The sequence below is a fragment of the Triticum aestivum genome, chromosome 4D (genome assembly GCF_018294505.1).
Source record: "Triticum aestivum cultivar Chinese Spring chromosome 4D, IWGSC CS RefSeq v2.1, whole genome shotgun sequence".
Taxonomy (NCBI): Eukaryota; Viridiplantae; Streptophyta; class Magnoliopsida; order Poales; family Poaceae; genus Triticum; species Triticum aestivum.
The window spans coordinates 347,544,458-347,615,850 of NC_057805.1; the positions used below are offsets into that span (position 1 = coordinate 347,544,458).

The 71,393-nt window shown below is 45.1% G+C and overlaps 4 protein-coding genes across 5 annotated transcripts; 3 read left to right on the plus strand and 1 right to left on the minus strand.

Moving 5' to 3' along the window:
* The first annotated feature begins 7,667 nt into the window (after positions 1-7,667).
* Positions 7,668-12,354, plus strand: LOC123097830 (cardiolipin synthase (CMP-forming), mitochondrial). Its single transcript, XM_044519667.1, has 7 exons — positions 7,668-8,165; positions 9,651-9,748; positions 9,848-9,898; positions 10,033-10,146; positions 11,488-11,544; positions 11,624-11,709; positions 11,807-12,354. The coding sequence occupies exons 1-7, from the start codon at positions 7,793-7,795 to the stop codon at positions 11,925-11,927; spliced, it is 900 nt and encodes a 299-aa protein (XP_044375602.1). The 5' UTR covers positions 7,668-7,792; the 3' UTR covers positions 11,928-12,354.
* A 20,451-nt stretch (positions 12,355-32,805) lies between these two features.
* Positions 32,806-35,064, plus strand: LOC123097832 (pentatricopeptide repeat-containing protein At2g37310). The gene has a single exon (XM_044519668.1). It carries the CDS (start codon positions 32,868-32,870, stop codon positions 34,656-34,658), a length of 1,791 nt encoding a protein of 596 aa, XP_044375603.1. The 5' UTR covers positions 32,806-32,867; the 3' UTR covers positions 34,659-35,064.
* Positions 35,065-39,993: 4,929 nt separating this feature from the next.
* On the plus strand, positions 39,994-42,637 carry LOC123097833 (uncharacterized). Of its 2 annotated transcripts, none has more exons than XM_044519669.1 (4): positions 39,994-40,528; positions 40,733-40,865; positions 40,970-41,421; positions 42,034-42,637. In XM_044519669.1, the coding sequence occupies exons 1-4, from the start codon at positions 40,503-40,505 to the stop codon at positions 42,353-42,355; spliced, it is 933 nt and encodes a 310-aa protein (XP_044375604.1). In that variant the 5' UTR covers positions 39,994-40,502; the 3' UTR covers positions 42,356-42,637. The 2 variants fall into 2 exon arrangements, with proteins under 2 accessions (XP_044375604.1, XP_044375605.1); XM_044519670.1 differs by having other exon boundaries at positions 40,006-40,528; positions 42,037-42,637.
* Positions 42,638-45,438: 2,801 nt separating this feature from the next.
* On the minus strand, positions 45,439-48,628 carry LOC123097834 (protein MODIFIER OF SNC1 11). Its single transcript, XM_044519671.1, has 6 exons — positions 48,279-48,628; positions 46,397-46,459; positions 46,179-46,304; positions 46,026-46,083; positions 45,863-45,918; positions 45,439-45,749 (listed from the first exon to the last, which is right to left on the minus strand). Exons 1-5 carry the CDS (start codon positions 48,524-48,526, stop codon positions 45,889-45,891), a joined length of 525 nt encoding a protein of 174 aa, XP_044375606.1. The 5' UTR covers positions 48,527-48,628; the 3' UTR covers positions 45,439-45,749; positions 45,863-45,888.
* Positions 48,629-71,393: the final 22,765 nt, after the last annotated feature.

The window sequence follows — 71,393 nt, forward strand, 5'->3', positions numbered from 1 at the left end:
TATGCCACCCGGTTAGCTAATTATCTTGGGGTACCCATAAAGGGGAATGACATTGAGTTACCACCTGCTTTTCTTGATTATAATGCTATGGTGCGCTACCAGTTTCTTGAGAGAAACAAATAGTCCCTCCTGTACCGACTAATCTTTGACAGACAGCATGATGTCCATATTACCCTTCCTGCTCCTGCCTTCTTTAATTTTCAGGTAAAACAAAGATATTTATAACTAGAGAGGAGGCGAACGAGTATGAGAGAGAGGTAGAGGCCGCTCGCCTCCATGCTGCAGCCCTTCAAGCAGTAGCTGCAGCGTCCCAGTACAACCGCGACTATCACTTTGGGTATCCGCCAGGCCAGCCGTGGCCCTAGACCAACTTAGGCCAAAAGCCTAAGCTTGGGGGAGTACGTATCTCTCACCGACATTACATTCATGTTCACACTCATTCCAATTGTCGGTGTTCACACTTTTTCATTCTATTATCCATGCTAGTTTATTTCTTTTTCTCACTTTCTTCTTGTGTGTTTGAAAAGCTTTGAGAAAATCTAAAAAAATTGTAGCTTCTTTTTAGTTTTCCTTCCCTTGTTTATTTAGTAATAATATTAAAATAAAACCAAAAAAGATTCTCGTTCTTCTTTTTGCTTGTTGGGAGCTTTCCCGTGTAAATAGTTTTTCTCGTTCTTGTTTTGCTTTCTTCAGAAAAACTAAAACTCCAAAAATATTTCAGTGTGTTTCTTTGAAGTTCTTTTCTTTTCTTTGGGTCGGGAGGAGAAGACCACGATGAAAATGTTGAGTGGTTCTCATATGCATTATTGTTGATCTAACAGAGATCCCATATTACCTTGTCTTCTCCTTTGAATGAATGTTTGTAGATTCCAGCTTAGTCCAATGCACATGCACTCTTATTATTATTCACATCGTCGTGCAAGTGAAAGGCAATAATGACGATATATGATGAAATGATTGAGATGAGTAAAAGTTGGTATGAACTCGACCTATTTTGTTTTTGTAAATATGATTAGTTCATCGTTCTTGATTCAGCTCATTATGAATGAAACATGTTTGCAATGACAATTAGAGATTATAGTTACTCATGCCATGCTTAATTAGCTAGGAGTTTATAATGGTTTGTCTTGAGTGCCAACATGCAAATTAAAATGGTTATGATGTAGTATGATAGGATGGTATCCTCCTTTGAATGATTCGAGTGGCTTGACTTGGCACATGTTCACGCATGTAGTTGAAACAAAATCAACATAGCCTCCACGATATTTATGTTCATGGTGATTTATATCCTACTCATGCTTGCACTCAATGTTGGTTAATCTCAATGCATGTTTATGACTGTTGTCGCTCTCTAGTTGGTCGCTCCTCAATCTTTTGCTAGCCTTCACTTGTACTAAGCAGGAATACTGCTTGTGCATCCACTTCCATAAACCCAAAGTTGTTCCATATGAGTCCACCATATCTACCTATATGCGGTATTTACCTGCCGTTCCAGGTAAATTTGCATGTGCCAAACTCTAAACCTTCAAATAATAATCTGTTTTGTATGCCCGAATCGCTCATGTAGTGACTGGGGCTGTCAATATCTTCCATGCTAGGTGGGTTATTCTCACGATGAGTGTTGATTCACTTGTCATTCACGAGAAAGTGGCTGGTAATCGGGATGCCCAGTTCCATGCTCAAAATCAAATCAAAATATAATCATAAAACAAAACTCCCCCAGGACTATGATTGGTATGGATGGTACCCATTGTTTCGGATCAGCCGTGGAGTGTGATTGTTGGTGGAGGGGGAGTAAAAACTTTACCATTCTGTTTGGGAACCGCCTATAATGTATCTAGCATGGAAGATACCGAGATCTCTTGGTTGTTATGTTGACAATGAAAGCATGCCGCTCAAAATTATATTCATCTCTGTTTTAAAGCTCGAGCTCTGGCACCTCTGCAAATCCCTGCTTCCCTCTGCGAAGGGCCTATCTATTTACTTTTATTGCACCAGTTAGAGAGCACCACTGTCATTTGTATGCATTATTATTAATTGATATTGAGTATGACTGCGACTGGATCTCTTTTACCATGAATTACAATGTCTAGTCAGTCCTTGATCTTCAGGGGTGCTCTACATTTATGTTTTGCGGTTTCAGAAAGGGCTAGCGAGATACCATTTTGTTATATCATATCATGATTGTTTTGAAAAAGTGTTGTCATCCGAGATTTATTATTATTGCTCGCTAGTTGATTATGCCATTGATATGAGTAAATGTGAGACCTAAATGTTATTGTGAATATGGTTAGTTTATAATCTTTGTTGAAAACCTGAATGCTGGCTATACATATTTGCAACAACAAGATCAAACAGAGTTTGTAAAAGTTTTTCTTTATCACTTTCAGTTTGTCAACTGAATTGCTTGAGGACAAGCAATGGGTTAAGCTTGGGGGAGTTGATACATCTCCATCGTATCTACTTTTCCAAACTCTTTTGCCCTTGTTTTGGACTCTAATTTGCATGATTTGAATGGAACTAACCCAGATTGTCGTTGTTTTCAGCAGAATTGCCTTGGTGTTATTTTTGTGTAGAAATAAAAGTTCTTGGAATGACCTAAAAATTTACGAAGAATATTTTTGGAATAAATAAAAAATATTGGCGAAAGAATCAACCAAAGGGGACCCACCAGCTGACCACAAGGGTGGAGGGCGCGCCCTACCCCCTGGGCGCGCCCCCTGCCTTGTGGGTCCCCTGGAGACTCCCCGACCTCAACTCCAACTCCATATAACCCTATTCGGGGAGAAAAAATCATAGAGAAGGATTCATCGCGTTTTACGATACGGAGCTGCCTCCGCCTCCTGTTCTTCATCAGGAAGGCTGATCTGGAGTCCGTTCAGGGCTCCGGAGAGGGGATTCGTCGCCATCATCATCACTAACCTTCCTCCATCACCAATTTCATGATGCTCACCGCCGTGCGTGAGTAATTTCATCGTAGGCTTGCTGGACGGTGATGGGTTGGATGAGATTTATCATGTAATCGAGTTAGTTTTGTTAGGGTTTGATCCCTAGTATCCACTATGTTCTGAGATTGATGTTGCTATGACTTTCCTATGCTTAATGCTTGTCACTAGGGCCCGAGTGCCATGATTTCAGATCTGAACCTATTATGTTTTCATGAATATATTTGTGTTCTTGATCCTATCTTGCAAGTTGTAGACACTTATTACGAGTTATGATCCGCATACCCCAAGGTGACAATAATTGGGATTCTTTCCGGTGATTACCGTAGTTTGAGGAGTTCATGTATTCACTAAGTGCTAATGCTTTGGTCCGGTTCTCTATTAAAAGGAGGCCTTAATATCCCTTAGTTTCCATTAGGGCCTCGCTGCCATGGGAGGGTAGGACAAAAGATGCCATGCAAGTTCTTTTCCATAAGCATGTATGACTATATTCGGAATACATGCCTACATTATATTGATGAATTGGAGCTAGTTCTGTGTCACCCTAGGTTATAACTGTTGCATGATGAATGCCATCCGACATAATTATCCATCACTAATCCATTGCCTACGAGCTTTTCACATATTGATCTTTGCTACGTTACTTTGCCATTGCCACTGTTACAATTGCTACAAAACTGTTACTGTTACTTTTGCCACCGATACTGTTACTTCCATACTACTTTGCTACTAAATACTTTGTTGCAGATATTAAGTCTTTCAGGTGTGGTTGAATTGACAACTCAACTACTTTGGCTCCCCTTGTGTCGAATCAATAGATTTGGGTTGAATACTCTACCCTCGAAAACTGTTGCGATCCCCTATACTTGTGGGTTATCAATACTCCTTCCAAATCTTCTCCCAATACTTGTTCCCCTTTTTCTTGGTGCCGCATATTGGTTCCACTGTTGTGTCCAACCAATATTTGACCGACAAGATGTCCTCAAAGGTTGAGAATGTCGGACCTCTTGCCTTCGCCGTCTTCCCCTTCTTCTTGCTCAGATTGGGATCAGATGTCCCAACTTCAAATGCGGTGCCCCCCAATTCGTACTCCATTTGGGTCGGACCTTCGTTGTCATTGATCATGTTCAACATGAACGCCTCCTAGTTGATCATGGTTTGCAAGCATTCATCATGTTCGGAATGAACTAGCGGTCTATGCAAAACATTGAACATGCCATATGCAAATTTGATTGGACAGGAGCAACGAAACATACTTTTTTAGAAGGAAAGGGACCAAGTCCCCCGCTCCATTTCATATAATGAAACCACATGTTCATGGGGTGGGGGTAATAGAAAAAGGTATGATGCCTTCCGCCTGCGAAAGCGCAACAAAACAAATACAGTTTTTTAGCTCATGGCCTGGGAGCAACCATGAGGGAGCTAAGCGAATAGATAAACAGACCCATTACAACTTTTGCTAAGAGAGAAACTCGTTAGGTCAGGCGGTGAACATAGCAAAGACGCAGAGAACCCTCCCGGTCTTCAATGGACGGGCAACACTAGGCTGTGGAGACCACATTTGGTGAAGCACCGACGATGGGTTGGCCGCCTTGGCACCTGAAGCAAACTTGCTGGGAGTGGTGGGCGAGCCCAAGTCAAGTTCCGCGCTTGCAATCTTCAGCTTGTCCCAGCTCAGCCACTCTTGATGGCCAATGGCGCCCTCATTTTCTCCTTTAAGAAGCTTGAGAATCCTGTTCTTGAGACAGGATCACCCAAATCTTGGTCAAACGTAGGATCCCCACCAGCACCTGTTTGACAAAAATCCATGTGGTATTGTTAAATATAATGAAATTCTGTTTTTCCATAGGCACCACATGGTAGTTGCACAGGCTACGTTCAGAGCGGATCTCTGTTTGTTTGAAAGCCAAAGTTTAGCAATGGACAAATAATCAACTCCTACTTCTATGTTAAAATTTTCTCTAACAACTGTCCACACAAATTTAGCTACTACACATTCAAAGAATAAATGGTGAACAGTTTCAGCCTCAGAACAAAAAACACAGTCTAAAGGCTTGATTAACTGCCTTTTCCTAAGGTTATCTCTAGTCATAATTTTGTTATGAGAGACCAACCAAAGGAAGACATGGATTTTAGAGGGAACATGTAATTTCCAGACAACCGGAATGTAAGCAGGTTTCACCCCTCTAAAGTTAATTTCATGATAGAGAGAGCTGCTAGAAATTTTTCCATTTCTTCCATACTGCCAAACCAAAGCATCAGGCTCATCAGTAAACATTTCCACTAGCTGGAGCCATCTCTCCATCATACTATCAGAAAGTTCCTTCCGAAGGTGAGCTTGATCTGGTCACCATCCCAAATGTCACTAATACTTTTCGAAGTCTGGTTACAGATTGTGTAAAGGGACCAAAAATGGACAACAAGGGGTGATGTACCAAACCAAGTGTCTTCCCAGAATCTCACTTTAGTCCCATTATCCACATTCCATTGAAAATCAAACTTCACTGCTTTAACTACCCCCACGACTCCTTTCCAGAACCTGGATGAGGAGGGAGAAATAGAGCAGTTGAAATATTTGGGCGATCAGTGTTGTATTTATGGTCAAACACTTTTTTCCAGAGCTTATCATCTCCTTCGGGATATCTCTTGATCCAGGAACCTAACAGACAAATGTTTAAGTCTTGGAGGTTAGGGACACCTAAGCCTCCATATTCTCTTTTCATACAAACAAGTCTCCAATTAGCTTAATGGATCTTTCTGTGTCCCTCAAAATCATTCTACAAACAATTGGCCATTTGAGTATTGATAAGCTCAATGGCCCATTTTGGAAAATTGAAGAAAGATAAGAGGTAAACATGGATACTAGCTAAGCAAGTATGGACAAGGATAAGCTTGCCTTTGTATGAGATGAGTTTGCCTCAACATCCTGCTATCCTTTTAAGAATCTTATCAATTAAAGGCTGGATGACCTCCCTTCTCAACTTATCATAGTGCAGAGGGATCCCAAGGTATTTGATTGGGAAACATCCTTGTTTACATTCTAAAGATTCTACAAAAGGTAAGGTTTCCTCTACTGTCATACTGATGGGGATCAACTCACTTTTAGTGTAATTGATTTTCATCCCATACACCTACTCAAAGCAAGTAAGCACCATTTTAAGGTTCCTAGTTTTATCTATGTTATTCTCAAGAAAGAGAATAGTGTCATCAGCATACTGGAGACACATGATTCCTCTTGGACAAATGTCAGGGCAGAGGCCACCAATCAAACCCCCCGCAACTACTTTCATTGGCATCCTAGAAAAGACATCTACCACTAGGTTAAAGAGAAGGGGGGAGATGGCGTCCCCCCTGCCTCAGCCCTTTGCACTGTTAAGGAAGTCACTTTCACATCCATTAACTTTGAGTCCGACAACCCCCCCTTTAGTAACTGCCAGGATCCAAGAGATCCATTTTTCCTCAAAACCTCTTAGGGAGAGGGGTTCAATAAGGAAATCCACGTCCACAAAGTCAAAGGCTTTCTCATAATCTAACTTAAGCACTAATCCTTTTTCTTTGCCAGCATGGATTGCATGCAATACGTCATGGACAGTAACTACACTTTCTAGGATATATCTACCTCAGCCCTTTGCTAGCAATGAAAACATACTGATTCTTGTTCTGTCATTCCGTCCAACGGGTCGTGGGCAGCCCGGACGCCACCGGTGCTCGTACTCATTCGCGCCCGAACGAGCTGCGGCGAGTCACATACGTCCACCGCCAGTGCGTGGGCGGAAAGCTCTTCGGAATGGCCCCACTGGCCGTCAGATCCTCCTCTATCCCAACGTGCTTTGACGGCGTAATCCGTGTCGGCGAACGGATGGATGGGGTGTGGGGATCCGGGCGCGTGGCGGGGGGGGGGGGGGGGGGTCCATGTCCGCACCTCCCTGTGACGCCCTCGCCGCTTCCCTCTCTTGCCGTCGGCGTCGCCGCATCATTCAGGTGACGTTCTCCGCCTTGCACGACGGAGCCGAGGAAGGGACGTCGACGGACGAGGCGGACGCAATCTCCATCGCGGCGGTTGGGGACGGGCTGGACGACATTTAAAGCGGTGGACCGGGACCGGTGGTGAGGATGGGAGTGAGGGTGGCGGATGACGAAAGAGATTCATGTGAATAGATATGGAGCGAATGATTGCTCATGTCATGACAGACAAGGCCTTGTGCGGAAAACGCTCCACGGAAAGTCAGAGGTATAACATTTTTATTTTTTATCAGGGGAGTGTAGCAGCGTGAAGATATGAAATCTCATACTAGTCTCAGTACTGTACGATGATGGAGAATTGGGTAAATTTGATGAGGACTCCGTGTGACTTTGCAATTATTGGATCCAAATCACCTTGGCGTGATGGTGACCCTCTTCAACATAAAAGATCAGCGCCCTGTCCGACTGCCATCATGGCCCACAAGACAAGACCAGAGATCACAAAAGGAGAAAAAAAAAGAGACAAGAGCCAGAGTCCAGACTCCGCACTCCAGTCCAGCGTCCAGATCTAGATCCCCGGCGGCCCCCATCCCGGGCCCCACGCTAGCGTCCAGCCACCTCACCAACAACCAAAAATCCTACTCGTCCCCAACTCTGCGGGTTCCCAGATTTAGCCCTCTCTCACGACGTCGGCAGGCGGGGCAGGGCGGGAGTGCGTACTCCCTACGTGCGTGCACTCGTGCACCTCCCCCGACCTCTCCCTCCCAGCCTCTTTCTCTACCTACGTCCGTCTCCGTCCGTCTCGCGCACGCCTCGCATCCCCACCTTTCCCCTCCCTGCCTCCTCCGACCCCAATCAGACCAATCCGCTTCCGACCCCAACCCATGCCCTCTTCCATCGCCACCCACCTCCTCAAAGCCGCCGCCGCAAAGCCCCTCTTCTCCCCCCGCGCGGCCCAGATCCCCGCGCTCCCCCGCCCGCCCGTCGCCCGCCGCCCGCCCGCGCCCGCCAGCGCCGCCTGCCGCTGGTTCCGGTGGCCGTCGCCCGCGAGGGGGCTCTGCTCCTCGCCGCATTCCGGCCCTGCCGAGGGGATGGGATCTGACGGGACGGGGGCCAGGAGGCGCCTGCCGCCGGCCAACGGTGTGTCCAAGGAAGGGGCGCCGCTGCCGCTGCCGCAGCCCGTCCCGCCCAGGCTGCTCACGCTGCCCACCGTGCTCACCATTGGCCGCGTCGCCGCCGTCCCGTTCCTCATAAGCAGTAAGCGCCAACTGAGCTTTGCTTTGCTTTTTTCTAACTTGGTTCATACTTTACAGTTGGGCACATGTTGCACAAGATCGATGCAAGTGTGAGATTTCCTTTACTGATCACTCGATCACGCACAGTACTAGGCTAAAGGTAGCTGTTGAAAGCACTGACTAGTTAGTTGGATTTCATTATTTCCCGCGAGCAATCGTAGAAGAAGTTTGTGCAAAGTGGTTTGCTTTTCCTGTGTCGCCACGTTCCGGTATCTTGCACAAACAGCTTTCTTAGGCTGCCTAACTCTCAAGGAAAATAAGTCAGCACCAGAGGAAACTTGAAGTCATATAATCACTGCAGCATGGGCAACTAGTCAACTACCACTGACGCAGATGGCAAGAGCAAATGATCAATACACAACTCTTCCTAAGCCTCGCTGTGAAGTTTCTGATACTGCAACGTTTCCACTATCCATATTTCCATAGTTTTAAACTGGGGTCATGCCTGGTGTCAGTAGTTGACATACATACAGGGCTACCTATGTAAAGCCTAAACTGTCTCTTTTATCCTCTATGCTTTTGTTTGATCCAAGCTAGTTGGACTTACAGACTATCACAGTTACTCCCTCTGTAAAGAAATATAAGAGTGTTTAGATCACTAAGTAGTGATCTAAATGCTCTTATATTAGTTTACGGAGGGAGTACTAGACTTGAGAGATGCAATTTCTATGTCACGCACCACACACTGTTGTGCATAGTCTGCTTAATCTCTTTTGTCCAAATCTTCACAAAGTCATATTGTATTCCCGGGTTTCTTTTAGCAACCGTCGATGTGTTTGCTTCCTCTCCACTGGTGAAGAGTACTTCTTGTGAACTTCATCTTTTATGAAGATTATGGCTGTTTCAAAAGTTCCATCATATTTTCTAGAATCACAGGGAAGAACATAACTATCCTATTTAAAATGAAACTGAAAGATATACTAAATATTGTCTTCATCATGCAGAAACTGGAACAGGCTGCAATTTGACGTGTCCTATCACCATAACTGGGTTATGATCTGCCAGTGTTGCATTCTTTAGCCATTATTAGGGTAAATTGTATGCCAACAGTTTAGCTGAGTGTTCTGTAGCTAAAAGGTGTAAAGCTTTTGAGTTTCTTTACTTCAGCTGAAAGCCTAAAATTTATTACTTTATTGCCCATGGCTTCATTGAACTGACCAATAACATACTTTTGCTGTCAATTATTCATGTCAACGGTTAAATGGACTGCTCATGTGTCATCTATTGAAATTTTGAAATAGTGCCTGTTTATACTGGTGGCCAAATAGCATTTTTGTCACAGGAACCAACAGCTTACTTTCCATGCAGTTCGCTGTTGGTTGATATCTGATATGCATTTGGCACTTTTTTTGTGTTTGTTATGTTTGACATAATAATCTTAGTTTGACTATGGAAATATCCCTTTTTCTGTAATTAATTAATAGCTTGTTATCTCTACTGTTACCAGCTTTCTACATGGAAGGTCCTTGGGCAGCAACTGCCACAACTGGCATCTTCCTTGCTGCAGCAATCACTGATTGGCTAGATGGTTATATTGCGAGAAAGGTGTGTCACAAATATTTGCTGAATATAATATGCTATACTGGGTTACTCTATAATCATTTTTCCTCGTGTTATTGTTTCCTGACATAATATATTATGCAGATGCATTTGGGAACACCTTTTGGTGCATTTCTTGATCCTGTGGCCGACAAGGTTTCTTTCTCTTTTTGCTGCTCTGATCCTTCTTCACAATGTTGTATACGCGCTTATCTGTCTGTAGACTGTCAGTTTCCAAAGTGTGACCTACTCTCGAGAACTAACTTCGTCGCTGCTATTCTCTACTGCAGCTTATGGTAGCTGCGACACTAGTGTTGCTGTGCACCAAACCTTTGGAAACTTCACTGCTCACGAATGGACCATGGCTTCTGACAGTTCCTTCCATTGCCATCATTGGGAGAGAGGTAGTTACCCAGCCAAATCTACATCATCATTTTCCAAAAATGCAAGGAAAACCACTTTCTAGTTAATCTATCTATAATTATGGAAACATTAAGATGGTAGTTTGATTTCTTTAATTTTGACCTTATGCTGATATAAATATGTATATGTTTGTTCTGTTGTAAGTGTGAGATCTTGCCTTCCTGTGCTAATAGGATGTTCATGTATTTGTCATGGCTATCTGATCTTATCTCTAAATAAGCCTGTCAAACCAACATGATAAGTTAGCAACTTCCAATTATACCCTTGCTATTCGTCTCTTTCTGGTTGAATATACGCAGTATGTGCTTCAGTAGATGAAATGAAGGGGCTCTTTTGCCAACCTCTGTACTGTTTTTTATGGAGGCATGGATCGAGTGCACATTGCTTCAGCTTGATTGAGTGGCTCCACCATGAGGCTTATTTGAAACAGAACTGGAGCATGCACCCTTTTGATGCATCAAGCAAGGTAGTCAGAATCATGATTCTGAATCGGATCGGAGCTCTGACATTAGGGTCGCAAATCGTAGAATAGTTAGAACTGTAGAAATGTAGATTCTGTGAACCAAAATCGTAGAATCGGAGGGGTTAGTTTGGATTGTAAAGTAGTAGAATCATACAACAGAATCGTGATTCCGACAACCTTGGCAAAGTGTTGAGAAGCTCAGAATAATCAATTTACCCCAAAAGCAGGGCCTGCCCAGATGTTTTCGGATGCCGCTGGGCAAAATATGGCCCGTAAATCTAGGTTGTGACCATGTACCTACTTATACACTATGTGCATGGTTCATAGACCGTTGCGGTTTGCACTTTTCGCCCTACCACAGGTCTGGTCCGCCTAAAAGTCGAGAGGAAATTACCAGATTTGTACAACCTTCGATTCTATGTGAATATGTGGGGTGCCATGGGCAACTTTTAGTTTGTTTCCTGGTTCAGTAGAAACACACACATATATGTGGGATGGAAGCACTTTGCCTTTTCAGTTAGATTGAGTCGCTCTACCTCTACCATATGGCTTGTTTGAATCAAAACCAGAGCATGTATGAAATGAAAAAAAAGCTTTATGCTTCAAGATATTTAGAAGCTATGAACAATTTCTTCAAGTGTGCTACCCAAAAAAGTTTGATAAAAGTAACAGATTTGACATTCAAGTTTCCATTTTCCAATTCCATGTGAGTGGTGTCTTGGAGCAACTTTACTTCACTTTTCTCTTGGGCCCAGACATATATATCCATTTGCCATTTCGAAAGTTATCTTCTGCTATGAGTTATGATAGTGTGCTATGCTTGTCACGAGCTAATGTTCTGGCGTATCTGTTTCTGCAGATCACAATGTCAGCTGTTAGAGAGTGGGCTGCGTCTCAGAATACCCAAGTTCTTGAGGTTCCTTCTGTCTTCTATTGTCTTACATTGCCTTAATTAGACATTCAAATACTGAATTTGTACTTCCTACAAGCAACAGGCTGTGGCAGTAAACAATTTAGGGAAGTGGAAGACAGCGACACAGATGACAGCATTGACTCTGCTCCTTGCCAGCAGAGACCCGAGGTACTTGCATTTTCTTTGAACGAGCTTAAAGCCTCGTCATTGTTTTAATCATTTTGCATGCTGACTGGGGTTTGTTTTTGGCGCTTTTGTTGTGCAGTCTACATGTACAAGGTGCTCTAGTCCCCCCTGGTGTTGCGTTGCTCTATGCATCTGCTGGACTTGCCATATGGTCCCTAGTGGTGTACATCAGAAATATATGGCGGATACTTCTAAAATAGTGTTAGCACATAGTGTAATAGAAGAAACAGGAGCAAAGGCGACAATATTCCATTCAAGATGCTGCAATTTTTTGGAAGATTGTTGAGTTGATTGATGGGGCCTAGATCTTGTTGAGATCCTCGTGTGACCCGTGCCATTGGTGCTTGGCGGATTAGCCGCCAAAGCTTGTTGAGCATGCGAGGATCTCTTTAGAAGCAAAATATATAGCTCGTAGCCTGTGATGCCAGGGTGATCTACTTTCACGGAAGGTAGCCACAGCTTCGAGTGTTGGACACCGTGTGTAATGAGCTGCAAGACTGGAGACGATGCAGACGATTGTAACCGTATACAAGCGCAGACCAGGCGGTTGGCCTGTGCGTGTGGAGTTCCTGCCACTGTAATTTTACCCATATCATATTGCCAGGGAGCACAAAATTATTCTTTCAATGTGTTTCTCTCAGCTTCTTGCATGCGAGACGCTGTAATGCATCTGCTGGTTTCTTTGCTGATCTCGTTTTGCATATACCGCACTTGTGTTTTAACTGAAAATTTTAGTGAATAGAGTACTTTTTTTCGAGGGTACGCCAAAAGCGTACCTTAGCTTTATAGAAGAGAGAAAATATGTACAAGAGGTTACAATAGCGCTGGTTAAGAGTCACATCTGACCCTAACCAAGCCTCCACTCCATTCCTCATGCTACTCTACTACTCGGATACATGTTGTCCTCCAAACGCTCCTGCCGTGGCCCAAGTCCTCAATTCGTCGAAGATCATGTCCACCGTATCCCACTCGTTCTTGATCTGGCCCGATCCGAACACCCTCGCGTTCCTCTGTTTCCATAGTGTCCAGCAGATAAGCATTACGAACGTGTCGAATCTTTTCCGAGTTTGCTTGTGTATTCGCTTTCTGGCTCCTGACCACCATTGCACCTACCTAGAATCATTTGCTGGGCAAAGCTCCATCCTCAGTCCCATCCTAGCAATGCAACTAGACCACACTTGCCGCGAGAACACACACTGCTGCAAAAATATGGTCGACTGTGTCTTCCTCCTGGTCACATAGGCAGCATTTTGACGTTTGGTCTTGCAACCAATGTCTAGTCCTTCTATCCGCCGTCCATAATCGATATTGCACTGCCAGCCACATGAAGATCTTACACGCAAGAGGTGCCCAACATTTCCAGATGGCTCCGAAAGAGTAGAAACGAACTCCTCCCTCACAAAGCATCTTATAAGCTGAAGATGCAGAGTAGACTCCGGACACATTCCACGCCCAGATGGGGCTGTCCTCAGTCTGAGCGTCAAGTTGCACCTCCGAAATGATCTCCCAAAGTCCGATGAACTGGGCTAGGCTAGAACCCTTCCCTAGAGTACTATAAGGGCATCTCCAAGGGAGCCTCTCGAACCCTTCCCATATGTCATGGACGGACAGCTCGAACATTGTCTCGACAAAAAGCACACCTCCAACAAGCACACCTCCAACGGTAGCCCCCCAATCCAAAGCCAAATATGGGGCGAATTTGAGGCCGGCCTGGTTTGGGAAGGTTTTAGAACAAGAATGGATGGATGGAGGATGATGACGCATTTGAGTGTGTTCTTTGTGGCTTGTTCGGTTCGATTTTTGAGGGGCTTGAAGGGGATTGAGAGGGATTAACCACAAGCACTTGTGGGTTTCTATTAATGGTAATGTGTGATGTCATTCGTATGCGTAGTATATGAAGAAGAGCATCATCTGGCCCACCACGGACCACACCACCTCCTCAAACCCTAGCCGGAAACCCTAGCCCTCACTCTCTTCACTCCCCTCCTCCCAATCCGCTCGCACCTCTCCTCTTTGGTCTTGTCCCTGTGGTCCCACACCGTCATGTCCGGCTCCAGGGCGGAGGAGGACCCAATCGACTGGGACACGCTTGCCGCAGAGGACGACGACAACTTCGTCCTCCGCAGGTCGTGTGGCTCGTTTAGTCCGGCCTTGTCTCCATCGTCCTTGTTAGGGTTCCTCCAACTTTGCGCCCTCCCGACGATTCAGCGGGGCTTTTGCAGCTCCGGGCCGTCCCCACTACCCCGATGGTGGGGTGTTTCCCCCGTGTTTATCATCCCTGTCATGGAGCTCGTGCTCCTCTGAATCTTGGCTCCCCAAGTTCGAGGTGCGGGGTAGCACGGCGTGCAGAGATAGTGGCCCGGGCTCGATCCAGCGGGCCCTCTACGACAGTTGGCGTGCCTCCCTCTTCCGAGGAGGAGCAGCTAGTCTGTGGCGTCCCTGTACTAGTCCTTGACCAGCAAGGAAACTGATGCCCGTTGTTGGCGTTGGAAGACGTTGAAGGAGGGGCACGAGGTGTTGAAGCACCTCGCCAAGGAGCAAGCAGCGCCAGAGCCCGATGCCTCGACGGACTTCTAGAGTCCGCCGACTCCGACGTCCTCCCCCACCCCCTCCCCCGACACCTACGTCGTCTTCGAGCTTTACTACCCCCGCCATAGAGATGATAAGGGCAAGTGCAAACGCTGGGTGAAGATCTCTCCCCTTTTAGAATGTACTTAGCACAAATGCCCGTGCGTTGTAACGGGAGAAACAAACTCAAGAACAGACCTAGCGAATCATCTTCATTGCCATTTCTCCTGTGTCATCATGATGGTGGTCACTTGCCCACCTATTACAACAAATGTGATCAATCCCAAGGTGGTGAGCTTGGTCATCACACTCTACCATGCCGATTTCACAAGCGTCTCCCTACACCGGCTTGTAGTTCCTTGTGCCTTGCAACCGTCACATACATCTTCACGAGCTTCAACACCAATCATGTCATAACAAATCAGCCGACGTATTTCCTTCTCAGCGCACACAATAATTATTATTAATGCAAATCAAGTTAAGCCGGAAGGACGTCAATTACTTGAGTCAACACAAACTACATACACTTCACTATCGCCACCGTCCTCCTTCATCTCTAACATGAACTTGGGTCTGTTTCCAGCAGCGAATTATGGCATGCTCTTCCTCCGTGGCCATCTAACCACAGTCTAAAAAACTGAACGAACGACTCACCGGTTGGACGACCGGCTCATCGGTTCATTTGCGACAAAAAAAAGTATATTAAAGTTATTAAAAGATAACCTTAGATCAAATAAGTACGCTGGATGTAATCCATAAAAAAATTACAAAGTGTTTATGACCTAGTTGGTTATTGGTCGTTTAGAGTCCATCGGCTCAAGGACAACGGCTTATCACAATTTGACACACCATTTTACAAATATTTTCTTGGATTTTTTAGAAGTCTTAAAAACATGCAAAACATCGGATCCCATTGGCTACAAATCAAAAGTTGTTAACTTGACATTCACACTGCCCTGCCCTAAATAATTCGTACTCCCTCCATCCGAAAAAAAAAACTTGTCGCAAGTTTATTCATCCAATGAATGTATCTAGCACTAACTTGGTGCTAAATACATCCATTTGAGGGACAAGTTTTTTCGGATGGAAGGAGTACCTCATTAACAAATTATAACATGGCCAAAAGCATAATACATATATAGACCTCACAGGACATTGAAAACAACATTACCATGAGATTTGGAAACATGGTTGCTTGCCAAGAGCTCCTCCACAGGCTAGCTTTTTAATTTCTAGCGGAATTTATTTCTACTTTTAAATTCCTTCCTTTTTTGCCTAATAATAGAGGAAATTATTCTACTTCCTTTCTAGCAATTTCCTTTTTCTTATATATCCTGGGCTGCTATAGGCCGGATTCTTATTCCGTTCCGTGCGCTAGCTCGCTATGGCATCGCAACTTCGCGAGTGGCTTCTTCCGGGCGCGCGATCTCCTCGTCGCCGGTCGGCGAACCCACGGCGGAGGCAACCCCGCGACGACAGGGTCGGGTTGCTACAATCCTTCCTTAATTGTGCAACTATTAAGGTTTAATTATGGATGCATTAGCAGCCCATAAATCCCGAATCCTTTTAAGCACACACAAATCCAGCTCGATGATCCCTCCCTTTAATCAAGGGGAGGGCTGGCAATTAATGTACCTAAAAATATTTCTCTTTTTTAGCATGGCAGCCACACAATCTCAGGGTCAATTTCCTTGCTAGTTTATGTTCTTTGTGTTCTTTGAGTCCAAGGAAGCAATTAGCGAACGTATATAAATTGGTGCGATTCAATATAAACTCTCGAGGTGGGATTACTCATAAAAAGGAGTTAGCTGAGTTGGTCACGACAGGTTTTCTCAATGTGGGAGGTGTTGTGTTCGATTCTCCATCATATGTGAATGACGTTTTACTTGATTTTATGAAGTCCACTCATTTTTACTTGATTTTACGAAGCCCACTCACATCTCATAAACTGTGTATGCCCGCATTTGTTTTTTTTGCCTGTTTGCTGCTCGGACTAATGGGATCAGTGGCAAACAGGTCTTGAAGAGGGCCAAAACACACGAAGCAGCAGAAGAGCAAAAGGAGGGCGATCTTGGCAAGGTTGTCTTAGCGTTGGCGGGCTCCTTCGAGGAGCGCCGCCGGGCCCAATGAACATCTTCTGTTGGAACTGTCGTGGTGCGGGTAAAGCTGCAACAGTCCGTGAACTTCGCGATTTCGAGAGGCAATTTACCCCTACCCTTTTGTGCATTGTTGAAACTCAGATTGAAGGTGCCAGGGTAGAAGCTTTAGCTGGAACTTTGGGCTTTGACAACTCTTATGCTGTTAGTAGTCAAGGTAGGAGTGGTGGAATAGGTTTGTTTTGGAATAACTCAATAAAGGTCGAAGTTCTTGGTTACTCTTTGTATCATTTAGATGTGTCTGTTGAGGAACAAGATGCAGAAAAGTGGAGAATGGCGTGCGTTTATGGAGAGGCACAAACACATATGAGGCATCACACATGGACAACTTTGAAAAATATCAGTACTTTGAGCGATCTTCCCTGGCTCTGTATGGGGGATTTCAATGAGGTGTTACGTCCAGATGAACATCAAGGAGTTGGCCAGCATAGCAACGCCCAGATCCATGTTGGAAATATGCCCTAGAGGCAATAATAAATAGGTTATTATTATATTTCCTTGTTCATGATAATCGTTTATTATCCATGCTAGAATTGTATTGATAGGAAACTCAGATACATGTGTGGATACATAGACAACACCATGTCCCTAGTAAGCCTCTAGTTGACTAGCTCGTTGATCAATAGATGGTTACGGTTTCCTGACCATGGACATTGGATGTCGTTGATAACGGGATCACATCATTAGGAGAATGATGTGATGGACAAGACCCAATCCTAAGCCTAGCACAAGATCGTGTAGTTCGTTTGCTCAGAGCTTTTCTAATGTCAAGTATCATTTCCTTAGACCATGAGATTGTGCAACTCCCGGATACCGTAGGAATGCTTTGGGTGTGCCAAACGTCACAACGTAACTGGGTGGCTATAAAGGTGCACTACGGGTATCTCCGAAAGTGTCTGTTGGGTTGGCACGAATCGAGACTGGGATTTGTCACTCCGTGTAAACGGAGAGGTATCTCTGGGCCCACTCGGTAGGACATCATCATTATGTGCACAATGTGACCAAGGAGTTGATCACGGGATGATGTGAGTTACGGAACGAGTAAAGAGACTTGCCGGTAACGAGATTGAACAAGGTATAGGGATACCGACGATCGAATCTCGGGCAAGTAACATACCGTTAGACAAAGGGAATTGCATACGGGATTGATTGAATCCCCGACATCGTGGTTCATCCGATGAAATCATCGTGGAACATGTGGGAGCCAACATGGGTATCCAGATCCCGCTGTTGGTTATTGACCGGAGAACGTCTCGGTCATGTCTGCACGGTTCCCGAACCCGTAGGGTCTACACACTTAAGGTTCGATGACGCTAGGGTTATAGGGAAAGCATGTACGTGGTTACCGAATGTTGTTCGGAGTCCCGGATGAGATCCCGGACGTCACGAGGAGTTCCGGAATGGTCCGGAGGTAAAGATTTATATATGGAAAGTTGTTGTTCGGGTTCCGGGAAAAGTTCGGGTTTTTTCGGTATTGTACCGGGAAGCTTCCAGAAGGTTCCGGAGGATTCCGGAGGGGTCCGGAGGTCCGGAAAATGTTCCACCACGTCCAATACAGCAGCATGGGCTGTAAGGGGGGCGCCCTAGCCTTAATGGGCCAGGGGCACCAGCCCCCCCAAGGCCCATGCGCATGGGAGAGGGGAAACCCTAAGGGGGAGGGCCTCCACTTGACTTGGGAGGCACTCCTCCCCCCTTTGGCCGCCCCCCAAGCCCCATCTAGGGCTGGCCGCACCCCTTGAGGGGGAAACCCTAGATGGGGGCGCAGCCCTCCCCCTCCCCTATATATATTGAGGTTTTGGGGCTGCCATAGACATGAGAACGTCTCCTTTTTGGCGCAGCCCTACCCCTCTTCCTCCTCCTCCTCTCCCGCGGTGCTTGGCGAAGCCCTGCGGGATTGCCACGCTCCTCCACCACCACCATGCCGTCGTGTTGCTGCTGGATGGAGTCTTCCCCAACCTCTCCCTCTCTCCTTGCTGGATCAAGGCGTGGGAGACGTCACCGGGCTGCACGTGTGTTGAACGCGGAGGCACCGTTCTTTCGGTGCTTAGATCGGAATCAACCGCGATCTGAATCGCTACGAGTACGACTCCCTCATCCGCGTTCTTGCAACGCTTCCGCATCGCGATCTACAAGGGTATGTAGATTCACTCCCCTTCCCCTCGTTGCTAGATTACTCCATAGATTGATCTTGGTGATGCGTAGAAAATTTTGAATTTCTGCTACGTTCCCCAACAGTGGCATCATGAGCTAGGTCTATGCGTAGTTTCTATGCACGAGTAGAACACAAAGTAGTTGTGGGCGTTGATGTTGCCAATTCTTCTTGCCGCTACTAGTCTTATCTTGTTTCGGCGGCATTGTGGGATGAAGCGGCCCGGACCGACCTTACACGTACGCTTACGTGAGACAGGTTCCACCGACTGACATGCACTAGATGCATAAGGTGGCTAGCGGGTGTCTGTCTCTCCTACTTTAGTCGGAACGGATTCGATGAAAAGGGTCCTTATGAAGGGTAAATAGAAATTGGCAAATCACGTTGTGGTCATACGTAGGTAAGAAACGTTCTTGCTAGAAACCTACAAACCACGTAAAAACTTGCAACAACAATTAGAGGACGTCTAACTTGTGTTTGCAGCAAGTGCTATGTGATGTGATATGGCCAGAAGATGTGATGAATGATATATGTGATGTATGAGATTGATCATATTCTTGTAATAGGAATCACGACTTGCAAGTCGATGATTATGACAACCGGCAGGAGCCATAGGAGTTGTCTTTATTATTTTGTATGACCTGCGTGTCATTGAATAACGCCATGTAAATTACTTTACTTTGTTGCTAAACGCGTTAGCCATAGAAGTAGAAGTAACCGTTGGCGTGACAACTTCATGAATACACAATGATGGAGATCATGATGATGGAGATCATGGTGTCATGCCGGTGACAAGGATGATCATGGTGCCCCGAAGATGGAGATCAAAGGAACATGATGATATTGGCCATATCATGTCACTATTTGATTGCATGTGATGTTTATCATGTTTTTGCATCTTATTTGCTTAGAACGACGGTAGCAAGTAGGATGATCCCTTATAATAATTTCAAGAAAGTGTTCACCCTAACTGTGCACCGTTGCGAAGGTTCGTCGTTTCGAAGCACCACGTGATGATCGGGTGTGATAGATTCTTACGTTCGAATACAACGGGTGTTGACGAGCCTAGCATGTACAGACATGGCCTCGGCACACACGCAATACACTTAGGTTGACTTGACGAGCCTAGCATGTACAGACATGGCCTCGGAACACGGAGGACCGAAAGGTCGAGCATGAATCGTATAGAAGATACGATCAACATGGAGATGTTCACCGATCTTGACTAGTCCGTCTCACGTGATGATCGGACACGGCCTAGTTGAACTCGGATCATGTTTCACTTAGATGACTAGAGGGATGTCTATCTGAGTGGGAGTTCATAATCAGATGAACTTCATTATCATGAACATAGTCAAAAACCCTTTGCAAATTATGTCATACGCTTTAAATCTACTGGTTAAGATATGTTCCTAGAGAAAATTTAGTTGAAAGTTGGTAGTAACAATTATGCGGACTGGGTCCGTAAACTGAGGATTCTCCTCATTGCTGCACAGAAGGCTTATGTCCTTAATGCACCGCTCGGTGTGCTGAACCTCAGCGTCGTCTATAGATGTTGCGGAACATCTGACATACACGTTTTGATAACTACGTGATAGTTCAGTGCGTAATGCTAACGGTTTATAATTGTGGCACCAAAGACGTTTTGAAACGTCGCAGAACATGTGAGATGTTCCGAAGACTGAAATTGGGATTTCAGACTAGTGCCCACGTCAAGAGGTATGAGACCTCTGACAAGTTTCTTAAGCCTGCAAACTAAGGGAGAAAAGCTCAATCGTTGAGCATGTGCTCAGATTGTCTGAGTGCCACAATCGCTTGAATCGAGTGGGAGTTAATCTCCCAGATGAGATAGTGATAGTTCCCCATAGTCATTGCCACCAAGCTAGTAGAGCTTCGTGATGAACTATAACATATCAAGGATAGTTATGATGATCCTTGAGCTATTCGCGATGTTTGACACCGCGAGAGTAGAAATCAAGAAGGAGCATCAATTGTTGATGGTTAGTAGAACCACTAGTTTAAGAAGGGCAAGGGCAAAAGGGATACTTCATGAAACAGCAAGTCGTTTGCTGCTCTAGTGAAGAATCCCAAGGTTGAACCCAAACCCGAGACTAAGTGCTTCTGTAATAAGAGGAACGGTCACTGAAGCAGTACTACCCTAGATACTTGGTAGATGAGAAGGCAGGCAAGGTCGACAGAAGTATATTGGATATACGTTATATGAATGTGTACTTTACTAGTACTCCTAGCAGCACCAGGGTATTAGATACTGGTTCGGTTGCTAAGTGTTAGTAACTCGAAATAAAAGCTGTGGAATAAATGGAGACTAGCTAAAGGTGAGATGACGATATGTGTTGGAAGTGTTTCCAAGGTTGATGTGATCAAGCATCGCATGCTCCCTCTACCATCGAGATTTGGTGGTTGCGTTGAACATGATTGGATTATGTTTACCGCAAAACGGTTATTCATTTAAGGAGAATAATGGTTACTCTGTTTATTTGAATAATACCTTCAATGGTCTTGCACCTAAAATGAATCTCGATCGTAGTGATACACATGTTCATGCCAAAAGATATAAGATAGTAATGATAGTACCACATACTTGTGGCACTGCCACTTGAGTCATATTGGTATAGAACGCATGAGGAAGCTCCATGTGGATGGATCTTTGGACTCACTCATTTTTGAAAAGATTGAGACATGCGAACCATGTCTATTGGTATATATGCATGAAGAAACTCCATGCAGATGGATCGTTTAGACTCACTTGATTATGAATCACTTGAGACATGCAAATCATACCACATGGGCAAGATGACTGAAAGTCCTCGTTTTCAGTAAGATGGAACAAGAGAGCAACTTATTGGAAGTAATACATTTTGATGTACGCAGTCCAATGAGTGCTGAGGCATGCAGTGGATATCGTTATGTTCTTACTTCACAGATAATTTGAGTAGATGCTGAGTGTATTTACTTGATGAAACACTAGTCTGAATTATTGAAAGGTTCAAGTAATTTCAGAGTGAAGTTGAAGATTGTCGTGACAAGAGGATAAAATGTCTATGATATGATCATAGAGATATCTGAGTTACGAGTTTGGCACACAATTAAGACATTGTGGAAAGTGTTTCACAATTAATACCGCCTGGAACACCATAGTGTGTCCGAACATCATAACTACACCCTATTGGATATGGTGCATACCATGATGTTTCTTATCAAATTACCACTATCGTTTATGGGTTAGGCATTAGAGACAACCACATTCACTTTAAAAGGGGCACCACGCAATTCCGTTGAGACGACACCGTTTATAGAAACCTAAGTTGTCGTTTCTTAAAAGTTTGGGGCTGCGATGCTTATGTGAAAAGGTTTCAGGCTGATAAGCTCAAACCCAAAGCGGATAAATGCATCTTCATAGAATACCCAAAAACAGTTGGGTATACCTCCTATTTCAGATCTGGAAGCAAAAGTAATTGTTTCTAGAAACGAGTCCTTTCTCGAGGAAAAGTTTCTCTCGAAAGAATTGAGTGGGAGGATGGTGGAGACTTGATAAGGTTATAGAACCGTCACTTCAACTAGTGTGTAGCAGGGCACAGGAAGTTGTTCCTGTGGCACCTACACCAATTGAAGTGGAAGCTTATGATAGTGATCATGAAACTTCAGATCAAGTCACTACCAAACCTCGTAGGACGACGAGGATGCGTGCTACTTCAGAGTGGTACGTGATCCTGTCTGAGATATCATGTTGTTGGACAACACTGAACCTACGAGCTATGGAGAAGCGATGGTGGGCCCATATTCCGACAAATGGTTAGAAGCCATAAAATCCGAGAGGATCCATGTATGAAAACAAAGTATAGACTTTGAGAGTACTGCTTGATGGTCGTAAGGCCATTGAGATAAATGGATCTTTAAGAAGAAGACGGACAAGGACGGTAATGTTGCCGTCTATGAAGCTCGACTTGTGGCAAAGAGTATTTCCACAAGTTCAAGGAGTTGACTACGATGAGATTTTCTCATCCGTAGCGGTGCTTAAGTCCGTCGGAATCATGTTAGCATTATCTGCATTTGTGAAATCTAGCAGATGGATGTCAAAACAAGTTTCCTTACCAGTTTTCGTAAGGAAAGGTTGTATGTGATACAATCAGAAAGTTTTTGTCGATCCTAAGGATGCTAAAAGGTATGCTAGCTCCAGCGATCCTTCCATGGATTAGAGCAAGCATCTCGGAGTCAGAATATACACTTTGATGGAGTGATCAAAGTTTTTGGGTTTATACAAAGTTTGTTAAAAACTTGTATTTACAATAAAGTGAGTGGGAGCGCTACAACATTTCTGATAAGTATATGTGAATGACATATTGTTGATTCGAAATGATGTAAAATTTCTGGAAAGCATAAAGGGTTGTTTGAAAGGAGTTTTCAAAGGAAGACCTGGATAAAAGCTACTTACATATTGGGCATCAAGATCTATAGAGATAGATCAAGATGCCCGATGATACTTTCAAAGAACGCACACCTTGACATGATTTTGAAAGAGTTCAAAATAGATCAGCAAAGAAGAAGTTCTTGGCTGTGTTACAAGGTGTGAGTATTGAGTGAGACTCAAGACCTGACCACAGCAGAAGATAGAGAAAGGACGAAGGTCGTCCCCTATGCTTTAGACGTAGGCTCTATAGTATGCTATGCTATGTACCGCACATGTAGTGTGCCTTGCCATGAGTTGGTCAAGAGGGTACAATGGTGATCCGGGAAAGGATCTCATGACAGCGGTCGAACTTATCCTTAGTACCTAGTGGATTAAGGAATTTTCTCGATTATGGAGGTGGAAAGGAGTTCGTCGTAAAGGGTTACGTCGATGCGAACTTTGACACTAATCCGGATGACTCTGAGTAGTAAACCGGATTCGTATAGTAGAGCAATTATTTGAAATGGCTCCAAATAGCGCGTGGTAGCATCCACAAAGATGACATAGATATTCGTAAAGCACACACGAATCTGAAAGGTTCAGACCCGTTGACTAATAACCTCTCTCACAAGCATAACATGATCAAACCAGAACTCATTGAGTGTTAATCACATAGAGATGTGAACTAGATTGTTGACTCTAGTAAACTCTTGGGTGTTGGTCACATGGTGATGTGACCTGTCAGTGTTAATCACATGGTGATGTGAACTAGATTATTGACTCTAGTGCAAGTGGGAGACTGTTGGAAATATGCCCTAGAGGCAATAATAAATAGGTTATTATTATATTTCCTTGTTCATGATAATCGTTTATTATCCATGCTAGAATTGTATTGATAGGAAACTCAGATACATGTGTGGATACATAGACAACACCATGTCCCTAGTAAGCCTCTAGTTGACTAGCTCGTTGATCAATAGATGGTTACGGTTTCCTGACCATGGACATTGGATGTCGTTGATAACGGGATCACATCATTAGGAGAATGATGTGATGGACAAGACCCAATCCTAAGCCTAGCACAAGATCGTGTAGTTCGTTTGCTCAGAGCTTTTCTAATGTCAAGTATCATTTCCTTAGACCATGAGATTGTGCAACTCCCGGATACCGTAGGAATGCTTTGGGTGTGCCAAACGTCACAACGTAACTGGGTGGCTATAAAGGTGCACTACGGGTATCTCCGAAAGTGTCTGTTGGGTTGGCACGAATCGAGACTGGGATTTGTCACTCCGTGTAAACGGAGAGGTATCTCTGGGCCCACTCGGTAGGACATCATCATTATGTGCACAATGTGACCAAGGAGTTGATCACGGGATGATGTGAGTTACGGAACGAGTAAAGAGACTTGCCGGTAACGAGATTGAACAAGGTATAGGGATACCGACGATCGAATCTCGGGCAAGTAACATACCGTTAGACAAAGGGAATTGCATACGGGATTGATTGAATCCCCGACATCGTGGTTCATCCGATGAGATCATCGTGGAACATGTGGGAGCCAACATGGGTATCCAGATCCCGCTGTTGGTTATTGACCGGAGAACGTCTCGGTCATGTCTGCATGGTTCCCGAACCCGTAGGGTCTACACACTTAAGGTTCGATGACGCTAGGGTTATAGGGAAAGCATGTACGTGGTTACCGAATGTTGTTCGGAGTCCCGGATGAGATCCCGGACGTCACGAGGAGTTCCGGAATGGTCCGGAGGTAAAGATTTATATATGGAAAGTTGTTGTTCGGGTTCCGGGAAAAGTTCGGGTTTTTTCGGTATTGTACCGGGAAGCTTCCAGAAGGTTCCGGAGGATTCCGGAGGGGTCCGGAGGTCCGGAAAATGTTCCACCACGTCCAATACAGCAGCATGGGCTGTAAGGGGGGCGCCCTAGCCTTAATGGGCCAGGGGCACCAGCCCCCCCAAGGCCCATGCGCATGGGAGAGGGGAAACCCTAAGGGGGAGGGCCTCCACTTGACTTGGGAGGCACTCCTCCCCCTTTGGCCGCCCCCCAAGCCCCATCTAGGGCTGGCCGCACCCCTTGAGGGGGAAACCCTAGATGGGGGCGCAGCCCTCCCCCTCCCCTATATATATTGAGGTTTTGGGGCTGCCATAGACATGAGAACGTCTCCTTTTTGGCGCAGCCCTACCCCTCTTCCTCCTCCTCCTCTCCCGCGGTGCTTGGCGAAGCCCTGCGGGATTGCCACGCTCCTCCACCACCACCATGCCGTCGTGTTGCTGCTGGATGGAGTCTTCCCCAACCTCTCCCTCTCTCCTTGCTGGATCAAGGCGTGGGAGACGTCACCGGGCTGCACGTGTGTTGAACGCGGAGGCACCGTTCTTTCGGTGCTTAGATCGGAATCAACCACGATCTGAATCGCTACGAGTACGACTCCCTCATCCGCGTTCTTGCAACGCTTCCGCATCGCGATCTACAAGGGTATGTAGATTCACTCCCCTTCCCCTCGTTGCTAGATTACTCCATAGATTGATCTTGGTGATGCGTAGAAAATTTTGAATTTCTGCTACGTTCCCCAACAATCCAAGCCTTCAGAGAAGTCCTTGATGTTTGCATGTTGCTTGACCTTGGCTATAAAGGAAATTTTTGGACCTTCGAGAAGAAAGTAACAGGAGGGAGCTATACTAGATGCAGACTTGACAGAGCCCTCGTAAACGCGTCATGGCTGGCCAGGTTTCCACTGGCTGCGGTCACGCACTTGACCGGGGTAACATCAGATCATGCCCCTCTACTCTTAGAGCGGGATGCAGAAACTAACGAGCGGCGTCAGAAACCGTTCAGGTACGAGCTCATGTGGGAGGCGCACGAGACCTTCCTTGACACAGTAACTTCGGGATGGGGGGCTGGACCTCCGTGCACTTCTGTGGCTGCGCTACGCCACAAGCTGCAGGATCTGGCGACCAACTTGCAGCGGTGGAGCCAGGATACGTTCGGGAGTGTCAGGAAAGAGATTAAAAACTCAAACAGATGTTAGAGGAACTCAAAAACGACCCAGCAAGATCGGGTCCTTCCCATGTCGAACTAAAAATCAATGAGAAGCTGATTGAGATGTATCACAGGGAGGAGATTATGTGGCGTCAGAGAGCCAGGGTAGAGTGGCTTTCGGCAGGAGACAAAAACACAAATTTGTTTCACCTTCGAGCTAGTCTTCGGTGCAAGAAAAATATGATTAAGGTGTTGGAAATATGCCCTAGAGGCAATAATAAATGGTTATTATTATATTTCTTTGTTCATGGTAATTGTCTATTATTCATGCTATAATTGTATTGTCCGGAAATCGTGATACATGTGTGAATACATAGACCACAACCTGTCCCTAGTAAGCCTCTAGTTTACTAGCTCGTTGATCAACAGATAGTCACGGTTTCCTGACTATGGACATTGGATGTCATTGATAACGGGATCACATCATTAAGAGAATGATGTGATGGACAAGACCCAATCCTAAGCATAGCATAAAAGATCGTGTAGTTTCGTTTGCTAGAGCTTTTCCAATGTCAAGTATCTTTTCCTTAGACCATGAGATCGTGCAACTCCCGGATACCGTAGGAGTGCTTTGGGTGTGCCAAACGTCACAACGTAACTGGGTGACTATAAAGGTGCACTACGGGTATCTCCGAAAGTGTCTGTTGGGTTGGCACGGATCGAGACTGGGATTTGTCACTCCGTATGACGGAGAGGTATCTCTGGGCCCACTCGGTAATGCATCATCATAATGAGCTCAATGTGACTAAGGCGTTAGTCACGGGATCATGCATTGCGGTACGAGTAAAGAGACTTGCCGGTAACGAGATTGAACAAGGTATTGGGATACCGACGATCGAATCTCGGGCAAGTAACATACCGACTGACAAAGGGAATTGTATACGGGATTGATTGAATCCTCGACACCGTGGTTCATCCGATGAGATCATCGTGGAACATGTGGGAGCCAACATGGGTATCCAGATCCCGCTGTTGGTTATTGACCGGAGAGGCGTCTTGGTCATGTCTGCATGTCTCCCGAACCCGTAGGGTCTACACACTTAAGGTCCGGTGACGCTAGGGTTGTAGAGATATATGTATGCGGAAACCCGAAAGTTGTTTGGAGTCCCGGATGAGATCCCGGACGTCACGAGAGGTTCCGGAATGGTCCGGAGGTGAAGAATTATATATAGGAAGTCCAGTTTCGGCCACCGGGAAAGTTTCGGGGGTTATCGGTATTGTACCGGGACCACCGGAAGGGTCCCGGGGGTCCACCGGGTGGGGCCACCTGTCCCGGAGGGCCCCGTGGGCTGAAAGTGGAAGGGAACCAGCCCCTAGTGGGCTGGGGCGCCCCCCTTGGGCCTCCCCCCATGCGCCTAGGGTTGGGAACCCTAGGGGGAGTTCCCCCTTGCCTTGGGGGGCAAGGCACCCCTTCCCCCCCACTTGGCCGCCGCCCCCCCCCCCTTGGATCTGATCTCCAGGGCCGGCGCCCCCCCCAGCAGGCCTATATAAAGGGGGGGAGGGAGGGCAGCAGACAACAGCCTTGGGCGCGTCCCTCCTCCCCTGCAACACCTCTCTCTCTCTCGTAGAAGCTCGGCGAAGCCCTGCACGAGACCCGCTACATCCACCACCACGCCGTCGTGCTGCTGGATCTCCATCAACCTCTCCTTCCCCCTTGCTGGATCAAGAAGGAGGAGATGTTGCTGCACCGTACGTGTGTTGAACGCGGAGGTGCCGTCCGTTCGGCACTCGGTCATCGGTGATTTGGATCACGGCGAGTACGACTCCGTCATCCACGTTCATTGGAACGCTTCCGCTCGCGATCTACAAGGGTATGTAGATGCACTCCTTTCCCCTCGTTGCTAGTAGACTCCATAGATGCATCTTGGTGAGCGTAGGAAAATTTTAATATTATGCTACGATTCCCAACATAAGGCACTACAGAATTCTCTGGGAGTGGAGATATCCGATCCAGCAGAGCTAAAGTTATTAGCTAATGATTTTTACAAGTCTTTATATCTCCCCGAAGGGGTCCAGAACATGGATGCGGTGCTCGACCATGTGTCGAGGAAGGTGACAGCTGAGATGAACTCTAACTTGTGTGCCCCGTACACCAAGGAAGAGGTCAAGACTGCTTTATTTCAGATGTTTTCGACAAAGGCTCCAGGCCCAGATGGTTTTCCTGCTCACTTTTACCAAAGGCATTGGGAGGTTTGTGGTGATGAAGTAACAAATATAATGCTCAGAATAGTAAGGGGCGAGGAGAGCCCAGAATCTGTGAATGATACAGTCTTGGTATTGATTCCTAAGGTAACGACCCCTACGGTACTTGCTCAATTCCGACCTATAAGTCTATGCAATGTTCTGTATAAAATAGCCTCGAAAGTGATAGCCAACAGGTTGAAGAAGATTTTGCCTGACATAATCTCTGAGGAACAGTCTGCCTTTGTCCCCAGGAGGCTTATTACGGATAACATTATATGTGCTTATGAGTGCTTACATTTTATGAAAAGGTCGAGAGCAAAGTCAAACAGTTTTTGTGCTCTAAAGCTGGACATGATGAAGGCATATGACAGACTGGAGTGGGCATATCTGACAGGTATCATGACTAAACTGGGTTTTGATCTACACTGGATAGATGTGGTCATGGGCATGGTCTCTTCAGTCTCTTTTTCAGTATGTTTTAATGGCGAGAAGCTTGACTCTTTTATAACCACACGTGGTATCCCGCAGGGAGATCCAATCTCCCCTACTTGTTCTTGATTGCAGCAGAGGGCCTTTCGTGCCTCCTTAAATCAAGTTCTCAGTCGTCTCTTACAGGTATCCAGGTGGCTTCCTCGGCTCCCACCGTCAACCACCTCTTGTTTGCAGATGATAGCCTGTTGTTATTTAAGGCAAGTGGGGAGAGCTCAACTATGGTATCAAACCTGCTTGATACATACTGTTTTGCTTCTGGACAATGGATCAACAATGAAAAATCATCTATTTTCTTCAGCAAGGGTTGCCCGGTGCAGACAAGAGAAATTGTCAAGAACAATTTGCAAGTTCAAAACGAGTCTTTGAGTGAACGTTACCTGGGAATGCCTACAGATGTTGGCCACTCTAAGAACGGTACGTTCAAATATCTTCGGGATCGAGTGTGGGAGAAGATTAAGGGGTGGATGGAGAAGTTACTTTCAGCTGTTGGTAAAGAAGTTTTGATCAAATCTGTCACACAAGCTATACCAGTATACTCCATGGCTTGCTTCAGATTACCACGAGGCCTTTGTGACAGCATCATGTCTATCATTCGACAATTCTGGTAGGGTTCCAAGCATGGAAAGAGAAAGCCCAGTTGGGTGGCTTGGGACATAATGACTCTGCCGAAGCACTTGGGGGGCCTAGGTTTCCGTGACATGGAGATTTTCAACCTCGCCCTACTGGCAAGGCAGGCATGGCGCACCCTGACAGATAGCAACTCGCTCAGCGCCAGAATCCTCAAGGCAGTTTACTTCCCACACTGCTCTCTCCTTCAAGTCGAACTGGGATCGCACCCATCCCAGATATGGCGGGCGATTTTGCATGGTCGGGACATCCTGGTGCAGGGGGTCATCAGGCGCATTGGAGACGGGGAGACGACTGATATTTGGCGGCATAACTGGATCCCACGTGATGGTCTTAAGCGACCTATATGCTCACTCGTTCAGAACCCTCCGGCGAGAGTGGCGCAGCTTATAGATCCAACATCGGCAACGTGGAATGAAAACCTGGTACGTTCGGTGTTCACCCACATTGATGCGGAAGAGATACTACGGATTCCGCTATGTACTCGCCGGGTGGGAGATTTCTGGGCCTGGCATGAGGAGCCTCGAGGAAATTTCAGTGTTCGTCTGCTTACCGAATGATACTAAAAACGAAACATAGCAGGGAGGCATGGTTAGCTGAGGAGGACGGTACATCTTATGAGCATCAAGACACCAAGAAGTGGTCCATGATCTGGCACATGCAAGTACCATCCAAACTTAAGGTGTTCGTGTGGCGGCTAGCTCGTCATTCCATGCCTACGGGCTCGGTCCTCAAACATCGTCACATGGCAACAGAGGACACTTGTTTGTTATGTGGGGCGGCTGATACATGGAAACATGCTCTTATTTCATGTCCGATGGCAGCAAGTGTTTGGGCTTTGGCTCCGGATGAAATATTGACGAAAGACCTTTTCGATCGCCTGATGGTGACGCTCTGGGCACTTTGGTACGCGAGCGTAAAGCAATTCATGAGAATATATTTCAGGCACCATACTCTGTCAACAGCTTCATATCAAAATATTTGGATGAGCTACGAATGACCCATCAGAGGCAACCATCCTCGACCCCTCCTACCAGCGCCCGACCAGCGCGGTGGCTTGCACAGCCATCAGGGTACGCGAAGTTTAACGCCGACGCAGCGGTAACCAGAAATGGTGGGACAGTGGGGGTAATTTGCAGAGACGACAGAGGTATGTTTATGGGAGCCTCGACTCTTTCTTTTAGATACACTGTGGATCCCCCGACTTTGGAAGCACTTGCCATTAGAGAGGCACTTGCACTAGCGGATGATCTCTATTTGAGGCGCATCCAAGTTGCATCGGACTGCAAAATGGTGATGCAGGACATACATAAGGAGAATTTGGCAAGCTACGGAGCAGTCATTCATGAGATAGTCGAACATTCTTTAGCTTTTGATTTTTGTAATTTCAGTCATGAGTTTAGGAGCTCAAATTTTGAAGCTCACAACTTAGCGAAGCATGCTTTATCTCTCGGTGGTGGCCGCCATGTTTGGTTAGGTCATCCCGGGAATTTACCATCCGTCCCTGTAAACATTGTGACGAATTAATAAAAGCTTCGTGATGTTGCCTAAAAAGAATTGTTTTTTTGCCTAGATGGGCTTCGATCGCCCACACTGGCCCAGTCAAGCGATCATGCAGGCCAGAAACAAAAATGTGAGTGAACTTACGCGAGAGCAACTAGTTAACGAGCGCTCCTTCGGGAGCCTCGCAACGATCAGCGCCACTTGGCGCGCTCTCAGCCATTCGCCACGTGCCGCGCTCTCGACGCTCCCTTTGGATTTTATTTTTTTATTTTTCCACACGCGTTTTTTCGGCTTTTGAAACGGTTTTTTTTCGTTTTTTAGACGTTTTGGTTCTCCCCCGGTCTTCCTTAGCTTTTCGATAAAAAAAAGTTGAATTTTTTTCGTGAAAAAACGCGTTTTCTTTTTTCTTTCTTTCGCGAGAGTCACGTTTTTTCTTCCGCGAGAGGCATGGTTGTGCTTTAGCGAGAGTCACGGTCGTGCCTTTCGGAAACGAAAAAAACGTGTTTTCTGTTTTTTCTTTCGCGAGAGTCACGGTTTTGCTTCCGCGAGAGGCACGGTTGTGCTTTCGCGAGAGTCACGGCCGTGCCTCTTTGAAAGGGAAAAACAAAACGTGTTTTCTGTTTTTTCTTTTCTTTCGCGAGAGTCACGGTTTTGCTTCCGTGAGAGGCACGGTTGTGCTTTCACGAGAGTCACGGCCGTGCCTCTCGGAAAGGGAAAAAAATACGCGTTTTCTGATTTTTTTTCTTTCATGAGAGTCATGGTTTCGCTTCCGCGAGAGGCACGGTTGTGCTATCGCGAGAGTCACGGTCGTGCCTCTCGGAAACGAAAAAAACGTGTTTTCTGTTTTTTTTCCTTCCACGAGAGTCACGGTTTTGCTTCCACGAGAGGCACGGTTGTGATCTCACAAGAGGCACGGGCGTGCCTCTTTCGGAAAAGGAAAAAACTCGTGCTCCCGGTTCGGTTTTTTCGTCTGGTTTTTTCATGAAAAAAGTTTGTCGAAACCTATCAACATGGGATCTAGTTTTGAAGATCTTGACACGAGGAATCCAACGGTGAAAACGGTTCGAGAATTAGACGCACGGTTTAAGAGATAAAATATTTTGAATAAACAGATCTACGAAAAAGGGAAAAACTCCCAGGTTGCGACAAGTGGCGCGCTGCATGTGCGCCACTTGTCGCGACCTGAGAAGGTGGAGTGTTCTTTGCAACGAGTACCCCTTAATTAGTGATTTTGAACTTACGCAGCATAAAAAATAGTACCACCTCGATTAAAAAATATATCATCAAAGCGAGATGAAATCAAGAATATCACCTCATTTTATTAGTAGGTATAGATATAGATATAGATATAAATATAGTGTGCCTCGTTCAATGTCTTTTTTTATCGAACTATGGTCTGTCTTGTATTTGTAGTATGCTATGTATGAACTATGTATAAACTAATATATCCTATGTAGTTTGTGTATGTGTGTGTGTTTTAGTATAGTTTGTGTGTTTGTGTTGATCGACGTTGCATGCATGGATTTGGAGTTTACAAAATACTTCCTCCGTCTGGGACGGAGGGAGTAGGGTGCATGGTTGTTCGGATGGACAGATGAGGACTGATCCCCTGCTGTCCGTGGATAAGGGCAATTTTGAGGTCACTCCAACACATGTTTTTGGATGAGGTACCTACGGTGACTTCGTAAATTTCAAGATATGCCGGCTCAGTCATTCGGAGGTGCTCATAAGGGTAGAGTGTGCGTGTGTGCGTTCATAGGGGTGAGTGTATGCGCGTGTATATGAGCGCTTGCGTCTGTACTGTGTTCAAAAAAAAACTTGGTGGTCATCCCATCTCAAAAAAAGAAAAAAAGAAAAAAGAAACTCTTTCAGTTGGTCCACCTTGCCCGCTCTCAACGGCTTAGATCACACGTGGATTTAAATCTAGCGGCCGCAAGTCGAATTGAGAAACCCGCCCCCCAAAACAGAGCAGAGCAGAGTCCTCGCGAGTCATGAACAGGGGATGAGGCTACCGGCGTGGCTCACCGCCGTGCCGCCGGACCCCCGCGTGTACGGTGACCTCATCCAGCGCTGCGCGGAAGCCGGCCACCTCGCCGCCGGCAGGCAGCTCCACGCCCGCCTCGCCACCCTCTCCGTGATCCCCTCCAACTTCCTCGCCTCCAAGCTCATCTCACTCTACTCCAGAACCGGACGCCTGCACGACGCCCGCAGGGTGTTCGACGCCATCCCGCAGCCCAACCTCTTCGCCTGGAACGCCATCCTCATCGCGCTCTCCCTCCACTCGCCCCAACCCTCCGCGGCTCTTCGCCTCTTCGCGGCCTCCGACGTGTCCCCCGACGAGATCACCGTCTCCGCGCTCCTCAAGTCCCTCGCCGCGTCCGGGCCGGGCCTGTCCCCTCTCGTCGCCGGGGAGCTCCACGCCCTCGCGTTCCTGCGCGGGTTTGGCGCGGACCTCTTCGTGTCCAACGGGCTCATCACCGCCTACGCGAATGCTGGGGACATGCGCTCCGCTCGCGCGGTGTTCGACCAAATGCCACGCAAGGACGTCGTGTCCTGGAACTCTCTTATATCAGCGTACGCCAGTGGAGGATGGTACGCAGAGTGCTTGGAGTTATTCCATGAGTTGGTGCAGGCTTGCGCTGGCAGTGGCGTTCGGCCAAACAGCGTCACGGTGACAAGTGTGCTGCATGCTTGTGCCCAGCTCAAGGCTGTTGATTTCGGGGCCTATGTCCTCCGAATTGCTAATGAGAGTGGGCTTGATATGGACATTGCAGCATGGAACTCAGTCGTGGGGTTTTACGCCAAATGTGGGCGGTTGCACTATGCACGACAGTTGCTTGAAAGGATGCCTAAGAAAGATGCGGTCAGTTACAGCGCCATGATTACTGGTTATATGAACAATGGGCATGTCGATGAGGCAATGGATCTTTTCCGTCAAGCAGATGCTAAAGGCATCAACACATGGAATGCGTTGATTTCTGGATTGATACAAAATGGACGCCAGTCTGATGTTCTTGGATTGCTTCATGAGATGATGGGTGCTGGGATACTGCCCAATACAGCTACTCTTTCAATCATCATGCCCTCAGCACCGTTGTTCTCAACCCTACTGGGAGCAAAGCAAGCTCATGGTTATGTGATAAGAAATGATTATGATCAGAGCAACAATGTTGTCAGTGCATTGATCGATGCTTACTCAAAGGCTGGATTTCTTGATATGGCCAGGAAGGTGTTTGAATTGCATGAGAATAGAAGCACAATTGCCTGGACATCGATCATTTCGGCTGTCGCAGCTCATGGAGATGTTACGGAGGCACTGGACCTGTTCAATCAGATGGTCAGTGCTGGCACTAGGCCTGATACTGTAACTTTCACTGTTGTGCTTACTGCATGTGCTCATGCGGGCAAGGTAACCGAAGCTCGTGAATTTTTTCACTCCATGCAAGCTATGTTTGGTATCAGTCCTGTGATGGAGCAGTATGCTTGCATGGTTTCTGTACTCAGCCGTGCTGGTATGCTTAAAGATGCACTTGACCTTGTAAACAAGATGCCTTTTGAGCCAAATGCAAAGGTCTGGGGTGCACTGCTTAATGGAGCAGCAGCAGTTGGTGATGTTGAGCTTGGTCGGTTTGTGTTTGATCGACTGTTCATAATAGAGCCTAAGAACACAGGTAACTATGTTGTGATGGCTAATCTGTACTCAAATGCTGGCAAATGGGAAGAAGCTGAAATCATAAGGAGCATGTTGTGGGGAGTTGGATTGGAGAAAGTTCCTGGGTGTAGCTGGAATTGAGGGGTTCTATAGTCTGCTAGAAATGGTTGCTGCAGATATATTGTTAGCAAAGCGGGCAACAGAAACTTAATTTGGTTGTTGGTTGATTAATCGGATTCAATTATAGACAAGAGCATGGCATCGACCTAACTGTTGAATGGAGACAATTTATAGTGATGACATTCAATAGATCCAACAATTGAGATGTAATTTTCAAGCCTGATAGGTACCAGCCTTTTGGATTTACATGGACCATCTTATTCAGAACCTGATGGTCAATCATATTGATTTGATTGAGCAACAAATTCTTGGACGACAGCCAATGAGAGCATTGCTTCCATGATATTCTTTTCTAAACCTTTTGTACTATGAGCTGATGATACTTTTCTTATCTTTATTTGCTATTTCAATGACACCAATTACCAAAGGAACAGATAATTTCATGACCATAGTTTCTTAGAACCAAGAGCAGTCTAGTTTTAAGCTTCAGGATGCCAAGCCTGATCTGTTTCTTTATGAAATACTAATATCAAGGTGCAGAAGAATCGATTCCATAAAGAAAAAGTTCCTTTCATACCCTAGATCCAATGAATAATGAGAGCATTGCTTCCATGATATTCTCATCTGAACCTTTTGTACTGTGAGCTGACAATACTTCTCTTATTTTTATTTGTTATTTCAATACATCGGTTACTGAAGCAACATATAATTTCATGATCATAGTTTCTTAGAAGCAAGAGCAACCGTATTCTAAGCTTCAGGATGTCAAGCATGGCATGTTCCTTCTGGATGTAATACTAAGATGTGGCTAGATGAGAAGAATCGATTTCATGAAGAAAAGTTGCTTCCACACCCTAGATCGAATGAATAATGGCTTTTCCTTGTCGCATTAATATGGAAAAGTAAAGCTACTCTTAGGAGTTAGGATCATGTGCACCCATGATTCAGATGTGCATCTTTGTGTGTACTTGGTATTTGCACTGTTAAAATATCATTTAGAACTTTTTTCTTCCTGCAGAAAATAAACTGATTCCTGTAAATTTTACGTGAAGTTCCTGTTTTCGAAACATTGTCCGCATATGTAGAAATACCTAAGTTAGGTCTGCAAAGAGATTGCACAACAAGATCTGCCTTTTGGGGTTGATTATGGTTCACATGCTTGGATCATTCTACTTCTCCATTTCCCAGCTCATGAAGTCCAGAAGAAGAACAGCACGCAAGCTGCTCCCAGGTTGGTTACCTAACTTATTCTGGACTCACTACCAGGAAAGCATATATGCCTGTTATTTCGTTGTGTGGCCACACTGCTCACATGCTAAAACTTCACAGGCCGAAAGGCCGCCCAAACGAGGAAAGGACACAATGTTACCGGTGGGAACTTTGATGAGGCGAAAACAACAGCCTGCAATCGATGCGTGGCGGTGCAAGACACCCCGGAGCCTAGCTTGGAGTTCAAGTGAAGCCAAGTGAGTATAATCATCCCCATCACTACAATCATGTTTCTTTTTTAGATTTGTGAAGAAATGCATCTCTTTAATCATACATAGTGTACAGCTAGCCACGCACCTCCATCTCAGCATATATGCGATGAGAGCATAAGACGATGCATCATGCATGGAGGTGGTCCGGGTGGAAGTGGAACACTCGATAATTTGGATCATAGCACGCACACACACGCGTAGTAGTGCGGTGAAAAAATTACCACACAACAACAAGCACTCAAGCAACAAGGCATATCACTATATCAGAGGGGCTGTTGTCACTTCATTTCCATTTTGGCATTATGTATACTAGTAGAAGGAACGCGCGTGTTTTTCACCTTTTTTTTGCGAAAAAGTGACTTCATCATTTAATTTGTTGGATTTTGATAAAGGATTGTCAAGGTGCTGCATTTGGAATTCGGTGGATACAAACGACGTCGAGTGCTTTGATTTGTAAAAGCTTAATGTCTTATATTTTAAGACGAAGGGAGTATATGTTCACCCATTGATTTGACAAATGTTAGTTGTTTGCTAAATATTCCAGACCTCCCGTCATTGAGCAATGAAGTTCAAAATAGCCACAAAAGATCCAAAATAGCAGACTTTAATTTGCACCAGCACGTGTGGTGTGTCGTAGCATTCGGTGCCGTGAGTGTTCCAGAAAGATTATGGAGTCATGTTGGCAGGTGGTTAATTACTGATAAACGGTGGCTCACAGTTGCTCATGAATCTTGATGGACAGCTAATCTGAATTCAAATGTACTATAGTAGTAGAGATAGAGATATCCCCACCGTCAGCATGCATTTCTTGACAACTTTTGAATTTGAAACTTGGCAGGTGGTTAATTACTCTGCGTCTTGTCCGTTCCCGTGTCTCGATCCAAATCTGGAGTTTCAAAATGGTCAGAATTTTTGTCTTGGTGCTACTACTGTACTCCCTCCGCTCCTAAATACTTGTTTTTCTAGGCATTTCAACAAGTGACTACATACGGAGTAAAATGAGTGAATCTACACTCTAAAATATGTCTACATACATCCGTATGTGATAGTCATTTGAAATGCCTAGAAAGACAAGTATTTAGGAACGGAGGGAGTATTATGCATGCATGCGTGCGTGCGGACGGAGTACGTATACTCTTGTGCACGTGATGCACCTCCCGGATCACGGTAATGGCCAACGGTAAGAGAAAGCGTATATCAGTATATGTGTCCTCTGTGCGTTGGCTGTGTAGGCGAGCAAAGCATGGCATGTGGCATGGGCTATGCGTGTCTGCAATCACTTGCCGGAGAAGCCCAGCATCATCATCGTCCATCTGCCTCTGGCAAAAGCTTCCACTCCAAGATCGGAAATGATGGGAGGAGGTTGGACCGGTTGTAGAAGAATACATACAGTACATTGCCGGACGGTTAAATTCTTGGAACAAGACAGGTACAGACTGTAGAGCCTCCATCCTGTGATCTTTATTCTTCTACTTTGGTCTCTTTACACTTTAACCGCTACTGTACTGGCTTTCCAACCCTTTTCTCCTTTTTCTTGACCGGCCAAAATCCAGTCTGACCGTCGTGTCAAAGCATAATTTTTTTACTGAATAGTATAGAGCTCTAGTCCAAGTGTCTGTCTTCCCATGCAAGGTGTCAAAACATGGTTGAGGGGGCGGCGGCAGCACTCCGAATCCAAAGACTCTGTGCAGGATGCAGCGCACGGTACGGACCCTGACATCCATGAATAATGCCCCCAGCTCACTGTCCATCTCCTGCCCATTGTTCAGGTACATTCATGAGTGCTTTCTGTATACGTACTACTCCCTCCATTTCAAAATATAGTACGCCCACGCTTCCCAAGGTCGAACTTTGACCATAAATTTGACGAACGAGACCGACTGCGGCGGGAGAAAAAGTTACATAATTAAAAACTTCTTTCGAATACGAATTCACTGATATAACTTTTGCTCCCGCCGCAATCGGTCTTGATAGTTAAATTTACGGTCAAAGTTGAAGCACGGGGATAGAGGAAGCACTACATTGTGGAATGGAGGGAGTACTACTAACCAGGTAGTCCCTCTGTAAACTAATATAAAAGCGTTTAGATCACTATTTTAGTATTCTAAACGCTCTTATATTAGTTTACGGAGGGAGTACATTCGTTCATGGCTCTATGTGAAGCTTCTGTGGGGCAAATTTAACAATTTTGACATATGGATGAAATCATTTCACGAAATAAACTGTTCCTAAAAAAATTTCACTCAGCTGACCTTTTTGAGTGACGCCCGACACGAAGGCGTCACACTACACTGTGCAGCGCCTGACTGACAGGTCAGGCGCTGCACGCCTAGCCAGCGTCGCACCCGGGTGATCCGAAAATTACTAAGTCAGTGTGCAACGCTTGAGAGCTAGGCACCACACTATACAGTGTAGTGCCTAACGTCTAGGCGTTGCACTAGTGGTTGCTTCATTTTGTATGCAACCACTAGTGCAACGCCTAGAGGCTAGGTGCTGCACATTGACTTATAATTTTTAGGCAGTCCTGGATGCGACGCTGGACAGGCGTGTAGTGCCTGTCAGTCAGGCGTTGCACAGTGTAGTGTGGTGCCTTCATGTCGGGCGCCACTCAAAAAGGTCAGCTGAGTGATTTTTCTTAAAAACAGTTCATTTTGTGAAATGATTTTATCCACAGATCAAAATGGTCAAATTTGCCCTCCTGGGATGGCCTGGGTGAGGAATTGTTGTACCAAGAAGAGCAGAAGCGTGAGCAGTAGCAGGGGAATCAAACAAACCAAAGGTAGGTGCATTTTTCACTAAGACCACTCACACCTCCCTAGTCACCAGTACCCTCCGTCATTATTATAAGATGTTTTGGATGGATTGAAATAAGTTAATAAATGCACTAAAATGTACTATCTACATACACCTAATTTAGAAAAAAAAGTTAAAACATTTTATAATAGTGAACAGAGGGAGTAGTTAGGAGCAACCATGCTCCTCTGATGCTCGTAGTTAGAGCTAATAATATGCGAGAGGACAGCTCAGGTGTCATTGTTAACACTAGCGCATCTTGTCGGTTACCTCTCCGATTCAGTTCGGCTGGAGCACAGGCCGCTCGTGAGGCACCGCGACAAGGACGCCCCAAGCGTTTTGGCCTTTGTCCTCGTCCTGAATTTTCTTGCATTATCACGTATGTTCACATGCATAACAACAACAACACGGAGAGGTCGGTGCACAGAATTGAGGGGAGCACTGCTATACACACGACGGATGGACGCACGACCCACAGACGACAAGTCAGGTAGACCGTAGGATTAGCTGGGGTTTTTAATCTGTGTGGCTCCTGCTTCCGTCGGGCACACATCGTCCAGCAGTCAATCGTGTGCAGAGCACTTTCGAATTGAGGGCGCTGCTACGAACTGCTAAAACCCACGGGCAAAAGAGCGGCAAAGGTGAGTGAGGTGATGGGGCCGAGCAACAGCAAGCGCAAGCGGGTTGAATGAGCGAGCAGCGCTGCCCTTCACGTGGCTTTCTTTCTGCCCTCCCTCTGTTATGTTATCAGTCTTGCCACATTGCAGATTACGAGGCCCCAGGCCAAGACCCCACATGTCCCCTCCTGTGGCCATCTCTTTGTTAATCCAGTTTTCTTTTCTTTTATCAGTGGAATCAGTGAGTGTTACCATCTCAGTCCCACATGCATGCGCTTTGCAAGCTCCGTTAGCTAGTCAAGGGCTGAGCTTGTGTGTGCTGCCACTATACAATTGACTTGTTGAGTCGAGTTGCCATGGCACTTGGCTGACGCCAACTGTATAGTATTATGGTTTCGACACCGCCTCCCATGTGACTCCTGCATTCGGAGTTCTATTTATGAACGTGAACCATGGGATCATTATGCTTCTCGATTTGCAAATTCTCCTACGTTGGAGAAAACTGTGAAAAGAATGTATACTACTACTACTACAGTAGAGTGAAAGAGGGCCTCTGGTGACGCCAGTAACGCGCCTCACGGGTGGCAGTCACGGACAGAGCCGGCCGGCCGTCACTGTGGTCATCTCAAATCCTCCGTCAAATCCCCTGCCTCCTACTAGCCTCTCGACGCTTCTCACGCCAGCAACAGACGTATAGAGAGGGAGGGAGACACCTTCCGCTTCAAGCCTCCTCCTCCGAATTCAGCAACCGCCGCTCCACCCCGCCATACCCTGCCGAGCCATTCACCTCAAAAGCACCGGCGTGCATGCAGATTCAGTGCAGCTAGCAGAAGCGCCTAAAGCCGCCGCCGCCACATGCTGCTTGTTGCCGCTATCTAGCGGGCGGACGCACACCTCTTCTCTCCCCTTCCCCTGCCATTGCCGAGCTCGGGTACGCTGCGAGATCGTGGCGTCCACAAGGGTGGCCGGGAGGAATGTCTGAACCAGCCACGCAATGCAGGTCGGTCGCTACTCGCCAGCCACCTTCTTGGATTGCTCGATGCTTGCTCGGTTTCCAGGACAGATTCTTTGATTGTTTATCCGCGGATGCCGCCTTGGTCTCGGCGCTGTCTCTGCTCTCGAGCTGCGTGTTGATGGCGTGTTAATGGGGATCCTAGGAGGATCAGTTCCTGAGCCCTTTTTCTCTCATTTGTGTGGATCGCAGGGGAAATGGCGGCGGCGGCGGCGAGGGCGGTGCCGGCGGCATGAGGACGGTGGAGTGCCTCAGAGGGAGGCTGCTCGCCGAGAGGGTGGCGTCCAAGGCGGCCAAGGAGGAGGCCGACCAGCTCGCCGCCAGGGTACCACTTCTCCTCTATCCACATTCCATACCTATACGTCAACCCCTTTTATTGCTACTGTTGGTTCGGTATAGCTTTAATTTTGTTCTGTGATTCGGTGACAGTTGGACGAGCTTGAGAAGCGGCTCTCCAACGAGGTCAAGATCAGGGACAGGGCGGAGCGGAGGCTGAGGAGGGCCATCAGGAGGCTCGAGTCCCTCAAGATTCTGGATGTGGGGAGCTCCATCGGCTCGCTCTCCTCCAACTCCAACGCCTGCTCCGGCCAACAGGCGGCGCCGGAGATGGACGGTCCGGCGAGCTCGCTGAGCACCGTCGATTCCGTGCGGTCCGGCCCTCGCGAGGACAAGGGATGGGACGGCGAGAGCGTGAAGGGCTCCTCGGCCGGTTCCTGCACTCAGGCCAACTCCTCCCAGGACGGGAGCTGGTTCTCCGTCGTGTCCGAGCAGTCCGGCTCTGGAGTCTGCAAGGAGGAGGAGAGTCGCGCGGAGGACTCTGACGACGCCGAGAAGTGCGGTTCCGGTGACAGTGCCGGTGACGTTGATCGTGATTCAGAGAGGTACGCGGCGTGCAGGTTAACAATGAGTGCCTTTTTACTGGTTAGTACTTCCTCCGTCCCAAAATAAGTGTATCGACTCTAGTACAAAGTTATACTAGTACTAAGTTTGAAACACTTATTTTGGGATGGAGGAAGTATTAATTAAGAGTTGATAACAGTTGATTGGTTCATTGCTCTATGGATTATTAGGCTGTTTTGCATGCATAGGCGTTTCCAGATTACTCCTGGTTTATGCAGAGTTTTTACTTTTCTCCGACAGGAATTAGGGGGCTACGTTTCCTCTTTTTTTACATGTGTGTTTCATCATGTTGTTAATGTTAGGTTTGAAGGGAACAATATGTACTGCATGCCTCACTTAGCGGAATAATTGTGTTTAGGACAGAAAAGGAGACGGACGTATTGTCGGCGTCGTGCACATCTGTACTTCAGCATCCCTCTTTGTGTGTTCCGCACCTTTTTACCAGGATAGGAAGCCGTTGCGTAATTTGTTATGCCGCTCCATTGATTCTTACAGTAGATGCGTCTGTGCATCTCTTTTTATAGCACCCACTATGTTTTCGCGCCATCATACCGATTGTGCTGTGCCAAACTAACGGAATTTCTCTGCGGCAGCAGGAGAGAAGAGCAGCCTGGAGCGTCCAGCGGCTCGTCAAAATCCGAAGCGAGCTACCGCGACGAGGACGACGACAGGCTCGCGCTGGTGCTGGTAGACAACCCGCACTACAGCGCAGAGCCGGCCGAGACCAAGGAGAAGGAGGATGAGAAAGAAGGGAACGACGAGCTCGCCGTGGTCCTGGCGGGCCCCCAGCCGAGAGCGACGAGCGACGTGCAGTCGGTCCTGCTGGCGCTGCGGCAGGTCAAGGAGCAGCTGCGCTACACCATCCAGAGGAGGTCGGAGGGGCTTGTCGCGCACCGAGAGCTATACGGCCACTGACCGAGCCTGTTCTGTTCTCAAAAGCATCTTTTGTTGTTGTTGCGATGGTCTCAAAAGCATCCCGGGAAGCGGAAGCTCAAGTGTGTTGCACTTGCACTTTCACTTGCACTGGTGTATTTATCTACAACGTTGGGAGTATATATGCTGGAATAAGGTTTTACTCTTGTGAGACGTTGTAGTGGTTGCATATATTTATATGAAAAGTGAATTCCCTGTGTTGTTTCTTTTTTTTTCATGGTAATAGTTGTCTCATTTATATCATAAATTTTAAATTACAAGTCACGTAAGGACCGACATGATAAAACTGAAAAGATAGCAGAACATCTCTGAGCTTGACACCAACGTCCGTCACATGCCTCCGGCACCACCACACTGAGCTTGACATCAACGCCCGTCACATGCCTCCGGCACCACCATAGCAGCTACCGAAGAAAAGATTGACGGATCACCTCCTCACCCGAGCTCGACGCGGCTTCATTGCTGGTATGCAGCTTTGCGGACCTTCAAGGTGGCTCACCAGAAGTGAAGCCATTGGCATTGAACGAATCAGACCGGGGCAACACCTCGGACACGCCATCAAACTCCAGATCTGGCGCCCCACCACGACTAAGACGCCGATGGCGGAAACCACACCTGTCATCCATCAACCAGGAACCCAACACACGTTTCGTCTTCCAGATGTCGTCGATACTGACCACAATCTGCATCCGCTCCTGTACTATCTCCCAAGCTCCGCGTCGACGTGGAGCAGACGCCGTTGCAACGGCGCAGCCCGAGGACACGTGTCCACCACGAGGATGACGTCGTCGCCACACCATCCTTGCTTGAACAAACTGGTTTTTAAAACCATCCCCAACCATAGGACCGGTCGCCTTGTCGAAAAAGGATCTGAAGAATCTTTATTTAGCGCCGTCATCGCCGCCGTCTAAACCAAGACGATGAACAGCCTAAAAACGAAGCTACTTTAGCCTAAAACTATCCACACATGTGAATCCGGTGACCCTCCTTACCGCCGACGATCAAGGTCATCTGCGGAGGGGAGCCGCCGAAGAAACGCGGTGGAAGAAACTCGTTGGCGGCGGCTAGGGTTTTCTAGTTGCCTCGCGGCATGAAAAACGACTCACGTGGCTTATCTCGTTCGGGGATGCATTTCTCCACTGGAAAGCAAAGGGATGGCTAATACACCCTGCTCACAAATATAATATGTCCTAGAGTAGTAATTATTATTTTTAATTCTGGATACATTTTAGTGTACTTGTTCCCGCATGTAGCCCATATTAAAATATATGTAAAACATCTTATATTTGTGAACAACGGGAGTAGCAATTAACCTGGCCGTCTCCCCAGAGCTTTTCTATAGCGGGCCATTTATGCACTGGATGCGCACTTAGGGCATCTTCAAGCCAAATCCGCAAACCTTCGATAATCGTTCGTACCGAGCTGTCGAGACCATGAAAGCCATTCAACGCGGTCCTATCGATCCGCGGAGCAGTCCGGACGCGATTTTTTCGCAAACCGGAGACAAACGTGAGGAGGTTTGCAGGAGTCCGGACTGATCTCAAGCCCGCTTCTGACCGCCCTGACCCATCAAAAACCCTCATCCCTCGCCCGCACGCATTCCTGCCCGGTGCCAGCTGCCCGCATTCATGCCACTGTAGAGCGTGTCACTTAAATTGAAGACGGCTCAGGGCGGCATGACCTCTCACTGCCTCCGCCTTTGAAACGGCGCGTCGGCCGAGGGCGTCGCCCCCAATGCGTTTCCGTTGTCGCGCCTGTTCAATGTCGGAGACGCGTGACTGGAGGAAACGGGAAGGAAATCTACCACGCCCATTCAATGCCGCGTCCGTCCGTATGCCACCATTAGCAGGCTCGCCGGTCGAGAAACCCACTTCGGCGTCCCGCCGTGTGGCCTCACCGGAATCCGCTATTTAAGGGCAACCACTCCCGGCTATCTCCATGACACAGCACATCCGCTCCACATCCTCCTACTTTCCTCCACATCCGCCATGACCGCCAGCGGGAAAGCACTGTGGGACAGTCTGTCGCCGGAGATGAAGCACGCAGTGGTCGGCCTTGCCGCCGTGCCAGGCGGATCGAGGCCAGCTTGCTGGCCAGCTCACCCGAGGTCTCTGACGACGAGGACGACACCACGATGGAGACGGGCTCCGCGACTCCGCCCCGGTTCCTGCACCTCTTGTGCACGCCGGCTTCACCATGGAGCAGGCGCAGACGCACTTCAACGCCGCCATTGCGGAGGTGCAGCCTGCGCCGGTGCCTCTGTCGGTGTTCCAGCAGGCGCAGGAGAAACATCGGTACAACCTGTTCCTCCTGGAGCAGCACCGACTAGCGAAGGGCCAGATCTATCGTGAGCGCGAGCGAGGAGGCCGTGGCGAAGCAGCGTGCCATCTATAATGTCTTCCGCGCTCAAGCTGCCACTCACCGGGAAGCGGCCGCCGCGTAGTCGCAGTTGCAGGTGATCGCAGAGGAGAACAACGCGAGCTGCGCCTCCTACGCGCTGTCGACGAACCATCAACCGGACCAGTGGGACGAAGACAACACTGGCGCCACCATTTCCATCGTGGACTTCACGTCCACCAACGACAAACAGGTCGTGGACTCCTCCGAGGATGAGTAGGCCACGGGAGGCAACGATGCCTTGTGTCCCATGTGGGCCAGTCTGTCTCCCCGCACTTTCACTTTATAAATTATCGTCAATGCAAATGGAGACGGCAGATGGAGGACAACACAGGCTTGGACGTCGGGTGCCGCCGCCATAGGATATGTTTAGGGGCGGGTCTATTTTTTTAAATGTAATGAAATCCGCGATGTTTGTATGAATCCATCATGATTTTGTAAAATCCAATCGTGTTCGCACAAATTTCGTCCGTTTGTTGTAAAAAGTTTGAAATGTATGCCATTAGCTTTGGATGTCGTCCTCCCGCATCCGCGTCTGTGGATTGATCCCTTTGTCCGCGTACGGATGCAGAAAGATTTTTGTGGGTTGCTGCTGGAGATGCGCTTACCAGACATTCAGATACCGTGGACGCATATAGCACGCATCTGAAACGAACAATACAAGCACAGAAACTAAACAGACACGAGTACATGGCTAATAAGTAGTATCACTACAAAGGGAAACGAAGTACTGTAGTACACAGGTGTCCCCAGACCGAGCAGCAAACAGACTATGCCAACGAGTACAGCAAGGAAGTCCTCGAGTGCTACACGGTAAACAGCACTCAAATGGCTCCCAGCGGAGTACAGCAAGAAGTCATCAAGCGCTACACAGTAAACAGCACACGAATGGCTCCGACAGCATCGACGCCGTTGGCGTTGTTAGTCTTGTACAAACTACGGCTTCACCGACGTCTCGAGGGGCGTATATGAGACGACCCTGCGAGAAGATGGAATTGATTATCTTCATGTTATGGGATATATAACAGCGGCCAGTACCACATCATGGAAACAAATGCTATTGTATGATGATAAGAGCGAATTTTATCTAACCTCAAAAAGGCAGGGACTGTTTTCCATCATGCCGTGCCAGCTATGGTAGCCGCATCCTGTGTTACACATTTATACAGAGGGCAGGAGGAAGACAAACGAATTACAACAACAAACATGAAGCACAAGTTCTACACAAAAACATGCCATAGAGTGGAGGACATACCGGCTTGGAGGTGTCTTTGTCCTTTCCTTCAGATGACCCACTGGGTGCTCCTGCAAACCTGGCATGGTAGTTAAGAGATGTTAGATATAGCTTGCTGTTACTTGTTAGATTTGGGTTCCGGTCAAAAGACATGGCACTGCCGCATTCATCTACCTAAGGGCCCGTGCCTTTCGCTTCTCTTCTTCCGCCTTGCCAACTTCTGTGCTCTGACCAAATCGCTCTAAGCGGGCTTTTTTCTTAGCCTCGGTATCATCAGAGGAGGGCGTGGGAAGGCCAAACCTACAAATTAATGGAAGTATGTATCAGTTCACAATTTGGGGTGGTAAAGAACATACAAGTGCATCACAGGTAATTAAGTGTATATCACACACCTCTCAGCCCTGGACTTCTTCTTCTGCTCCTCCATCTTTTCATTGGAAGATCCGGTCCCAAACCTTGTAAACAAGATAATTGGCAGCCACATTTCTTAGTATTTAAAATAACAAAAGCGTACAACAGATCAACCAAATAGGAACCACAGAAGTGATGGAGAAGACAGAATTAGTTAGCATGGGAACACCTCATTCAGTTTTCATCAAATTAAGATAACACACTAATATTGAAGGATTCCCTTAACTAGACTGACGCTGAGTTTCCACTGTAACAAAAATAAAAATAAAAATGACGTTGCTAACCAGTTCATGTACTATTGATCAGTTTAAATAATGCAGCATGTATAACGATTGTCAATCAGTTCAACGAATTGTGTTGGAATCGAGCCCATTAACTATAAAAAATGGTCCAGTCATTCCAGATGTATGCATAAGACATGCACAATGTTTCATAGATATTTGGAACACAAGCATACACAATGGAGAAAGAAGTGATGAACGGTAACATTCTTTCACCATATATAGATACAAAAGGTGTACAATAATAACATAATTCACCATACGGGTCTTAACTCTTATACCAACATAAACAACAAAATAAATATGACACGCCTGAACTTAACTGTTAATAAAGTTACAGCATAGTTTACCAAAAAAAAATGAATATCCATATTTGCAAATCTTGTCTGCTTAGTTCCAGATATGTGTGTGTTTTCATTGATTAGCAGGGCGTAATGCGTTTTCAAGACTGCCTTTGACTATTGATAAGATTAATAGTATATGAGATGTATAATGTGAAAATTATATCATTGGAAGCTTCTTTCACGTACGAATTTGACGGTATGCCTTGTGTAACTTGCATGTCATATATTATTGCTCTAACATGCGGTCAAAGTTAGCCTCGAAAAACGCATTAGGCCCTATATATATGGATAGAGGGAGTAGATGTAAATACCATAGTAGGAGAATTTGCAAATGTTTCATTAGAGATGGGATGTATTGGGGTTCTAAAATCCTAACACCATGGCAGTCAATGTAATAAACCTTAAAGTCAAGACTATAGAGTCAAAAAAAAGATAATCATTGTACTACAGTAGTCAACTACAATACTCCCTCCGTTCCTAAATATAAGTCCTTTTAGAGATTCCACTACAAACTACATACGGATGTATATAGACCACTTTAGAGTGTAGATTCACTCATTTTGTTTCGTATGTAGTCACTAGTGAAATCTCTAGAAAGACTTATATTTAGGAACGGAGGGAGTAGAAAGGTTAGAAAAGAATTCAGCAGGTAAAATACTTGGCATTAACTATAGTTCACGATAGGGCCTTGACATCGCGATCTAGACTAAAGCAGCCTAACATTACAGGACAGTTCACATGCAACAAACATGAGCACCCTTGTCTCCTGGACCGTTGGAGATATACCAACTAAGTCGCTTGTTTCTTTGTTTTGTTTTGTTTTTTGTTTCTTTTGCTTAAGGAAACCTTTACAACAAAGATTTCGCGGTTTGATAATAATCCATTATGTTGTAATAGTTTTTTTTAATCTAATACTCCTAAACATCCAGAAGCCACTCAATGATGTGATGCTTAATTTCTCATACCTGCGTAAATACCATCAAATCCATGCTTACCGAAAACAATGTAACTAAAAAACTCTAAGGTGAGCACACTATTATCCTATCACTGGAGATAAACCGCTAGCCAACAACAATCATAATAGGCTAATGCATCAAAATTCCGGAAACTAGAAAAGTACTCCATAACTTCCAACATGACTCCCCTAGAGAGTTAGGGACCACAAATCTCTCAGACTTGTAAGAGAGGGGAAAAAAAATCTCTAAACCCTAGGAAAAGGGATTTGATAGAACAATCACCTCTCGGCGCGGCTGCTTCGCTTCTCGTCCTCGGACATCACCACCTGCGTCCCAAACCGCTCCGCGCGGCGCATCTTCTTCTCTAGATCCGTGGCTGCCCCACCGGCGGCGGCGGCCGCGGCAGGGCTAGGGTTTTGGGCTGCTGTCGGGGAAGTGGGATTCGTCGCCTCCCCTGCGGCAGCAGCCGGCGGGGCCGTCAGCTCGGCGGCGGCCGGGACTTGCGCGGGCTTGGAATCCTGAGATGCCATCGTAGAGCGCTCGTCGGACAGGGAGGTCACGGTCGCGGACGCGGTGTGCGGCAAGAGATTTTCTGGTCTTCTGCTGCTTTTTCCTGCTCGAGTTCGCCGGTTCGCCCCCCTCTCCTGCCTGTATGCTTCGCAGATGGGCCACTTGGGTCGGTTCGAAGACAAAGGGCCTAGCGTGCGTGAACACTAGCACAACCCAGCCCGCTCCAAAATACATCGCAAATCAGATTTCGTCATCTTAGCTAAAAAAATGAACCCCTAAAAAAATCTTAAAAAATTATTGTCTAAAAAAAAGCTAAAAAATGATTCTCGAAAAAAAAGCTCAAAAAATATATATCAGATTTCGTCATCAAATAAAAAAATACATTTCGTCGGGTTTCTGATAAAAAATGATTTCGTCGGGTATCTAAAAAAGAGATTTTGCCAGGAAAAATGTTTATTTTTAACCAATAATTGCCCTATTAGCAAATATTTTGTCTGGTCAAAAATTTATGTCATTAGATTCATATTCCAAAATATTTATTGATGTTATGGGTTTTAATAAAAGAACGACATCTTTTTTGGAGGCCGACAGCTTTATTGATTTTTCAACAATATTACACAGAGTTCCCCGGATGCAATCTGGAACAGAATAGAAATGACTAACTGAATGCATACAAAGTCTAGCTAACAAATGAGCGTGCTTGAAGATCACCGAATTGAAGGCACCAGAAGCAATTTTAATATCAGAAACCATCACACAAATAGAAGAATGATCATCGCTGAAGAATGGATCTTCTGCACCACAGATAGGCATGTTGTGGCAAAGATAACATCAACTTCTTTCTTTTCCAATGCCAAATGAATAGCTCACCGAAGAGCTATGGCCTCGGCCATCTCCGGCTCGAGAACACCAATAACTGGGTCGCTGCAGGCCACTACAAAACGTGCCTCATGGCCCGAGCGATGACCCCTATGCATGATTTGTCAAGCTCAGGAAGGATGGTGACAGAGGAATTGAATACAATGGTATCAGACGACGACGGAGACCAAGTTATACCGGAGATGTTGGTATCATGCATGTGTTCAATATCAGGTTTAAATATGCTATAAAGTGGTCCCACAAGTGCCTTGATTTTTTTGGGCTTACGTTGATGATGGAGAGCCTCTAGATTATTCTAGCATAGTTTCTGGCTTCCCAAACGTACCATATAGTCACTGTCAGCACAGTACAATTCTGGTCCGTGGATCGACCAAGGAAATCAAAAAGGCACTTTTTAAGGATATAATGTTACGGCATTGTATATAGATCCTATAATATCCTTGATCACATCTCATACATCTCTAGCATGAGGACAAAAGAGAAGAGCATGCTCCACAAATTCTAATATATTGCAAAAATAGAAAAGTTTAGAGAAATGAACCTGGCACCCTTCGGGAGAATATCCCGAGTAAAACACCATAAAACAACCATCATCTTACTAGGTGCTTTAACTGCCCAGATCGACTTCCAGCGTCTTCCATCATCAGATCGGTTGGAACTTTGATCAAGGCCACGAATAGCACTTTTCTCAAAAAAAATTGAGCAGTATGTGCCATGTTGTACTCTGACCGAACAGAGTAATCACTGTACTTAGTGAATGACCATCTCACAAAATCATCCCCAACATGTGTAAAGATTGGTATGAGTAGAATCTCTAAGGCATCCTTTTCTCAAAAAAAACCTCCATCTCCTCATTGCGGGTGCATCATGTCTCATCCGGAAGACAATGGACTTTAGCATTTGCAGGGATGGGTGAAGTGGGTTGAAGAACATGTGGAGGGAAGGAAGGAATCCGGTGATATGATAAAAATATGCACTTGCTTACCATCACAAAACTAAACACCATGTTTCAGTAACTTGTGACCAACGAGGATGCCTCTCCAAGATCTAACTAGTAATTTTGTGCAGAATACCGTCAAGAACAACTTCAACATCATCACAAGGATCGGAAGTGAAAAGGTTATCTTAAAATTTACGAACCATACCTTTAATCGCCACTTGTGAATTGCAAAGAGAACCATCATCTCGGGCCAGACAGTGAATTTTGTTAGTACATTTCTGAACTGTAGCTCGAGGATAGAAGAATCTTGTATTCCGGTCTCCCTCATGGAGACAATCCACCCTAGACCGTTGCATCACCATAATCTCCTCTCGCTCAAAAAGTTCACAGAGCATCATACCAAACACGCTCAAGATGCTATCTATAACCAGCATCACGCAACCACATATCTTCATATTTGAACCCTTGTTCGTGGCACTTGGCGCTTCACCGTAGATAACCGAGATAAAAAATCAGTACAACATAGTGATCCAAAGATGTCATTGTCAAATGTTCAACATCATAGTCATCATGAATATTAATAAAATTGCCATTAACCACATCTCTATCGAGATGAACCTTAACATGGAATTGTGGATCTTGACGATTACACCATGTGAACTTTGGACTTGAGAAACCAAGGTCCATCAACTCACAATCCATAAGACAATCACGAAAGGCATCAATTTGAGCTTCCGGACAAACCCGATGTCCACAATGCTCATCCTGGGATAGAACCTCATTGAAGTCCCCACAAAAATCCACTGGCCTTGTCATTGTGCCTTCATAATTTGAGAAACTCCCAAAACTAAGCTCTATCCTATCTTCTGGGCTCACCATACACGAAAGTCACACGCCAAGTTGCCCCTCTTCCGGAGTGACATGAACATCAATGCAACAATCATTATACGCCTTTAGAGTGACACTCACAAATGTCATCCAAAAAAGGCCAGCCCCCACTGAGACCATCAGAGTCGACAACATAACAACTGGTGAAACCCAAAGACCACATGAAAGTTTTGACACGAGAATCCCTCGTCTTCGTTTGCGAGAGCAAAAGGGGGAATGGTCGATGAAGCTTCACTACCAATGAAGCTTGCCAACTGTTGAGTCCGACCCCGCCTCGACAATGCTGGCCTAAGGTACTCATTGTGTCTGGCGGGGCTGTTCCACAACCGCCACCGGATCCGCCAGTCAAATAGGGGTCGTTCGCTGTTTCTTATTTGACTCATCTACAACAATGTCCCTGGAAGAAATTATAGTTCCACTATGTTAGCAATGACAAAGGGCAAGAGGCTCGACACCAGATAACTGCTCCTCTAAGCTAGGTTGGGCACTTTGATCTTTTGTAGATTTTCTCTTCCTTACTGTCATCCCTTTGTCAAAGATAGAATCGTGCGTGCCTTCTGCATGGAGGAGAGCACAATAGGGGCATTCCGCTTCACCTTGTTCAGCAACCAAAATGTCTCTCGCCTCTTTCTTTACCATCTTTAATAGTACAAGTATACAACTCTGGTTCATCATTCTTTGTTTGGTGCTTATGTAATTCTTTTTTGATGTAATTCTTGAACATATGTACCTGTGAATCGAATAATGCATTGGTTGTTGAACCTAATGGATATGAATGAAGTTATAGCCTAGTTTCAAATTGAAATTTGGTACAATTTTACATAGCAGCAAATAAATTAGGGTGAAAATACACTCTACAGGTCATTACGGCGCACACGGTCTATAAAGCACGTGTGTGATATACATCATAATTTGACATGGTTCACAGAGAGGAAACGTGTGTAACCATGCACACAGTTGCCATTTGCTAAGCGTGTGTAATGTCAGACAATATCACAAACGGTGTGTGTGTGATTGTCGCCTTATCGTACACGCTTTATAATCATGAATTGTTTGTGATGTGGCGCGCATCATAAACATAGAGCTAGTTTGGTACGTGCCTGGACTGCGCCTGGTATAAGGTAAAACCACAGAATTCTGACTGCGATGGGGTCTTCATGAGCAAGCAAGTTGGATGCACACTCACTTGGTTTTCATGTTGAGCTTTCATAGACTTATAGCTCTTAGTGCATCTGTTGCATGACAATCCCTACTCCTCGCATTGACATCAATTGATGGGCATCCCATAGCCCGTTGATTAGCCACGTATATGTGGCACTATCTTCCTTTTCTGACTTCCCCTTATTGATCTCTATCATCGCATTCTATGCTATCCATAGTGCTATATCCATGGCTCACGCTCATGTACTGTGTGAGGGTTGAAAAAGCTGAAGCGCGTTAAAAAGTATGAACCAATTGCTTGGCTTGTCATCGGGGTTGTACATGATTAATACTTTGTGTTAGGAAGACCGAGCATGACATCACTATATGATTTTATAGGGATATCGTTCTTTAGCATTTGTATTTTGAAAGGCATGATTGTTTGTTGGTACGCCTGCATATTGATGTCTTTATATCAAATTGTAGACAATTGCATTAAATCACTCACATCTTAATATTCATATCCTAAAAGAAAGAGTACATGATGAATATGTTAGGCAGCATTCCACATCAAAAATTCTGTTTTTACCATTTACCTACTCGAGGATGAGCAGGAATTAAGCTTGGAGATACTTAATACGTCTCCAACGTATCTATAATTTTTGATTGTTCCATGCCATCAATCCTGAATGTTTTGTATGCAATTATGTGATATTTTATATCATTTTTTGAGACTAACCTATTAACCTAGTGCAAGTTACTGTTTTTTGCTTGTTTTTTTATTTTTAGAAATCAATATCAAACGAAGTCCAAACAGAGAATAATCTTTGGATTAATTTTTTCTGGACCAGAAGGGACACATGAAGGTTCAGGAGAAGACCAAAAGAGCCACGGGGGAGTGACAAGATCGTAGGCGTGCCCGAAATCTGATTCCAAATATACCAGAAACCCACACAAAACACTTTTTTCGCCGCCGCAAGCTTTTGTTCTTCCGCGATCCCATCTGAAGGCCTTTTCCAGTACTCTACCGGAGGGGGAATCGATCACGAAGGGCTTCTACGCCATCCTTGCTGCCTTCTGATGATGCGTGCACTGGTACCGTAATGTGCTATATAAATAGTTTTTAACCCCTTTCCGCGACGACATTCTGAACTGTCGCCAAGTGAGTGTGTGCGATAGGGGGTCCTTCCCACACGACCGAAAAGTCGTCGGGGATAGGCGAGCGGCTACTGACGATCACCATAGAATAAACGTATGAGAAGTCGCCCCAGTCCCACACGTTACGTCTCGACGTTACGTTTCTGATCCGAGAGACATCCAAAACGATTACGCCGCTATAGTCGTGTGAAAAAGGTGGACATCACAAACATTTAATCTATTGATATGTTTGGGATAGGTATGTTATCGCACATAGTTCAAGAATGTAAAATGTGTGTGGTGCCTCTACTAACGCCAACGTGTCCATTTCCATAACTGTGTGCGATAGGTATTCCTATCACACACGCACACATGTTTGAAATGTTTGTCGTATTATCATGAATCACACACGCATATGAGACGAAACCGTGTGTGCGTCCGTCGGGCATAGCAAATGTTTCACGTCAAAGAACTGTCTGTTCTCTATTTTTTATCGCACACCTTGTTTTCTTTATAACCGTGTGTATGTTATGTTATTCGCTCCTGTTTAATTTTATTTTCCCCTATAATTTATTATTTGAATTGGAAATTTTAAAATATGAAACGTGGAATTCAAATTCTCAGCACACTGGTTCAACAACCAATCCACAAATAAAATTCTCAGTACAATATGTTCAGTAATTACAGGATTAGGCAGCAATTAACTATGATGAACCACAATATTTAGAGGCGGTAAAGGTGAAGAGACAAGTGTAAATCATTTTGGCTGCCGATGGTGTTGAAGAAGTGAAATGCCCATAATGTGCCCTCCTGCATGCCATAGGCACTAACAACTTTTGTCCAACCCCTTGTGATGATCGCCCGCTCATCCTTCACCGCCTTCACGAAGAATTCTAGAGCATTATCATGGTAGCATGAATTATATACTTTAACCTTAGTTGCCTCCACTCCGGTCATGTAGTTTGCAAGGTAATCATCCGTAAATTGCTTCGGAAACCATTGAAAAGAGAAAACTTTCAGATACTTAGGTTTAATAGAGTAACTTGTTGTGGGCAGGGGGAAAAGGCAACACATTACTTACCATCCTAGTGTTCACTGTTGTCTTGGACAAAGTGTAAATAAAGAGCTTAATTCCCATCACCCGTCTCTTTAGCCTAACAATCTTTCTTAGTTTTCTCACATGATGCTTGTTCATGAATATCTCATTGCCCCATACGCAGAAGGGATCGAAGCGTGGATTAGTACCGCTCATATATGTACCTACAAGCAACCAGTAAATGTTAGAAGCTAAACTGAGATTGCACATATGATGTAAAATACAACTACCTACGTTCCTAAGTACAAGTATTTTTTATACATTTCAATATGAACTACATACAGATGTATATAGACATAGTTTAGATTAGAATCTAGATTCACTCATATTGCTCCGTATGTAGTCTATATTGGAATCTCTAAAAATACTTATATTCAGGAACAGATGGTGTATAAGACATGGGATGCAGCTAACCTCGACGGCAAACAACAGCATCGCCCATTGTAGCCCTGTGTAAGTACATGGAAAGGGAATGTTAACTACAACAGGGTTAACATCCACCAAAAATAGCAAATGGTAATAAAACGGCAGCATCTGTAGTGATATCTTCATTGTGAAAGAGTAGCACAGTAGAAAAGGGAAGGATTAAAAAATGGATAGAATTGTTTACTACAACAGACAACCTAGTATAGCCATTGAAACTGGTACTAATAGAAATGAAATTGACATAGTTAAACATTGCAAGGCAGGTGCTGCTAGAGCAGAGAATGGCCCTATTGTCTATAAAAAGGTAGGGAAAATAGATAAGACGGGCTAGGCGTGTTTACTACAATATGCTTAATACATGAACCATACAAAACATGGCCATTGCAACTGGTATTGGTAAGATTCAACTGGCCAGTTCATACTTGGTAAGTCCTGAGGGGTAGTTGCTGACCGAGAGTATATCGACCAGAGGGGGCATGAATGGGAGATTCAAAAATTCTTTTGAATGTTTTGAAACCGATCCAAATCACAGCAGCAGAATAATGGAAAGAGGGAAATGAACTAAATCAATCTTCATCTTCAGAAGCATATTCCTCGATGAAAGAAGTGATAACAGTACGAGCTTGGGAAATCACAGGTTTAACTACGTTGAGAGTGATACAACATGCAAACAGATGCAGTAGAATGAGACACAACATGATACGCACACGTCTCCAACGTATCTATAATTTATGAAGTATTCATGCCATGTTTACAACAATTTTATATGATTTTGGTATGATTTGATTAGAACTAACCCAGACTGACGCTGTTTTCAGCAGAACCACCGTGGTGTCGTTTTTTGTGCAGAAATAAAAGTTCTCGGAATGGGCTGAAAATTTATGGTGATTTTTTTTGGACCAAGAGAGACCCCCGAGGCATCAGAGTTGGGCCAGAAGAGCCCCGAGGAGATGCCAAGGTAGGGGGGCGCGCCCTACCCCCCCGAGAGGGTGCTCCCAGCTTGCCGCTGCCTCATGGACCCCCTTGACGTGAGACCGACGCCAAAAATTCCTATAAATAGCACAACCCTAGATCGGAAGTTCCACCGCCGCAAGCCTCTATAGCCACGAAAAATCAATCTAGGCCCTCTCCGACACCCTGCCGGAGGGGGGCATCTTAACCGGAGGCCATGGAGGAGGAAGCCGGAGGGGCCATCATCACCATGGAGGCCAAGGACCAGAGGGAGAACCTCTTCCCATCTAGGGGGGAGGCCATGGAGGAGGAAGCACAAGGGGGAGACTCTCTCCCCCCCTCTCTCTCGGTGGCGCCGGAGTGCCACCGGGGGAATCATCGTCGCAGTGATCGTCTTCATCAACATCACCATCTTCATCACCTTCCTCATCTCTTTTCGGTGGTCCACTCTCCCGCACCCTGCTGTAATCCCCTACTTGAACATGGTGCTTTATGCCACATGTTATGATCCAATGATGTGTTGCCATCCTATGATGTTTTGAGTAGATTTCTTTTGTCTTTTGGGTTGATTGATGATCTAGATTGGTTAGAGTTGTATGTTTTATTTTGGTGCTGTCCTATGGTGCCTTCTGTGCCGCGCACACATGAAGGATTCCCGCTGTATGGTGTTGCAATACGTTCATGATTCGCTTATAGTGGGTTGCTAGAGTGACAGAAGGTTAAACCCGAGTAAGGGGGTTGTTGCGTATGGGATAAAGGAGACTTGATACTTTAATGCTATGGTTGGGTTTTACCTTAATGATCTTTAGTAGTTGCGGATGCTTGCTAGAATTCCAATCATAAGTGCATATGATGCAAGTAGAGAAAGTATGTTAGCTTATGCCTCTCCCTCATATGAAATTGCAATAATGATTACCGATCTTGTTAACAATTGCCTAGGACAATTCCGCACACCGACCCATCATTATTCCACACTCGCTATTTATAATATATTATAATATATTCTAACTTTATGTTATCAACACCTACTTTTATATTTTAGCTCTCCGATATCATGCAAAAACATCCTCTTCATACCCACAACGTAGTTTTATTTCTCGTTTCTAGATGGAAGCAAACGTTCGGTGTACGTAGAGTCGTATTAGTGGCAGATAGGACTTGAGAGAATATTGATCTTACCTTTAGATCCTTGTGGGTTCGACACTCCATACTTATCACTTCCACCTTTGGAAATTGCTACGATGATTCCTTGAACTTGGGGATTATCAAGCTCTTTTGTGCCGCCGTTGCCGGGGAGCAATAGCGTGGGGTTGATATTCTCGTATGTGCTTGTTTGCTTCCTTCACTAAGTAGATTTTGTTTTCCCTTTTGTTTTTGTTTTCTTTAGTTGTGGGTGAAACATACCAAAAAAATAAAAAAATGAAAATACAAAAAAAATTACTTGCCTCTTATGCCTAAAAACTTTTTCAAAAAGAGAAGTGATTGGAAGGTTATGCATTGTTGAAGTGAGGGTCGACCTTGAACACTCGTGTTCATGCTCATGGAAATAATGTAGAATTTTTCATGGAAGTTTCTCAAAAATAATTATCCCCTTGTATATATCCATTGTATGATAAAAATAATGTACCAAGTTTTGGTTTTAGGATGATTAGATTGTTTGCTACATGTGGTGCAAAAACAGAAACTTTGGCTGTAGTGCGTGAATTTACATTTTTTACTAGAACGTCAAAAGTTTCTGAAATTTTTGCATAGTACTACTATGCAAATTTTTTATTTTGTCCTAATTTTTTAGACTTTTTGGAATTACATAAGTATACGAAGTTTCCAGATTGCTACAGACTGTCCTGTTTTTAACAGATTCTGTTTTCTATGTGTTGTTTGCTTATTTTGATGAATCTATGGGTTGTATCGGGGGGTATGAACCATGGTGAAGTTGGAATACAGTAGATATAATGCTAATATGAAATTGGAATGAGTTTACAACAATACCTAAAAGTAGTGATTTGCTTTATTATACTAACGGATCTCACAAGGTTTTTTGTTAAGTTTTGTGTGGATGAAGTGTTCGAATATCGAGAAGTTATCGGTATGAGAAGAATAAGGAGAGGCAAGAGTTCAAACTTGGGGATGCCCAAGGCACCCCAAGTAAATATTTCAAGGATACTCAAGCATCTAAGCTTGGGGATGCCCCGGTTGGCATCCCATCTTTCTTCTTCAACAATTATCGGTATATCTCAGTTTTTGTTTTGTTCACATGATATGCGTCTTTTTTGTGTTTATTTATTTTTATTTTCCTTTATGAACCATGCTAGTATGAGATAGTCCTTCATTTATTTATAGAATGCTCTTTGTGCTTCACTTAAATCTTTTGAGTATGGCTTTACAGAATGCTCTTTGTGCTTCACTTAAATCTTTTGAGTATGGCTTTATAGAACGCTTTGTGTGCTTCACTTATATATTTTGAGCTTGGATGTTGGTAAATCTATATTAATTGTAGAATGCTCCATGAACTTCACTTATATCTTTTGGAGTATGAATAAGACTATCATCGAAATTAGCCTTGGAAGAGTATCATTAAAATATCATGCCTAGCTAGGGGCGTTAAACAATAGCGCTTGTTGGAGGCAACCCAATTTTATTTTTATGTATTTGGTTTTTGGTCCAGTTTATCAATAAATACACATTATTACATCTGTAGTAATTTTTTTGGTGTTTTAATTAGTGTTTGGGCCAAGTAAGGCCTTTGGGATGGCTTACTTTGATAGTTGATTCGATCTTGCTGAAAAACAGAAACTTTTGCGCCCAGTAAAATAATTTTCGAAAATCATAGAAGTGTGCTTTTGATCTGAATTTTTTACTCAAGATTTATATACAAATTGCCCAGGTTTCCCTAATTTTTGAGAATTTTTGGAGTAATAAAAGTATGGTTGTTGTTCAGATCATTACAGATTGTTCTGTTTTTGACAGATTCTGTTTTCAATGCATAGTTTGCTTGTTTTCTAGTTTCTATGGCTTATATTGCTCAATATAAATTTTAGAAATGATATGGTACAATAGGCATTGTGTGAAAACAATTACGAATCTTATCTTGACAGTACCAAAGTGAATGATTTGCTCTTTATCATACTAACCCATCTCATGAAGTTCCGTTAAGTTTTGTGTGATTGAAGTTTTCAAGTTTTGGGTCAGATATCGATATGAGGAGAACAAGGAGTGGAAATACCCTAAGCGTGGGGATTCCCAAGGCACCCCTAGGTAATATTCAAGGAATACTCAGGCGCCTAAGCTTGGGGATGCCCCGGAAGGCATCCCCTCTTTCGTCTTCAAAACTATCGGTATACCTTACTCGGAGCTATATTTTTATTCGTCACATGATATGTGTTTTGCTTGGGGTGTATTTTCATTTTACTTGTTGTTTGAACAAAATCATTAGATCTAAAATCTTGAATGAGAGAGAGCCCTCCCATGGCTATTTAACTATTTGACTACTCATTGATCTTCACTTATATCTTTCTGGAGTAGTTTTGTCATTTACTCTCGTGCTTCACTTATATCCTATGAGTAAATGGTTAAACGAATTGAATATCATAAATCTGAAATTATATATGATTCATATGCTTATCCCATGGGGAGTAATTACTTCACATTTATGAAGTATAGGTGGTAAAATTTATTGAAAGTTAGCAAACACAACATTGGTCACTTGAACAATTCATGAAAGAATATTGAAGGAAGAGAGATTTCACATATAAATATAATATCTTGGACATCTTCTATGATTGTGAGCCTCATTAATTATTTTCAAACTTGAGCAAATTAGTTGAAGTTGGACAAGGAAGACAACGTAATGAGTTATGTTTGGGTATATTTGCATAGAAGTTATATTGTTATGGATCCTCTAACATGTGGTGCTTGCTTAGGATCTTTTGCTAGCCAAAATTTTGTACTAAGTAGAGATACTACTTGTGCATCCAAAACCCTTAAACCCCGTTTCATGTCATGAGTGTCCACCATATCTACCTATGGATTGAATAAGATCCTTCAAGTAAGTTGTCATCGGTGCAAAAAGCAATAAAAATTGCTCCTAAATATGTATGATCTTTTATTGTAAGGGAAAATAAGCGTTGTACGAACTTGTGATGGTAAAGAAATAAAAGCGACGGACTGCATAATAAAGGTTGCTATCACAAAGGGCAATACAACATGATGTTCCTTTGCATTAAGGGTTTGCACATCCAAAATTAAAAAGCGCATGACAACCTCTGCTTCCCTCTGCGAAGGGCCTATCTTTTACTTTCATGTATTTACTTTTATGCAAGAGTCAATAGTATTCCTTCTTATTTCAACCTCAATTATTCTTTAGTTGGCAAGCATCATGTGGTGGGGAAAGATCCAAGCATATATGGCCATTCAAATATATTTGATCATGAATTATTATTGTTGACAATTATCTATATGATAAATAAGTTGGGAGGCGAAACATTAAGCCCCTATCTTTCTCTGTGTTCGACGGATGCTATTTGTCCTAAAAAAATGCTTTGAGTGTTAGCAATCATGGAAGACTATATGATAGTTGAGTATGTGGAATTTGCTAAATCAAAGCTCTTACATAGACCCTTCCTGAAAGTAAGATGAATTGCAATTGTTTGGTGACTGAGAACATAGTTTGTTAGTTTTCAAGAAACTTTATGGTCTATACTTTAACATGTGAATAGCTTGTTACTTGATCATGAGAAGTTTTATGAGATGAGCTACTGTTTATGATATATAATGATGCTAGAAAAAGTGATTGGAATTATCATTGATCAAACTTGTGCACTTGCTAGCATTCACATTTCATAAATTATTTCTTTTATCATTTACCTACTCGAGGATGAGCAGGAATTAAGCTTGGGGATGTTGGTACGTCTCCAACGTATCTATAATTTATGAAGTATTCATGCCATGTTTACAACAATTTTATATGATTTTGGTATGATTTGATTAGAACTAACCCGGACTAACATTGTTTTTAGCAGAACTACCATGGTGTCATTTTTTGTGTAGAAATAAAAGTTCTCGGAATGGGCTGAAAATTTATGGTGATTTTTTTGGACCAAAAGAGACCCCCGAGGCATCGAAGTTAGGCCAAAAGAGTCCCGAGGCGACGAAAAGGTAGGGGGGCGCACCCTACCCCCTGGGAGGGTGCTCCTGGCTTGCCGCTGCCTTGTGGACCCCCTTGATGTGAGACCGACGCCAAAAATTCCTATAAATACCAAAACCCACAGAAAGAAACCTAGATCAAAAGTTTTGCCGCCGCAAGCCTCTGTAGCCACGAAAAATCAATCTGGGCCCTCTCCGGTACCCTGCCGGAGGGGGCCATCTTCACCGGAGGCCATGGAGGAGGAAGCCGGAGGGGGCTATCATCACCATGGAGGCCAAGGACCAGAGGGAGAACCTGTCCCCATCTAGGGGGGAGGCCATGGAGGAGTAAGCACAAGGGGGAGACTCTCCCCCTCTCTCACAGTGGCGCCGGAGTGCCACCGGGGGAATCATCGCCGCGGTGATCGTCTTCATCAACATCACCATCTTCATCACCTTCCTCGTCTTCTCGGTGGTCCACTCTCCCGCACCCCGTTGTAATCCCCTACTTGAACATGGTGCTTTATGCCACATATTATGATCCGATGATGTGTTGTCATCCTATGATGTTTTGAGTAGATTTCTTTTGTCTTTTGGGTTGATTGATGATCTAGATTGGTTTGAGTTGTATGTTTTATTTTGGTGTTGTCCTATGGTGCCTTCCGTGCCGCGCACACGTGAAGGATTCCCGCTGTAGGGTGTTGCAATACGTTCATCATTCGCTTATAGTGGGTTGCTAGAGTAATAGAAGTTTAAACCCGAGTAAGGGGTTTGTTGCGTATGGGATAAAGGGAACTTGATACTTTAATGCTATGGTTGGGTTTTACCTTAATGATCTTTAGTATTTGCGGATGCTTGCTAGAGTTCCAATCATAAGTGCATATGATCCAAGTAGAGAAAGTATGTTAGCTTATGCCTCTCCCTCATATGAAATTGCAATAATGATTACCGATCTTGTTAACAATTGCCTAGGACAATTTCGCACAACGACTCATCATTATTCCACACTTGCTATTTATAATATATTCTAACTTTATGTTAACAACACCTAGTTTTATATTTTAGTTCTCCGATATCATGCAAAGCTATCCTCTTCATACCCACAACGTAGTTTTATTTCTCATTTCTAGATGGAAGCAAACGTTCGGTGTACGTAGAGTCGTATCAGTGGCAGATAGGACTTGTGAGAATATTAATCTTACCTTTAGCTCCTTGTGGGTTTGACACTCCATACTTATCACTTCCAGCTTTGGAAATTGCTACGACGATTCCTTGCACTTGGGGATTATCACGCATAGAGAAATGAAACTATAGTAAGAGATCACAGATGAACTGAGGAATGTGACAGGGACGAATGAAAACAAGTGATGAGAATGAAACGGAATGAACACAATGATATACGGGGTAGACAACAGGATAGAATGATGCAATAAGGGAAATACAATAGATGATAATGATCAGGATAACTATCGACACAGAGCACAAAATTAAACTGCTAAAGGAATTGCAGTAAAGTAGATTGAACCAGTGGTGCTCGATGGTGACAGAGAGATTTGGTAGACCAGTTCACCCTTCTTCCAAAGGGCTACGTCTGGTTGGAGGGGCTGTGACTTAACACGGAAGATAAACTCTCTTCACCCTATTCTCCTTCAACTCAAAGCTGACCAGACTCCAGTTGATTTCACTTGTGGTAGATCCTTGTCGGCGATCTCCAAACCTTCGGTTGACCTTCGCAAACCACAATTACTCTTGGCTGCTGAAGATCTAGCTCGGTGAAGTCAACAACTCTTCAACACTCGGGCGGAAACCTATCCGTCTAGAGAGTGCTCAGCTCTCAAGAGTAATAGGTACAAGAACCCTAACTCAGAACTACTATAATGCTAAACCACTGTCTAAGTTTGGGCTCTTGATTTTTCTCTCGGTGGATCTTAAACTCAAATCACTCGGAGAGGGGTTGCTCAAATCAATCTTCTCAGAAATCTCAAGCGGAGCAGCCAACGGACAACGTTGGAGCGGGGTGGTTATTTATAGCCGCAGCATTCCCTGAAGGGAAATGACCAAATTGGACATGTGAATCAACCAATGACCAAACGACACGAGTCCAAAGGTCGGAAATTTGAGCACAATGGTAACATTACTTGTGGAGCAAGTAATGCTAACTCCTCGGTCCGAAAGATATCTCCTGCAGCACAAAGAACAAGGCCTACTGCTACCAGGTAATCATTCGGAGCACAAAGAGATTTCTCTCGTATCTTTCACAGGTTTTGGGCTAAGCATCACATCGGATCTAAGCTTCGAGAACCTATACCCCTCTTAATAGTACGGAGGTCTTATGACTCAAATGAACGAAAGAAGAACAACGAAAAGAATACTACGTCTTCAATTTGTCTTCGACTTCCGTTCACTGTAGTCAATTCTTCGGACGGCACCGAACCAAATGCTTCGCTTCAGTATTAAACTTTCGAGGGGTTAATTCCTTCACACCAATCCTCTCGCACACATATCTTCAACAATTGTAGCTCATTCTTCTCTGCAGCGCAGATACTTCGGTGAAGTTCCTCGAACTTAGCACCGGAGACAGCATTCTGTTCGGTTTTGTATGGACTATTTCTCTCTGTATGCACTAGCAAACAAATTAGTCCACACCTTTTTCTGTCAATAATCTCCAAAACACAGGTAGGTAGATATTGCACCAACAGCTGGGGAACTTCATATGGACAAGAGCCCGCCCCAATTCGGCCGGAGCGGAGGCGAGGTGTTCCTCCGGGTCGAAGCGTGGATCAGTGCCGCTGACATGTGTACCTACAAGAAGCAAGTAAATGTTAGAAGCCAAACTGCAATTGCACAAATTATGTAAAAATACTGTAAGACATGGGATGCAGCTAACCTCGATGACAAACAACATTGTCGCCTGTTATGGCCCTGCGTAAGTACATGGAAAGGCATGTTAACTACAACAGGGTTAGCATCCACCAAAAATAGCAAATGGGCGGCATCTCTAGTATATCTTCATTGCAGAGAGTAGCACGGTAGCAAAGGGACAGATTAAAAAATGGATACAACTGTTAATTGCAACAGGCTTAAAAACATCCTAAGTCATGTTTTGTAAGTTTGTAACTGCTATTGGTGAAATTGAGCTGGACAATTCATACTTAACATCACACAGTGTGCAGTACTAAAAATAACAAGGCACCTTTAACTACAGCCAACCTAGTATAGCCATTGAAACTGGTCCTGATAAAAATGCAATTGGTAGAGTTAAACATCGCAAAGTAGGTGCTGCCAGAGCAGAGAATGACCCAGTTATCTATAAAAACGTAGGGAAAATAGCTAAGACGTGTTAGGCATGTTTACTACAACATGCACTACAAAATAAAGACACATCTGTGACATTTTGGGCCGAACGAATTTTTTTTCTGTCATGCTTATGACACTTCTATGACGATAATTGTGACAAAACCCGGTATCATCATAGATGTGGTGGGCTCCTACTTCTATGACAAAAAATCATAACAGAAAATGGGCTTTTCGTCCTGGGCGGGCCGGAGACGCAGCTGCATGACATTCTTTGGGCCGTCCATGACAGAAAAAATCATGGTAGAAGCGAGGGCGAGGAAAATATCGGGCAGTTCCCGGTTACGGTGGGTGGTCGGGGCCGAGCGATGCACGGAGGTTTGCGCGTTCCTCTCATACACGTACGCGTGTGTGTGCAAGGCGTTGCACTCTAACTGAACCCGAGCGATTGCACTAGCTACGTTACTGAACCCCGATCGATCCCTTGCTTTTAACTGAACCCGAGTGATTCCTTTGCTACTGCTGCTAACTGAAGCTGATTGAAGCTGCCTCTTGATGAACAGTTCCCGATGGGGGTTGGATGAACATGATCCCATGGTAGTAGAGGCCGTTGCCGCTGGATGAACAGGACCCCGATCAAGGAGGCGTGGGGGTGGATGAACAGTAACTGGTAGAGGGACCCCGTACGTGGAGGGCTGGTTGAATAGGACCCCGTGGAGGGGCTGGTTGAACAGGACCCCGTGGAGTGGCTGGTTGAACAGGGCCCCGTGGAGGGCTGGTTGAACAGGGCCCCGTGGAGGGCTGGTTGAACAGTAGCTGGTGGAGGCTGGATGAACAGGACCCCATGGAGGGCTGGATGAACAGTAGCCGGTGGAGGCTGGATGAACAGGACCCCGTGGATGAACAGTAGCTGGTGGAGGCTGGAGGAAGTCGACGGTGGATGAACAGTAGCAGGTGGAGGCTGGAGGAAGTCGACGGTGGATGAACAGTAGCCCGTGGAGTCCCGTTTTGCGGTACGCCACACCCCTCCCGATGAACAAGACCTCGTTTCGGCCATAGGCGGTCGAAGAGAAGTCTGTTTCCTCCGTTTTGCGGTACGCCACACCCCTCCCGATCAACAAGACCCCGTTTCGACCATACGCGGTCGAACACAAGTCCGTTTCCTCCGTTTTGCGGTATGCCAGACCCTTCTCGATGAACAGGACCCCGTTTCGACCGTACGCGGTCGAACAGAAGGCCAGTTTCCTCCGTTCTGCGGTATGCTAGACCTCGTTTCGGCTGTTCCGTCCAAGCCGGTTGGCTCTCTATGAACACGACGTATTCCGTTGCCTCCGGATGAACACGACGCATTCCGTTGCCTCCCCATAAACACGACGCCGTAGTTTCTTTGTTCCGACCCAGCCGGTTGGCTTCCCACGAACAAGATTAGTCTCTGTATGTGTTAGAGACCTCGCCCGTATGTACGTAGGTAGCCGTATTTACTATCTTACAGCATGGCGTACGTACATGTACACGATATAGACGGGACTGCATGACATGCTCCGTCGGCGCCTCTACTTCAACACGTGCCTCTCCTTAGTCGTCCACGGTACGTCGCTGCAGAGACACCGATCGACCGCTATGTATGTACACGTTCGCGGCCGGACAGATAACGCTACCTTCACTTCAACCTGGTGGGTCCCAGCTGTCAGGGGGTAAGAAGGCAGTTCCTTCCATGCGAAGATAAAGCCGATGTCCCAGCTGTCAGGGGGAATGTTTTTTTCGCGAAATACAGAGGCCCTTCCGGTAGGTCCGAGGTGTCAGGTGGAGGAATCATTATTTTGCGCGTAATAAGGAGGCACTTCCTTGCGTGCGGCCATGGACCCAGCTGTCAGCCTCTCCACTTACAGTCCTCTTCTGATGGCTATCGTTCGTTGACCGCGTTGATGACGTCGTACTGCCCGAGAGCACCAAGGTGGTGGACGACGACGCGAACTAGGAAGGGAACAACCCGGAGCCGGGGAATACGCAGCAGTGGATGCCCATGCGGAGGGGAGTATGAGGGTTGACTGCTTCGGCTGCAGTTGGAGGCTGCCATCTTCGGAGAATAACAAGGGGTGTGGGTGAGTAGAGGGAAGGCCTGGCCAGTAGTAGTATGGTCAGGCGGTGAGGTCTGCGCGGCAGCACAACTGGCCACGGGAGGCTGGAGTAGGCGGTATGGCGGGCGTAGGTTTGGGCGGCTGGAGCAACAAGACCAGAGGTTGAAAACGCAGCTTGGCCTTTGGATTAACATCCAACGGTCAGTGCAGCTAGAATCGTTTATTGACTAAGTTGACAAAGCCCTGCGTACGCATTAACTTAGTAGGCCCACAAGTCAGCCTTCAAATTTGGTGGGTCCCAGCTAGCAGGGGGAATCAATTTTTTTCTGCATAATAAGGTGGCACTTCCTTGCGTGCGAAGATGTTTTCTGGTTTTTTTATTTCTTTTTTTTTGAGTTAGAATAAAAAGGAAACAATTTAACATCTTCGTTACAATCTATATTTTCACGAAAAGGATCATAATAAAGCTTGTGGGTCCCAGCTGTCAGGGAGAGGAAACTTTTTATTTCCGCGTAATAAAGGAAGCACTTCCTTGCATGCGAAGATGTAGCTGGTGGGTCAAACCTGTCAGGGTGAGAAATTATTTGTTTTGCATAATACGGGGGCACTTGCTGTGTGCGGCCATGGGCCATGTGGGTCCCTACTATCAGCCAATGCATGTACATGCCTCATCCGATGGCTGTCATTTGTTGACAAAGTTGACCACGCCGCGTCGAGAGAACGAACACAGTGAACGATGGCGAGTATTACGAAGGGAACGACCTGGAGCCGGCGAAGACATAGTAGTGGATGCCCACGCGGAGGGGAGTACGAGGGTTCACTAGTTCGGCTGCGGTGTGAGGCTGCCGTCGCCAGAGAAGAACATGAGGTGTTGGTGAGTAGAGGAATGGCCTGGACGGCGTTTGGGATTAGAGTGGGCCGGTGAAGCCTGCGCGGTAGCACAGCCGGCCACGGGAGGCGATAGCAGGCGGTACTGCCGGCGGTGGTTTGGGCGGCTGAAGCAAGAATATCCAAGATTGAAGAAGCACTACAACCATTGGATGGACATCCAACGGCCACTGCTGCTAGAATTGTGTCTTGACTATAAGTTTTTTTTGAGGGAGTGTCTTGATTATAAGTTTACAAAGCCTTCCGTACGCCTTAGTAGGCCCACAAGCCTTCCGTACGCGTCACTGACTATAATTCTCAAAAAAATAGTAGGCCCACAAGTGAGCATCACATCTGTGGCAGAGAACATATAGCCCATTTGCGATTCATAATAATGTACAACCCATTTTTGAATTCTAATGGAATTTACTACAAACCCATTTACAGTCTATTAAAATTACATCCCATTTTCTAGCTAGGACAACGATTAATAATTTCAACCAACCTCTCAAAACATAATTCAACCAAAAATCCCATATTTTGATGGGATCCAAAATATTTTATCCCGAAATTACGAGTCAGATTAAATATAATTTCAAAATGAATTTGTATTAGGTAAAAATCTAAAGAAATATTGCACACGCAATAAGTAATGAAATTAAAATTTCCAAATTCAAACAATAATATTTTTGAAACTAATTACCTTTTTGGTGCGTTTTATATTTACAGCCTAGTTTTTATAATTACATCACATTTATTATTTATTAAAGCCCATTTCTTGTTAGGCCTAATGCATCCCTGATAGGAAAGATTTACAGCCCAGCGGGGCGGAGAATAACAAGTTGACCTGGGTTGGGTATTCCACAAAAAAAGTATAGCCGGGCTAGCCATTTTCACCTTGAAAAAATAATATGTGGGCTGGATATTTGGTCGACATAAAATAATAGCCTGGGCTAGACGGGCCACAGCCCGCCTAGTTGATACCCTGCTCCTCTGAACAACAACAAAAACATTGCTCAAGAAAAACTCCGCTTAGACCTAAAAAAACAAATACTGCTCGAGCTGATGGGTCCCAACTGTCGGCCGCTCCTTGTGCAATTATCGCGTTTATTGACTATATAGGTTGACGATGGTGTGGGACTGTGATGTCAGGAAATCAGGAGGAAGCAAAAAAATTAAAGTTGTATATAATAAGGAGGAACTTGCGTACGTAGGGCTATGGCCCTAGTGGGTCCCTACTGTCATCCTCTCCAAATAAAGTCATCTCCTGATTCCTCATGTTCGTTGATCATGTTGACAATGCTCGGCGCCACGGCGAGCGCAACAACTCGGAGGACAACGGAGAGGGCCTCACGGGCCCTACGTATGGTCTGATACAGCGCCCGCTGCTCATTCAGTAAGCCGGGATCATCGGAAACCTATGAGCACCTTTGAGAGACTGAGACGGCATGAAACGGTAAGGCCGCGCTTGGGAGCTCTGGATTGTTTCACACCTGTATTAAGATACAAGTGTAATTTAATCGTCATCGGAAACAACGCGTAAAATACAGGCGTAATGAAACCAAGGGCCCGAGGTCTGTAATGAAAACCGGCGAGTTGCACGTGTAATTTGAGAGACCAGTGTATATTTTACTAGTCAAAATTGACCAACCAAGCGCTTCGCCCAAGACTATCTGCTTTTATTTACAAGCGTCAGTTTTACAAGCGGTTTTGGTTGGAAAACAACGATCCAATCACATCCTAAGATGATGAGTTGATCAGAAGGTCATATGGTTTCACCTCTAACCTACCCGAGTTGTCGTATAGGACATGAATGAAACATAAGACAATGAATTTCTTAAGCACAGAAACAACAGAAGAGGATGATTTTCTTAACATGCAAATCGCAGGCATTAGATCAACATGCAAAACATATGAAGCATTATTCTCAGGAGGCACGGTGAACAGCTCATGATGCCGCATGCCACAACATTCGAAGCTCAACTTTGCAATTAAGCTCACAAGGCCTGGCATTACATAGATAACATTCAGAACAAACTCTTAAAATACCTTACATAAGTCAACATTCATGTGAATATGCATCTCAGTAGAGTAAATATTTACTTCTGAACTGAAGACAAGAATAGGAAAAAACGATCGACGCTGCTCACAGCAAAGGGCGTCCCACTCAAAAATATCAAATGCATGTCTTCTGGCTAACATCAATGAGCAAAATTTGACAAGGTTTTCCAATTCCAATATATTAAACTAATGTCTTGTTTCTAACATCAATGATTAAACTTTGACAAGCTTTTCCCATTCAAAATATGTAATGCCTATGATTGTGGAACGGGCAGGGTTTGTCATCAGTGTGTCATCTGATAGTCCGGTGGCTCAAGGGTGACGATGAATGATTAGAGAACCATTCGATGTATTGTGCATGATGAAGTATTATGGAGGACATGAACCATCTGAACATTTTGTGTAGTTCCACTAAAATCAAGCTGAGCATCCCTGTGGATTTCGTATTTATATGCTGCAAGAAAACAAAGACACATCAGCACACACATGAATATTGGCCCGAGTGTCAACCCACCAATCAGTGGACTGGCAAACTGAAAGTACGGTGAACAGATTACCATACCCAGATGCCCCATCATTGTTGCTTAGAGTGACATTGACAGACTTGGAGTCCTGTCCTGGCTTCTTGTACTTGTTTGGGCACTTGTTTGCCCAGTGTTCCTCGAACCACAAGTAAAGCAACCATCTCTCTTTTTGTCTTTCTTCTTACCCTTCTTAAAGGTAGTATTCTACTGGACAGAGTTCTTTCCCTTGAACTTGTGGGAATTCTTCTGCCTTGAAGACGTTGGTAGCTCCATTCAGACGGGCATGGTTTGTCATCAGTTTGCACATTGAAATGTCACATGGAGCCAGATTAACCAGTGTATCTTTTTGTGCAGTTCCACTGAAGTCAAACAATGTCTTGAGTAGCATGGTGGATTTTGTATTTATATGTTGCAAAGCGTTAAACACATTGGCAGCTCCATTCAAACATATAGTCCGGTGGCTCAAGGTGACGACGAATGATTAGAGAACCATTCGATGTATTGTGTATGATGAAGTATTATGGAGGACACGAACCATCTGAACGTTTTGTGCAATTCCACTAAAATCAAGCCCCTGTGTGCATAAATACAGAAAAAGCGTGATGAATATAATAGTGGTACTACTTGATTAAACATACGCTTACAACTATAATCATCTTCATTATCTTAACAGGAAAAGATAACAATACAATAGGTTGAATTAAACATTTATTGAAAACAATACAACAATATAAGTAGCACAACATAACAAAGCACAATCATGTGGATGAAGGCCGATACTGACCTTGTTTGCTACAGATGCGTCGGCAACTGACTTGGTCATACCTTTCCTTGTGGAGTGAATTTTGCATTCCACGTGTTGTTGAGTTGCCCATGCTCTCTGCAGACTAGTCATGTCACCAGCGTCTACTAATACTCTGTAAAGCTTCTCGATCATTCCTTCTGTAATGTAGTGCAAACAGTGACTGCTTCTTTCTGCAAAGTGGTAAGACCAACTGGACCCACTAATGCAGTAGTTTGCCTTAAACACATTTGCTCCTTTTGTGCAGTTCAACTAAAATCAAAGTCGAAATAAAACCGAGCAGAAGTTTTGATATCCCTGTATGCAACAATAGGTATAAGGGAAACAAATACTGAGAAATAACGATTGATGACTTATACTCCCAGAAGAAAAACATCTACTGATCTACCTTATCTTAATGGGGAACAAAGCAGGAGAGTAGCAATTCTCAATCAGTGTGATTCATTCATATTAACTGAGACATTATCTTAACAATGCCTTGTTTCAACATGTATAAAGAACGACAAAGCAGAAAGTACCATTCCTAAAACAATGCGACTGATTCATATTAACAGAGACATTATCTTAACAATACCTTGGTTAAACATGTAGAAAGAACTACAAAGCAGGATAGTACCATTTGTAAAACACTGTAACTGATACATAATAATAGAGACATTATCTCAATAATACATTTCTTAAAC

What these genes read in the sequence shown, in the direction of transcription:
- LOC123097832 (XM_044519668.1), top strand. Translation starts at nt 32,868, where the DNA reads ATGAGGCTACCGGCGTGGCTCACCGCCGTGCCGCCGGACCCCCGCGTG.
- LOC123097834 (XM_044519671.1), bottom strand. Translation starts at nt 48,526, where the DNA reads ATGGCATCTCAGGATTCCAAGCCCGCGCAAGTCCCGGCCGCCGCCGAG. An exon ending in CGAAGCAGCCGCGCCGAGAG is followed by an intron (nt 46,460 to 48,278) that starts GTGATTGTTCTA and finishes CTTGTTTACAAG; the next exon opens with GTTTGGGACCGGATCTTCCA. An exon ending in CGAAAGGCACGGGCCCTTAG is followed by an intron (nt 46,084 to 46,178) that starts GTAGATGAATGC and finishes CTACCATGCCAG; the next exon opens with GTTTGCAGGAGCACCCAGTG.
- LOC123097830 (XM_044519667.1), top strand. Translation starts at nt 7,793, where the DNA reads ATGCCCTCTTCCATCGCCACCCACCTCCTCAAAGCCGCCGCCGCAAAG. An exon ending in TTGATCCTGTGGCCGACAAG is followed by an intron (nt 9,899 to 10,032) that starts GTTTCTTTCTCT and finishes TCTCTACTGCAG; the next exon opens with CTTATGGTAGCTGCGACACT. An exon ending in CTTGCCAGCAGAGACCCGAG is followed by an intron (nt 11,710 to 11,806) that starts GTACTTGCATTT and finishes TTTGTTGTGCAG; the next exon opens with TCTACATGTACAAGGTGCTC.
- LOC123097833 (XM_044519669.1), top strand. Translation starts at nt 40,503, where the DNA reads ATGTCTGAACCAGCCACGCAATGCAG. An exon ending in CCGACCAGCTCGCCGCCAGG is followed by an intron (nt 40,866 to 40,969) that starts GTACCACTTCTC and finishes ATTCGGTGACAG; the next exon opens with TTGGACGAGCTTGAGAAGCG. An exon ending in GTTGATCGTGATTCAGAGAG is followed by an intron (nt 41,422 to 42,033) that starts GTACGCGGCGTG and finishes TCTCTGCGGCAG; the next exon opens with CAGGAGAGAAGAGCAGCCTG.